The sequence below is a fragment of the Pygocentrus nattereri genome, chromosome 5 (assembly GCF_015220715.1).
Source record: "Pygocentrus nattereri isolate fPygNat1 chromosome 5, fPygNat1.pri, whole genome shotgun sequence".
In the NCBI taxonomy this organism is placed as follows: Eukaryota; Metazoa; Chordata; class Actinopteri; order Characiformes; family Serrasalmidae; genus Pygocentrus; species Pygocentrus nattereri.
In genome coordinates this window covers 11,498,446-11,570,534 of record NC_051215.1, presented here as the reverse complement: position 1 = coordinate 11,570,534, position 72,089 = coordinate 11,498,446, and the positions used below count along the sequence as shown (strand labels likewise).

The window sequence follows — 72,089 nt, the reverse complement described above, 5'->3', positions numbered from 1 at the left end:
CTTGCAGCACAGAATTAATTTTCAGGATTGTTCATGGGAGCGGGCGGGACAACTGCAGGTGGGGGCGGGACAAAGCACGCATAAAGAGAAATCATGCAAATTGATGAACAGCCTAAATAAAGATGGCAGAGCCTTCAGTCCATCAGCCGCCGAGCCCAGCAAAATACCAAAAACAACCGTTCTGTGGTTTAATTCCTGCTTTGTGTTTACTGGGAATAAATGGCATTTGGTGATGATACTTCACAGTGAACCTACATTGAGAACAATGTATCCCTGAACAGACTGTCAGATATTAAATTCATCTTGAGGTTGGACAACGGTCATGTAAACATAAGTTACAACCATCTTTGGTACATAAAACCACACAAACCTCACAAGTGGACCTCAGGGAAAGAAAAATGTAGAATATGGAAGCTATAAGTGCTACAAACAAGGAGGTAACACTGCTGCAAGCTTCTGAACCTGCAGCGAGAGAAGGAGGGAAGTAGTTTTACTGTGTCTCAATACTTTGAAACTCTTCTCTGCGCTTAATGTCAACTTGTCATTGAGTGGGTATTTCAAGCAGCGCTGCCAGGCCCATTCAACGATTCCCTCAAGACAGCCGTCACCCACCAGCACATGTCTGGCTGCCAGCAAGAGAAGGACGGACCCTTGCATTATGCAATGTGAATATTCATGAGGGAGAAATTCTTTCGGGAACATATCAGTGATCAACAACTTCTGCCTGTCACTGTCAATCTGAACATGAGGGCCTGGGGACATAGTTACCCTTCCATTATGAGGCATGAGAAGCGTTAAGATGCTCCTCAAGAGCTTTACAATTAAGCCAAAAAACAAAAAAATGGTGATGAAAACAAGCTGATTGCCTGCAATATGGTACTCTGTCTTTCTGTCAGACTTTGTTGATGTAACATCCTCGTCCTTCAGGCCAGAGCTTTCTGTAAGTCAGTTCTCGACTGAAATATTGTGGTTCGGTACAAAAAAAAGTAATTTATGAACTTTGTATTAGTGATCATATTTTATTCATAAACCAACAGTGTGAATGTTGCTGTATTTACCATTTGAAATGAGAAAGTCAAACAATGCTATCTGTAAATACATAATCAGTGATTAAGCCACTCCGGCTTTGAGGGAATAAAGCCACTGTTGTTTATTAATGCCTAATAAAATCTTATGAAGCATTTGTTTTCAACTTTCTTTCCAATGTTGCTCTGCTACAGAATCCTGTTAACAAGCCTCAAGCAATCTAATGAAACTGGATGATGGAAATGAAGAAAACATGACAATTTTCCAGAATAAAATACACACACACACACACACACAAACACACACACACACACACATACACACACACATACACACACACACACACACACACACACACATATATATTTTTTCTATATGTTTTCTTCATCATACAGTTAATGTACTTGCAGACACAAAATGAACACTTCAGTAACACCACTGCAGTGACATTAAAACTCAAACAGCAAACAGAGGAATTCAACATAAATCACAGGGAATGTTGATTAGTCTCTGTACTTTACTAACAAAGTGCTTTTACTTCTAGAAACATCTAGAGATAAGAAAGCAGATAGCTTTGCACTTCTGTCGTCTTTTGTGATATTATGAGTAGATCAGGTCAGGGGTTGGCAACCCAAATGTTAAAAAAAGCCATTTTGTCCTTTGAACAAAAATCAATCTACCTTGGAAGCCACAACATTTTATCCATGCATTCATCCATCCATCCACATTTTATGTTCATTTAATTGAACGTTTTACCCTCTTGGCTGCAAATATGTCTTAATGTGTGCTAGTCTTAATGTGTCCTAGTACAGACTAAAAAATCTATAGAAACTACTTACTTTGCTCTGCTTTATGCTTCAGCTCAGCTATAGCAGCTTTTCTCACATCTTCAGCAGGAAACCTTTCCACAAAAATAGAACAGCTTCGTCTAAAATGTCTTTAGATTTTTACAAGACCGAAGTCGCTTCTCATTTTCCAGCTTCTTGTTCAAATTTTCCCATTCCACCTTAAATGGTCCCTGAAGTGCCAGAATGCAACTGCTGCGCCATTTAAGGTGGAATGGGAAAATTCGAACACGAAGCTGGAAAATGAGAAGCTGACTTCAGCTTTGCGACTTTTTAGTGTTTAACAGTTGAATTAAATTTTATTTTTACCTAAAAATCTAATTCTGCTGTTTAGCCACAACAGGTCAGTAAAAGAGTCGCATGCCGGCTTTAGGGCATGTTCCTGACCCCTGATGTAGTGGAAACGGGGAAATCGTTTAAAGACATGTGCTCTGAATCTATTCCAATGAAATTGTGAAGTGAGAAATTTCTATAAATAAAGTTGAAAATTAAGTCAGCAAAACTTGCTATATCAGCTGTATCAGTGTCAGCATGCCTGGCTACGGCTGAACAGCAAATAAAACTCGCACATACAGAAAACAGCAGTTTTCTGATTAGAACCATTTTCCAAACTGTTCTATATAGAACTAGCAAATACATCTTCAATCTTGAGAAGTCAAAGGGTAGATTTTTTATCTTTCAAATGGTTTTAGCTGATTTAACTGGTAAAATGAAATGATGAATTGTAAAATCTAGATTCTTATCTGGATAATAAACTTAGAAGAACCAGATGCAGGACCAACATATTTCCTACAGTACATCAAGGACATATCCTGAGATTTGCCCTCTCAGCTTCACAGAACCGGACAAATGCAGCCAGTCTTAACTTGTTTTACGATGGCACTCAACAACTTTCTTTGTTACCCGGGATTTAGATATTCAAGCTATCCATGCGTGAAAGTAGTTATGAAGGACAGCTCATTGCATGAAACATAAAGGAGTACAGCAGCTTATTTTTCAAGAGAGAAAAATAAAGTAAAACAATTATAACAGTAAAAAGCACTCTTGATATCTATGGAGTTTATTTATTTCTGCCAGTGAAATGAGATATTTTTCAAGTAATTAACACCACAAACATCACCAGAAAAAAACTAGATTGGACAGAAACTGGAAGAAAAGGGATCGAAGGAATACATCTCCATCAACAGGCTAGCCCTCACTGGTCAGAATCTCAGCTTTGACTGCTCCAAGAGCTGTTTATGATATGAAATCCCCAACTGGACCTGCCCTGGAGCAGCTCAGACATACAGCACGAAGCTGCCATGGTGATGTATCTCTAAAAAGTGATACACCACCATGAGACAGAAAATCCAGGGTTAGATCAAGCTAAGCTTAAAGTGAGCTGGCAAAGCAAGAAAGCCCACTTTGTGAGACAGACTCCTGTGGAGAAAATGCATGTGTCTGCCTCTGCACACTGTCCAATGAGCACTGTAATCAGCAAACAACAAATTGTGAAACTCTAATTAGGCATGTTGCACTGATGAATTTAAACAGGACCACAACTGCATCCTTGTCAGAAGGATTGAACTCTTGGCTATTTACAGCCACGGTAGCTTGTTAGGGAGCCCACTCACTATTCTGTGGTTTGTTTCTGCAGCGACGGTCTTGCGTTATGTCTGGAGTGTTGCTCAGTGCAGGGCAATTACCTTTGGACCGCTGTCACTCAGCAGCGAATAATACATTGGTGAGTGTGATATCTTCTGAACAAAGACTAATTTATGGGGTTCTTTAAAAGACACAGACAGAGGAAGGCAAAGCTGACGGATGCTAATAAGGCATAAATCAATTATAACCAATCTATACTCTTAATATTAGAATCTTGAAAGTTTGATGTTATGACATTTGGCAGCCACACTTATCCAGAGCAACTTATAGTTTGATCATAATTTACACAGGTAGGTGAAGGTAGCATTAGGAGTCTTGCCCAAGGACTCTATTGGTATTGGTATGGTGTCTGGCGCTTGCCTAAGTGAGGGATTGAACCCTGGTCTACTGCACAGAAGGTAAAGGTGTTACTACACTATACCAACAAATCTGATCCAATTCCCTGACAAATTTCTTGTTGTGAGCTGTGTGTTTTTTTGTATTTATTTTGCAGCCAAGGGCAACAGTGGCAAGGCAAAATCTCTAAAGAGACTAAAGAAGAAATCTTGAGAGGAATCACGACTCAAAAGGGGAACCCATCCTCCTTTAGTTAATGTTAGAAAACAAACCAACAAGTTAAATGAATAAACAGCCTAAGTATTAAATGGAAAACTAATGACTAGTGGCCCAATGACATTTCACCCCTTGCCCCTACCATTTAGCCCTTACTCTTCTGTTTTGCACGTTCACATCTAGGGGGAGATTTTCATTGAGATAGATGGGTAGGGTGAAGTATTAGGACTAAATGGCCCTCCAAACAGATGTTTTTCAGAGGCACATTCCAACAGAGTATTACAAGGGAAAAGGAAAAATCGACCAGATGGATGTGAAAGCGACCAAAGAAGCCCACAAATGTGTGTTTTCTCTATTTAAAAATTATGAAAACCATTGTATTGTCTTAGTTTCATGTCATTTTTCAAAGTACTATAGCTCTTGTATTAATAACATGCACAAAAAATTGGTAAAAGTGCACTAATGTCTCGTAGCTAGCTAGCTAAATTTCCTATTCCACCTTAAATAGTCCAGCAGTATTAACACCTCAAGTGCCAGAATGTATCTGCTGCTCCATATAAGGTGGGACAGGAAAAGGACCTTGCATAGACGACTTCAGCTTCATATCCCTAAAGAATTAGGGGAGGGTGATAATAAATACTTGTCATCCCCTCTTTGAAGGCCCTAAATGTAATGAGGACTGTCTCGTTTCACAGGGGGGATTTCAACCATTACCCTTTGTAACTTAGTTCCAAGGGCCAAGGTGGCACTCGAAAACAAGGGGTAGGAATACATATAAGAATTGAGACTTTTCAAAGGTTATCTAAAATATACTGAAATGAAGTCTCGTGAGGCCATCTGGGGACAGCCAACTCAAACATTAAGCTAAATCTGGGGGTGAACATAGGCTTATTAGAATGGGAACAAAGTCAAAAGTCTCAGAAAAGCTATGCTTAGCGTAGATTGCGATGATGCATTTGTGAACAATGTCCAGCATACAACAAGCCTGTCTTCATCACTTGAATGTTAAGCAAGTAAGCATGGCTGAAAAGTGTGTTGCACATGTGGAGAACATATTACATTGGGTAAAAATGAACATCACCTCTTTTAAAGGAAATACAGTTCTGTCTGCTAAGGATAGCCATTCACTACCTAACTTGTTTTGCTTGGTGTTCATGAAAATTCCAGATGTTTAAAGACATGTGTTTTAGAAGGGGTACACTTGCTAGCCATTGATTAAACTGTAATCGAGCACCAAAAGTTTGACAAGTTTTCTCCACAAGGTTATTCTATTTACGAGATCACGACTGGCCCCATGGGACTAGGGGAAGTGACGATGGCCTGTTCAGCCAAGCAAAGCTGTCCATCGCCACAGGAAGCTTTCTGGCTCAACTCTCTCCTCAAGCTGCACACACAAATGAAAGAACTAGTGACTTCAATAGAAAGAACGTCAAAGCAGTACATTACCATTTTATTATGCAAAGTTATGCACTGTTGTGATGTGTCTAGATCATAATGCTGTAATCAGAATCATGCTTGATTTCTTTGTTACAACTTCGTATGCATATATCCCTTTCATGTAGTACTGCAAAGAAAAGTCTGAGGATTCAACAAGCTTTGTATTTTCAAATGAGGAGCATCAACCAGCAAAAAAATGTAGAAATTTTGTTTCAAAAACTTTCCCATCTCTTCATCAGTGCACTTTATCCTAAAGGCATGAAAGCAACAAATCACCATTCTATACCTCATAATAGTGCTTATCATCTCACATGCAAACATTTTAGAGTAGTTACGATATTTATAGAACAAAAACAAGCTAATCAAGCTTAGAAGAACATGTTCTGCACCAGATATAAACACCCGCATACACAGTTCCACACACAGTATATCATGTTGTGATGATGCTCAGGCAGAAAAAAAGAAACACGATCTGAGGACACACATACTCACACTCACACACACACACACAACACACACACACGCACACACACACACTTTTTTTATCATGAGCGACTGTAAATAAACACACGCACGCGCCCATATATCTTGGTCAAGAAGCCTTCACGTCACCCAGTGCTGAGTAAGATAAACATTCTTACCGGTTCTTCTTCACCCAGTGCTTCTTTCTCTCCTCCCTGACAGCAGCAACATCCCTTTCTCCGTCTGCAACAGAGAGAGAGAGAGAGAGAGAGAGCGAGAGAGAGAGGTAGAGAGAGAGAGAGAGAGAGGTAGAGAGAGAGAGAGAGAGAGAGAGAGAGCGAGAGAGAGGGGTAGAGAGATAGGAAGAGAGAAAGAGACAGACAAAAAGAGACAAAAGAAAAGAGAGAGACAAAGAGGCACAACAGATAAAAAAGAGAGAGAAAGAGAGAAATAAAAGAAAAATAGAGATATAGAGAGGGTAAAGAAGAAAAGTGAGATGAGGGACAAAAGATGAAGACAGACATAGAAAGATAAAAGAAGAAGAGAGAGCAAGAGAGAGAGAGAGAGAGAGAGAGAGAGAGAGAGAGACAGAGAATAAAGAGACAGAAAAAAGACAAAAGAAACAGATAAAGAGAAGGACAAAAGATGATGAAAGAGAGAGAGAGAGAAGACAGATATAGATAGAGACAAAAGAAGTAGAGAGAAAGAAAAGGAGATATGATGGTGAGATAGAGAGAAAGAAAGAGATGAATCACAGCAAGCCAAAGGTAACAGAGGGAAATCAATAAAAGAAAAGAAAAAGTTTTTCTGCATTTATTTACAATTGGCCTCATCTTCTTCCAGGCGAGCTCTGTAAGAGTTCACCAGCACAGAGCACGAGGAACAGACACAGTTTGGAAAGGTCAGAGTATAAAATAGTACTGAGATACAGACAGAGAGAGAGTCATGGGGAGGGGGTGGGGGGGTCTTGCAAATGCTCTGGGCTGCAGCAGGAGAAAAACAGTCCAGTTTAAGGAAAAGAGCAGACAGCTAAACGCCTGTCAGGTTTCTGTAAATGGCACTCAGACATGCCTGTATTACTATATTTGTGAGGAGTTTAACTACTGTGGGGCCGCTCATACCTTTTATCGATAATGGTCTTGAAACTGATTAGTAGAATTGATCTCTTTTTCTCTTTCCATTCTGATTACATTATATATATATATATATATATATATATATGTGTGTGTGTGTGTGTGTGTGTGTGCGTGTGTGTGTGTGTGTGCGTGTGTGTGTGCGTGTGTGTGTGTAAAATTGGGAAATATTCCTCCTTTTGCACAATGTTCTTTCAAACATTAAACATTTACTCCTTCTATTACCTTTGGGGTCAGTTTGATCTCATTCGATGTTTAATGTGTTAAAATAAATGACTTTTCTTTTTTCCATGTCTGCTTCACAGTTACTGACGTTTTTCATTTTAATGGTGACCACTGAGTAAATATAAAACTAACATAATGATATATTTCAGTGTCCTGAACACTGGTTTGGGTCAGTGTTCCTTGGGGTCAGTCTGACCCCAGGCTGTTTCAGCTGTATAAAACATGAGCAATATTAACACATTATACATGTGTGTTTTGGTTATTTGGGATGATACTGAGATCACTATAACATACTGTTTTATAATCTTAACATGCACTTAGTAGTTCAACAACCACAGATGCTTGATTCTCAACCATGTCAGCCTGACAGGCCAAAAAAGCAGGAATAACCATATGTGTGATGTCAGGCCTTTGTTCATTACTGCACTGGCAATGAATAAGTATAGGTTAGCTGTGCAGTTTAAATGAGGCAACTCGTCTCTTCAGCTAACGAGTTTTACTAATTACTAACTAGTTTTAATGCACTTTACTCGGAAACGATTTCTCTGGATGCTCTTGCATGACAGTCACACTGGTGCCAAAGGTGAGCTGGTGAGATGATGTTAAAGTGACGTGTTCCCATATTTTTGACTTTAAGTTGTGCATAACCAGGGTTGAGCAAAATACTTTGAAAAAAACAAAGTGATGGCTGGATACTGAACACACTGCCCTAAATGTATTCAGTAACATATTCCATTACAATACATTAAAATGTAACATATTCAGAACGCTTAGAATACATTTAGAATAAAGAAATGCATTGGAAATCTTTTTTTTTTTTGCCTTGCTGTTACTGGTTGTCAGTTTCCTTTACATATTTATTCTAGTTCTTGGAATGAAAAAAAAAATCACTTATCATTTAAATGAATTTCCAAAAACGCATAACTTTTTTTCTCTCTCATCATCTGCTTCAGCCCACTGCTGCTCCCATAATCCCCTGAGCAGGGCTCCAGTACAACACAGATGCTAAACTTCACTCTCGCAAACATGTCCACCAAAAGAGTTCAGTAATGTTGATATTAATAACTGATTATCACATTCATTTATCAGTCTACAAAGGCTTTAGCAGAGCTCAGTAACACTGAGATAAATAAGTGATTATCACATTGATTCAGTCTACTAAGGTGAGGTGTCAGAGCCCTCATATGAATGCTTGAGCTGAGGGGACTTCATATGAAATCCATTGTTTAGTTTAGGGTCTAATAAGAATCCAGCTGTGTGGTATCTGAAAACTCTATATGATACTGATGTTATGAGTCTGGAATGCTCAAAGTAAAGGGGGCTTCATATATGGTATTTCACCTCATGTATATGGAATGTTTAAATCTAAATGTTTAAGTCTAAAGCCTAAGGTCCCATGAGAGATGGGCCTCTTTCTCCCCTTTTCTCGCCCTCTCTCCCTTTCTCTCTCTCAGTTTCAAAATAAGTGGAGGTCATTTAATAGGTCTCATATGTGGGCTATACCTACATGTAGACTAGTACTCTATAAAGGGGCCACTCAGAGCTTTTTTCGTCAGAGGTGTTTTTTGGCTTCAACCCTCTCTCAAGCAGAACTATGGCGCTTGATTCTGACTCTGATCAATAAATGCAAATAAACTCCAAATCACAGAGAACCTCACCTGGTCCCTCAACACCAACTCCATAACCAAGAGAGCCCAGCAGCACCTCTACTTCCTGCGGAGACTGAAGAAGGGAGACTGAAGAAGGCTCATCTCCCACCTCCCATCCTCACCATGTTCTACAGGGGTCTGTGGAGAGCATCCTGAGCAGCTGCATCATCGCCTGGTTTGGGACCCTACAGTGTAGAGTGAGGACAGCTGAGAAGATCATCGGGGTCTCTCTCCCCTCCATCGTGAACATCTACACCACACGTTGTATCCGGAAAGCCACCAGCATTGTGGATGACCCCATCCATCCCTCCCTTTTTTCACTGCTGCCGTCTGGCAGAAGGTACTGGAGCATCCGTGCCATCACTGCCAGGCTATGCAACAGCTAAGCAATCGGGTTTTCAAACTTACAATGACTGGTCTGAAAGTCCCCTTCACACGCATACTCTACACTCACAATGTTCTGGAACATTGCTGCTAATGCTGTGTTTACACTGTTTACTCCTTTTTTACTACCTCAGTAGCTGCTGTGTTCATGTACGTTATCTGACTGTGTGACTCACAGATCACAGCATGTTAAATATCTCTGCACCTTATTCCACTACCTCATGTCCAAAGATGTGTGCTATGTCGGTGCTGCACTGTCCTGTCTGTTTACCAGTGGTGGACAGTAATTAAGTAAATGTAATTTGTTACTGTACTTAAGTATTTTTTTCATGTATCTGTACTTTACTTAAGTATTTCCATTTTGGGTGACTTTTTACTTTCACTCCACTGCATTTCAAAGTCAAATATCTGACTTTTGTACTCCACTACATTTTGAGAAATCTGTCGTTCCTTTTGGTTTCTGTGTGTATAAAAACATAACATGTGAAAACAAAAGAAGTGCAAAGCACAGTTCCACAGATGCAGTTGTCACTGGCACGTTTCTTTGTTTCTGAATTCATACAAACACTTTCATTTTATAGTAAATTAGTTTTGGTTAGTTTATGAACTAGTTTATGAACCGAGACCAAGATCAATACAGTAAAGGAAAACTTATTTGTGATCCTGAGTTTAAAGCAAGTTTTTATTCAACTTGTAACTAATTTACAAAGTAATCTTAAACTGAAACTTTGCTTGTTTGTAAAAGTGATTTCAGAGCCACTCAGTTCTGCCTGATGGAAACTGTTTACCTTCAGTGTTTTGTGCTTATGATCATTTTAATAGACGTCAGCATCACTAATTAATGACATTCTATTAAAAGACTGGTTTACCAAGAGAGACACTGGAGGATTTTGACCTAAACTGAGTTCATGAAGCGAGTCTTGTTACAAAAATGATAACAGGACATCAGAGCCATAATTAATCTTTTAGTACTTTTACTTTCGATACTTAAGTACATTTGAAGGCAAATACTTTTGTACTTTTACTCAAGTTTACTCTAGAGTAAGGACTTCTACTTTTACTGGAGTAATATTTTACCTTGGGTATCTCTACTTTAACTCAAGTACATGATTTGTGTACTTTGTCCACCTCTGCTGTTTATTGTGTCTAATGTCTGTTCAATTTATTATATTTATTGTATTTTTTTCCAGCTTATTTTTTTGTCTGCACATTTGCACTTTGTACATTTTGTTCCTTCTTGCACTGTGTTGTTCCTGGAGGAATGTAATTTCACTCCACTGTGTACTTGTACATAGACAGAATGACAATAAAAGCCTCTTGACTTGACATCTGGTCTTCACAGAGAGCTAAAAACAACTACACACACACACACACACACAAGTTACATTAACCATTCACTTTTGTCTCCTGACTCCTTTACATGGTACAGGCACAGACTGTAGCCACAGTGATATGTTTCAAGATTGTTTGCGTGGGTGGCACCTACGAGTGTCCGAGGGGCAAGTGAATTTTGCACCGGACACTTCACAGGCCATCTGCATATGCTTTCATGAGTGTGTGTGAGAGTGTACGAGAAAGTGTTTCAGGCTTACTCATGCAAAATTCATCAGGAGTGTTTCCCTTTGGGCAGCAGCAGGAGACACTGCAAAGAGCACGCTGCCTCACACACAGCATCTGCTCAACACGCCGCCACACACACCACAGTCTTACTTTACACAGTCTGATAAACTCTGTACTGGACATTTACACTTTCACAGACTGCAGAAAATCTGCTAGAGTCTCAGACTGGGAGTCTATCCCAAAAAGAATCGGATTCTTTGATTCCAGGCATTGGAGAATCCAGAATCCAAAGACTCCAAAGCTCTGGACTTTAATGGGAAATCTCACAGGTTTTTCCAAATTCCTGCATATACTTATCATATATAGTTTTATATATATATATATATATATATATATATATATATATATATATATATAAAACTCAGAATACGTGTAGGTTCACTGGTCATTCTGGATAGTAAATAAATATGTATGTATTTACACTGTTAACATTGCAACCCCTGGTTCCTACCAGCACCACTGTAAAAAAATCAGTCAGTAAGATTGTCTACTGTGAAAAACTTATATCTACACGTCATTCATTTAATTATGGAGAAATTATTAAAAAATAATTTGCCAAAGTCCATACCAGAGTTTAAGTTTTTGTGATATTGTATCTTTTTCATTTACTTTAGTTGGGTTACGTTGCAATGGCTTAAAATGCAACAAACTTGGGTCATCTTTGTGCGGTCAGGAAGTTGATGATGACACAAGGCAAGGCCTAAAATGACCAGCATTTATTATAACTTTAACCATCATACTATAAAATCCAGATCTACTCTCAAATGCATGTATGATACTGGTTTATTTACACATTATTTCAAAATTAACCAGTCAAGTTGCTGATGTCTGGTCATTGCCAATACATTCCATGACATGTGATCTACTCAAAGGCTTTGTTCTTGCTCATGTTTTGTTATTAGCAGCAGTTTGTGCTCCAAGAACCACATGAGCGTCAGTACAGGACAGGCAGGGTATGCAGAAGATACAGTACTGACGTGCACAGAGAAAAGCATGTTCTGATGTTGAATGTTCTTGTTTGATGTGGGCCATCATAAAAATGCACTCCCACCAGCAGTGAAGTGAACCAGAGTTCCCTTTGAACTGGATCAAGACAAGTGATTTTTGGTGGACTATAGTTGAACTTGTTTAGAGTGCACCTGAGGACAAGTGAAGTGCTCCCACCTGTCAAAACAGACCGAAACATCCAAAAGCACCTGCATGAACATGGAGAGTGAGATATATTTCTCTCACTGTCTAGACCAGCATTTCTTGGGCTGGTTTGTTTGCTTAAGTCTGAGACTGAGTTTGATTTTATGACATATATATGTGTGTTTGTTTGTTTGTTTTTTTTTTCACTTGGATTCACACTGAAAACGTTGAAGTGCAGCAAATTACACATGTGAGTGCTTGTTTACTGGTCAGAAATTTACAGGGATTAAATGTTCTATTACTCTCACATTTGACAGAAAAACAGCCAACAAATTGCTGTTTACTTTGCATGAAATTAGAGATGCTCAATGTCTGTGTGAGTCACAGCCAAAGCACTAATAATAAACCCACTTGATATCTGCTTCTTTGTGATTGGTGTGTCAATTTGAACGTGACCAATCAGGTTGCTGATGCAATATGTTCCGCCATCAGGAGGTCTAAATCAAACACATTGCTTCAATATTATTTAATCGCTCATCTGCTGTAAAAATTTTATGAGCATGTCAAGAGTCAGATGTTAAGTCAGGCAGATTATGTGAAAAGTTCAGCACTGATGAGCTGATGGGCGATTATTTTGGTCAGTATTGAAGTCACGATTATTTAACATGATTACATATTGAGTTTGGAAACATGCATTTATTGAACTTTTAAAAAAAAGTGAACTTTAAATAAAATTCAACTGAAAAAACAAAATAAAGATTTTATCTTGATTATCTTGTTTTAATAATCATTAGAAGCCAAAATTGTAATTGAAAAAAATAGAAAATATATGAAGTATGTGCTAATGTTGAGTTCCCTTGTTTGGTGTGGACCATCACAAATCTGTTCCCATAAGCAGTGAACCAAACCAGGGCTCATTTGTTTGGTGTGCTCCCTGATGTGAGTTGACTGTTCACACTTATCAAAATGGACCAAACTAAAGAAAAGGTTCAAATTGATCAGCACCAAACAAGGTAGGTATTAAAGCAGCCATAAACGATGGTCATGACCCAGTTGGGGTCACAGATATGTTTGTGCTGGGTCACCATATCATAAGGAATAAGTGTAAATTGTGTGGTTGGTTTAAAGCCTTTTAACACAGAGCAGAGTCTCATTTTTACAGAGGAACAAAACACAGATCAGGCTTTGAAAATGTATACACACTTAACAGTCATTCAGAAGTCTGAAACTGAGTACATTTTAAACAAAGCTAATTAGATTTGTTCAGATGCATTAAAAAGCAGGCTGACTAGTCAGAGCTGCGTTGTTATGGTTACTACTACAGTTTCTTTGTTCACTTTTAAACTGTCAGAGCTCAGAGGTAAGGCTTCATTGCTGTTACTGTGACAAAAAAGGGAACAATGAAGAAGCTTGCTCTCAGAGCTCTGACCATGAAAAACAGATAACTAATATATCTTCACTGCTGAAACTAGAGCCCCTCTCTTCATTGATAAGCTGCACAGGCAAAGTGGAGCCATTCTATAAAACTCAGCATAATAATAATTTTCATCTTGGGTTTGATATCAGTTCTTTAATCTGGGTAAAAAAACCTAAAGAACCCCTAGTCTGGACAGTCTCCATGAAGAATACAACCTTTCAGAAAGCACACACCAGTAGTCAAGCTGGATTTTACTTCAGACAAAGTTGAAAATGTAATAAACTGTAAAATTTGCAATGAAAATTGGCTTATAGTCAAACACTGGCACTGAAGCTATTTTTTTTAGGCTGCCTATTTTTGTTCATCCCTACATGGTCATGTTTGTCACACCTGTCATTTGGCATGTATAAGCCTGGTCTAATCTGGGCATCAGTCCAGCTATAAAACCGTGTCAATCCATTGTCTTACAGACTGGCTAGGTGTCTGACACCTGCGTGTGCAATGAATAAAATTCACTTGTCCAGACATTGGGCTAATTCCCCTGGTTAAGTTTTTGGTTAAGGTTTTTGGATTCTTCAACAGAGTGGTAGTATGAGGGAAGACTGATTGAGGGAGGGGGGAGAACTCTGAGAACTTGGGCTGGAGTTCTGGGCAGCTTCTGCCTGTAGCTAGAAGGCCAGACCACCACATAGCTGTAGTAAGACTGATATAGGACTGAGGAACAGGGAGGAGATGGAGTGGCAGATTGCAAATACTTTGGCATGGGAACGGTAGTTGAGGATGAGAATTTATAGGGTGTTAGATTGGAAGAAGGATGGGTTTCAGGGAGGTTCCCACCCACGAAACTTCAGTAACTTAACTACATTTAGCTCTTCGAATTTCCTTGCTAAGGTCAAATATAATTAACACTGTACTCTTTGTTTTCACCAAAAGCCTTTCTCCATGTCTTGGTTTTTGGAATTAAGATTGTGTGAAATGGCCTTAAGAAGAAACAGGAGTCTCCCAAGTTGCGCAACTGTTTAAGGTTGACCCTATCATCAGAAGATCGCGAGTTTGACCCCTGGTGATGCTACAGCCATCCGTAGCCAGATATCCAAGAGAGCACAATTGGCCTCGCTCTCTTTGGGTGGGTAGGATAGCCCTCCCTTTTCCCCCCATCGCTCAACATGATGTTAGTCAGCGCAGGCATCTGTTAGCTGACTTAGCAGATCTGGCAGTTGGCGCTTTCCTCCGAGTGCGTTTGGCTGTCCAATGGCGTTGCATGAGCGGCAGTTTGAAAAGAAGCGGTGGCTGGTTTCGCAGGTCTCAGAGGAAGCCTGTGCTAGCCTTCACCCTAGTAACGTTGACGGCATCGTGTGATTGGAAGAGTCCTAACTAGTGGGTGGAATTGGAGATGATAAAATTGAGGAGAAAAAAAAAAGAAAGAACAGGAGAAAAAAATGTATTAATAAGATAATGTGTAAACATTCAATCAGCTACTTGTCACTATGCGGTTTATGTACACTGGTTGTTGTTCTGATTAAACTGCTGATACCGATCCAATATTTTTTCTTTTAAAATGCTACGTGAGCTATTTTCAATTGAAGCATTTCACCTAAGCATCTAAATGTAGGTTATTACCCTCAACTACTCAATCTGCTACGCTGTAGTAGATTCTTTTATTTATTCTTTTTTCCTTCTTTAAAATCTGTTCCTGAATTTTCTGCTAATATTGGCCTGATAACAATACCTGTTATCGAAAAGTGTACTGTGACATAATTTATCACTATAACGCATCACAGCTCCACCTGAAGCTAGTCATGAGCTAGCCAATGCAGGAAACACCAACACCAAATAATCTTTGTCTGCAGTCTATAGACAAAGCAATGTGGTAGGTTAATCTCTAAAGTCAAGATTATACAGAAACAGTTGCCCCTGTCATGAACATTAATATACCAAATCGGAAAAAATAATCTTAATTCTGATATGCTGAATTAATCTTTTAGTCTGTTGCAGTACTGAGTATGTATAATTACAGCCAGGCAATATTTTTGTATTGATTTCAGGCTTAACAACAACCTGTAACCAGCAAACAACTGCATTGTGCACACGTGTCTCACCTCTCAGTTCAACTCTGAAGTTTTACCCTGCAACCTGGAACAATAACCGGCACACAGCTCTGAAGTAGCAAGGCCAAACATCAATACCACTGATCTAAGTCCTCAGGGCCTCAGTATTTTGCCTTAGGCCAGTCTGGGGCTGAAAAAGATTGCTTGCTTGACATGAATGTGCTAGCAGGTCCAGCAGGAGAGTCAAGCGGAGTTGTGTGTGCAACATTCAACCCACCATGTTACGAATCAAGTTGAATGTTCTATGCATTTGTGTGTGTGATAGCAAATACCAAAGATCGAATGTACAACATACACCTACAGATTCTATAAATGCCTGCAGCTCTTTCAGATACACATCTGAACGTGAATGACATCCCATTCTTAATCTATAGGGTTTAATATAGTGTCGGCCCACCCTTTGCAGCTATAACAGCTTCAACTCTTCCGGGAAGGCTTTCCACAAGGTTTAGGTGTGTTTATTTTTTTAAGGCTTGCAGTCTCTGCTCAAATTCATCCCAAACATGTTCTAACAGGTTGAGGCCAGGACTCTGTACAAGCCAGTCAAGCTCTTCCACACGAAACTCGCTCATCCACGTCTTTATGGGCCTTGCTTTGTGCACAAGTACTGTTCTCCTGGCAACCGCCAAACCCAGACTTGTCCATCGGAGTCCGGTGGTGGCGCTTTACACCACTGCATTCAACACTTTGCAGTGCACTTGGTGATGTAAGACTTGGATGCAGCTGCTCGGCCATAGAAACCCATTCCATTAAGCTCTCTATGCTGTTCTTGAGCTAATCTGAAGGCCACATGAAGTGTGGAGGTCTGTAGCTATTGACTCTGCAGAAAGTTGGCAACCTCTGCGTATTATGTTGGACTTGTTGCACAGGTGGCATCTAAACACAGTACCACACTGGAATTCCCTGAGCTCCTGAGAGTGACCCATTCTTTCACTAATGTTTGTAGAAGCAGTCTGCAGGCCTAGGTGCTTGGTTTAATAAACCTGTGGCCATGGAAGTGATTGGAACACCTGAATTCAATTATTTGAATGGGTGAATGAATACTTTTGCCAATACAGTGTATATTAGCCATTCCCAGATACACATTCTCCTCCTTTTTTATACTGTTTGTCTTTTTTATTACCTCAACATACCATATAGATGCTCTTTGTAGTTCTACAATTACAAACTGTAGTTCATCTGTTTTCCTGCATACTTTATTAGCCCCCTTTTACCCTGTTCAGTACCCCCACAGAGCAGGTATTATTTGGGTGGTGGATCATTCTCAGCACTGCAGTGACCCTGATGTGGTGGTGTGCTATTATGTGTTGCGCTGGTATGAGTGGATCAGACACAGCAGTGCTGCTGGAATTTTTAGACACTGTGTCCACTCACTATCCACTCTATTAGACACTCCTACTTTGTTGGTCCACCTAAAGTCAGGGATAATAGCTCATCTGTTGCTGCACAGTTAGCTTTGGTTATCCTCCAGTCCTTCATCAGTGGTCAGAGGATGCTGCCCACAGGACTCTGTTGGCTGGATTTTTTGGTTGGTGGATTATTCTCAGTCCAGCAGAGACACTGAAGTGTTTAAAACCTCCAGCAGCACTGATGTGTCTGATCCACTCACACACCACCTCCACATCAGTATCAGAATGGTCCACCACCCAAATAACACCTGGTCTATGGTGGGCCTGTGGGAGTCCTGACCATTGAAAAACAGGGTAAAAGGGGGCTAAGAAAGTATGCAGAGAAACAGATGGCCTACACTGTAAGTCTGGAGGTTGTTGTAGAACAACAACATGCACCAATATGGCAAGTGAAGTGTATCACAAGCTTCACTTACCATATAAGTGAAGCGAACCAAGAATCTGTAACCAACAAACAGCTGCACTGTATACATGTGGCTCAACCCACAGTTCAACTCTGAAGTACAGTAGTATATGTGAAATATCATTCAGTAAGTAAGAATACATACAACAGCTCTCTTGAAGAAACAGAACACCAAAGTCTCTTTAACCCAAGAATAAGCCTGGTGGAGGTTTGGCTGCTCTGACAATATGCAAACCCATCACAGCTGATTTGAAAGCACCACTCATATAAGATGGCCATCTGCACTGTTCACTCTCTCACCTAAACATAGTCTGGGTCCAGGACTCAAAGGCCTGAACCAAGCACATTACACAAAGCTCCAAAACTTTGATTGTACAGTGGCAGAATTCATGCTTCACAGTTTTTGGGCTTTTTCACAGGCAAATTTAGAACCTCATTTTGAGTCTTTTGTTGGATTAACCCCAGAAGGTCAGGGCAAACTCTGCTCTGAGGACACGCCAGTCACTGCAAATGGGAACATTTTCCTAATCGTATAATAAAAGGTCACGTCGCCCAGGGCAAGTAAAAATAGTCAAGTCTCTTTATGCCAGGTGCCACTCAAATGCCCCTCTTGGGCATGTCATTAACATCATTCAAGCCTTTTCATTTATATATATGATTTTTTCATTTTTAGCTGAAGCATCGTTTTTAAGGGTCATGCTTGCTTTTATATTCTTGCTGAGTCACTGCACTTTGCCAAAATCAAAGCAGTAGGACTGATTCTACCAAACAGGGGCATCATGACCCCAGTTTTGACAAGTTTTACAGCCTCATGTTCACACCTTGTACAAAACAGGGATGTGTTTTCTGACCCATTTTGGTATTAGAGCATCTGTAAGAGTTTCATAGATGTGGTTGGCCACAGCAAAGAAAAGAAATGGCAAAAAAAACAAACCAATTTCATCTGACATTAATATGAAGCTGTAACTTTTTTATTTGACTAAAAGGTACCTTTTTTAGGCGACTTTTCAGTGGACAATGTGCCAACATCTTAGGCTGGCTTTACACAGCAAAACATTCATGAAACCAGGTGCATGTTGTGAGTTGCCTGCAGCACAATTCTTGTGCAGCTTGAACATTGCCACTTGCAAGCAACACATTGAATTACCACTACCTTTCTAGCTAATTAGCAGCTTGTCTGCTTAATACAAATTGCTCTTACTATAAAAATCTGTGTCTTGGTGAGGTTTAATTTACTATATAACATCATTTTTAAGATCTTGCTGGTTTTAACAGCTGTCACTGCTGTTCCTTATATATACATTTGTTGTGCTTCTAGGAAAGGATGAGCAGTTTGTAATGGCTTCAACTTTCATTTTCAAAGGCTTGACATACACACAGCAGATAAGATACAAGATATATATATATATATATATATATATATATATATATATATATATATATATATATATATATATATATATATATATATGTATGTATAGATAGATACAAAGAAGATACAAAGAAGATAGATAGGTAGATAACATATATATATATATATATCTATCTTTGTATCTTTTCTTTATATATGAGTTATGAGTTTATCTGCTGTGTGTATGTCAAGCCTTTGAAAATGAAAGTTGAAGCCATTACAAACTGCTCATCCTTTCCTAGAAGCACAACAAATTTATCACAGAGTGCATCTCTGTCTCCCCTTCAGTACTAATTTTCACCCTTTGGATCCCAAATGAATCTCCGATCTGTGTAACATTAGGGGGTCTCAAGAGAAGAGAAAATTAATCTAGCTATGCAGATCACTATAACAGCAGGCTAGAAGAATAATGGATGGCACAATTAGCCATTTAAACATCTGTTAGCATTAGCAGGCTAGTTAACACAGTTGGTTACAGAAAGGTTAGCTTTGAGAAACTCACATCTGTTGTCATGGCTCAGGATACGAGAGTATATGAAAAACTATCAAACTTGAGTCAGTCAAACAGGTCTCTTTTTCAACTGCCCAGAAAAAATTATATGTTTTATTTTCTTGTTTACTGATCAGGTGAAGTCAGTAGTTGCATGATTGATGTTTGGCTTGTCTGTTTCATGAAACTATTTTCACAAGGTTGAGACACTTGCAACTGTTGCGGCTGCGTTTCACTTTGCATTACGCAACTCAAGTGCAACTAAGTTTGATGTAGGTTTCAAGCAACTAAATCTGCATGGAAGTTTCACAGAGTAAAGCCAGCCTTAGCTTGTCAGACAGCTTTGCTTTTTTAACTGATAAGACACAAGCCTTTTTTTCTTTGCCTTCTCAGTATACATATACCACACTTCCGAGCAAAGTTGAGCAGAATGTTTAGGTTTTGCTGCCTGCTAAACCATAACTTGATTAGCAGACAAACTGAGCATCTGTGCACATCCCTAGTACAAATGTGTGCTTGCAGGGCTAGGTTAGCTATTTATTCATTGAAAATATATTAAAAAAAGATATTATCACCTTTATTGCTTTCAGATCTGGCCAAGAGCACAGTATAAAATGTTTGCTGAAACCTGAAAAAATCTAGTTCAATCAAAAAGCTTAAAAGAGACGATTCATTTACAGGTTCAAATCAATTTAACAGCTCCGTCCAGTTGGGTCATGGATTAATCACTGTCTGAAACAACCAACAGATCTTTTAAATATAGGGGGGTTCACATCCCTCATCTTGAATGGGCATGCCGACTCTGAACACAATTGCCTCAAAGCGGTGATAGTCACTCCATTAGTCACAAGTACAGGTGATTATAAACAAGGTATGACAGAGAAAAGAAGGAAATGGCACACGTGGATTAAGGATCATGTGAGAAGGCGTTAAGTTGCATGCTGGTGACAGATGGGGAGAGCAGAGAGGACTCGTGGGTGAGGAGCTTTTGCGCCGCCGGGCCTCTGTGGGCCGAGCGCGCCGCGTTCACGGCTTATCACCTTCCTTTCAAGTGCAGAGGCATCGACTCAAAGAGAAGCGCTGATTCGCTTTTAACTTTGACAAGGCCTATTACACAGATGGATGGCTCTGTTTCAGCAGGCCTCCTTCACTGAGCTGCTCTGAGTTTATAAAAAAAGAGCTTACACAAGGGAATCTCCATTGCTCTTGTGTCAGTCAACTCATATCTGATTAAATGCCCATGTAAATCAATTCAAGCCTGATTGTCAATCTGTTAGCACCTCATGCCAAGATCACTGTGGCACCGTGCCTTGCTCTTTTCCATTCAGAGTGAAACTACATGCCATGACTTCCATATCTCAAATTCTACAGCCCTGCATTTTGGCTCCGTTACAATGTATATACTTAAATTAGCTGGGAATTGAAAATACAGGTGAGCATACAAGTACAGAGAACATAAACTCAGACTGCAGAAATTAATTATCTGTCTACAGTCCATGTTACATTTTATGAAGGCTGTATTCAGAATGCAGTAAGAATACAGAATAAACATTTTAGGCAGATATTTGTCACAATTGGCCCCTCCCAGTCCGATCCATGTGCTTCTTGTTTTTATCCCAGTCCGGCCCCTTGTTTGGTTACTCCGCCCCTGATTGTTCCCACCTGTCCCTCATTTACTTTCGTGTATTTAAGTCTTGTTTTGTCCCCTGTGTGTTTGTTGTTAGATGTCTTGCTGGTCTTTGTTTGATATGTTTGGAGTGTGATGTGTTATGTTGTTTGATCTTCCGGCCCTGTTGTTTGTTTGACCCATTTGCTTTCATTATGTTCGACTGTCACTCTCTCCGCATTGGCTCTCTGACCATGGACCGTTATGACCCTGATTTTGGATTTGCCCACTATAAAAGTCGCCTATCTCCGCATAGGCGTCTGCCTCCTCGCTCCCCCCGTTACAATATTAGAATATTGACGTACTAAATTAGTTTTAAAAATACATTTAAAAGAAACACCATCAATGCTTATTAACAATTTAAATATTCTGCCAAATGGCTTAAACGTAAAAATCAGCACGCAGCTTGTAGCAAATTCAGTCATTATATAGATTATAGACAGATCCTGCTAAAACCTGAGTAGACTGATAAATCAATGTGGTGAGCCAGTTATCTGTCTCTGAACAGTCTCCTTAGTATCTAAATTAGCACTGAGCATTAAGATTAAGTGACCGTTATTAGTCCCACAACAGGGAAATTTCACCTCCGCATTTAACCCATCCATGAAGTGAAACACCACATACACACTAGTGAGCACACACACTAGGGGGCAGTGAGCGCACTTGCCCAGAGCAGTGGGCAGCCCAATCCGCAGTGCCCAGGGAGCAGTTGGGAGTAAGGTGTCTTGCTCAAGGACACCTCAGACATGTGCTATCGGCTCTGGGGATCGAACCGGCAACCTTCCGGTCACTAGGCTGATTTTTTTTTTTTCTGGACTCTTATGTTTTTCATGGTATACATGTCATTAACTGAAATCATCATCATCATCATCGTCATCCACTGCTTAATCCAGATAGGGTCATGGTAGCAGTTGGGAGAGCAGAGAATCCCAGATGACCCTGTCCCCTGCAACTTCCTCCAGCTCATTCCCAGGGACCCCAAGCCGTTCCCAGGCCAACTTGGAGGTGTAATTAACTGAAATTTGCATTGCTTTATGATCAATTTTATAATTAATTTATGACAATTTTATAATGAAATTTGCAAGATTACATTGTAGAGGTATAGAAAGCTTCAGAAAAAATATGTTAAATTACTTTAATTTTATTCTGTGCTGTGTTTAGCAGAAGTGTGCCCTACGTGGTTGACTATATTTATATATGTTGTCAACAGTAGATTTAATCATTTAACAAAGCAGGTTTTAACTGCAAGAAATTAAAGCCTGCATGGGCAACGTGCATAGCTGAACTTTAGCTGTTATAACTTCACATTGGTTTAAGCTACAGACATGGTACATGGTTCATTCCCAGCCCTCACTAGCTAGCATGACATCATTGAGCTGTGACATCAGCATCAGTCAGTAACTAGGGGTAATCACACAGATTCCTGATATTATTACTGTGCAGTTAAAACAGCAGTGTGACTCGCACATTGCTCAGCGAACCCTGCCCTGACAAACACGAGTAATTTCATCCACCTCTGACTAAGCATCAGCCAGCAATCCAGCTTCAAAACCACCCAAAATCCTTATGCCTAATTATATCTCTGCTTTAGCCTTCAAATAGCAACAAAAGGGTCAAAGCAGTGACACTATTCACACATCACAGCAATAAGCAGGACTTACCCTGTGAGTCCAGACTGGTTTTATGGAGGTCCAGTGACAATTCAATCAGTAATTCACTAAATACCATTCAAATCCTGTATTTACATCCACTTAAATGCTCTATTTAAGTGGCATCTTCCGCTCAAACCAACCTCTGATTGACTCAGACTCTGAGTTTAGTACTAATAGTCCGAAATTTACAGCTAAATACAGACAATAACTACAAAAGTAGACTGAGGCACATATAAGATCATGGGTGCTCCACATGTTTCTGAGACTAACAGAGGGTGGTGTTCCAGTCCAGTAGATTGAGTGCACTTTAATCTTTGTTAAACGTGATAAATATTATTATACAATTGATAATATTTAGGTCTGACTTTCAATTTACATTGATTTTGAGTGCTAAAAACAGTTGATCATAAACACCCAAGTCAATAATAAGCAACAGAAAGAACCACCACCAGAATTCTGATATTTTCAGCTCACAGACACTCTAGACTACAACAAGATATCTGAGGTAACACTTGTTTTAATATCTGTACATGCAAAATGGTACTTTATATTGGCGGATGTTTAAGGATCAGGTATCAGTATCAGAAGGGAAGAGTGGTATCAGTGCATCCCTAGTTATTAATGTATTTAATCTTAGCTATTTAACAACAGACTTAGTCTTATATGTACACAAGTACCAGCATTAGACTACCAATGGCAGGTAGGAGAGAGTTAAAACTCAATCAGTAAAGGGAGCCCAGAATGAAAAGTGACAACTCAGAAAAATACAAAAGACATGAGTTTACAGCTTTTATGTGGGTCCCCTGGGCATTTATCAAAAAACGTCCTACTTTTGCTAAGTTCTTGAGGCAGCAGTCCTACTCTGGGGACTGTGAGAGCAGCAGTGGACTGAAGCAGGCGATGAGAACCCAAAGGGAAAAAGTTCATAATTTAGAATTCTTTAGAACACATCTTGATAAAGCACATGGGAAAAACTGCTGTTGCAATCTTTTGTGAATTCACCCTGTTCATCACTCTTCCAGTCAGTTCCCATCTCACTAACCTCATGAAACATAAATGTAAACGTGTTAAAACTTTATTATGAATAGGATATTCTGGATAATTATGCAAATCAGATATCAAAGACCCTGGAAGGCATCACAGTTTTTTTTACTTCTGCTGTCTTTTTCAGATAAAGCTTAATACATTTTGTGAATCTGACTATAAAATAGAGCATGATTTTCATGTAACCTTTGCAGAGATGAACATAACATCATGCCATGAAATGCATGCATGAGTGCAATACAGTACCGGGGCTAAACTTATCACTCAAACTTTCATTACAGAGGAGACTTTGAAGTTCCTTCTCTCAGACAAGCTTCATAATCTGAGATAAATAACTGACTCATCACAATGAGTGCACTTAAAATGCATTTAATGATCTGACCAGTGCACAAAAAATCAGATTAGGTCAGTAATTCCTCCAGCATGTTTACATGTACTTGCGTAGTCAGATCATTGAAAGCCTGGGTCTACATGAGTCAGGCAGTAATTTGATTTCGATTAGCCAGCCAATAACTTCACAGACCGAGACAAGATGCAAACGTGACATAAAACTCATCGTCATGCGGCAGGATTTTTTTAAAAATTGAGTCACTTCAGTAGAAAATGTTAATACATAATCTAGAAGATTTGAATTCTTTATGTCGTCAAGGATGTAGTTGGCTTCAGCATAGCTCCAAACGTTTTGTTGCCATCTCGCAGGTGTTGTGCTAAATGCTGGTCTTCTCATACTCGCGCAGACTAAGAAAAATGAAAGAAATCAGAGTAAAGGTCTACATGCATTGAATAACTTGCTTACTGAACTAAAATCCAGGTCTCTTATTCAGCTTTCTACAAATCTGTTAAAAGTTTTAATCCGATCCCAGAAATTGGATTATGCATCCATTTGAATGTCTAATTTATCATTCCACTCAGGCTTTAGCAGGAACTTCTGAGTTGGTAAAGAAGTTGTTTATTGATTTTCTCTTTAGAGCCTGTCTAATGAATGTGTATGGTACACATTGTGAACAGATGTTAAAATAGTTCACTTTAGCCCTATTTGGATTGGATTAGTTTATAACGGGGACATCTGTTTAAAATAAATAAAATCAATGCTTTGTGAGTCATGCATCCAAACAGCAATAAAATCACAACAGGAGGCACAAGTTTTAGGCTGTAATTTCAGCAAACCTGGATGTATCTCCTCTTGCCAGTGCTCTCCCAATGTAGAGAGGAGATGAAGTTCTACCATACATAAACAGTAAATAGTTGAAAGACTAAAATAATCCAATTTTTCACCATTTGTAAAATGTTCAATATGGATACATGTGCTATAAGACGAAATACAATGAGCTGTATTCTGAATATTACCTTTCCAGTGCATGATATGGACTAAATACAGACACTTCATTTCTGTGTTCGTATTTATGTGCAAGCATTTTATAACCTGTATACAATATGCCCCAAACTAAAACAATCACTGCTGGTTATAACTGCGAAAATAAAGAATACACCCTACATTCCACCCACCTTTATATTTTTGTCTGGGTTTTGGTTTTAAGTCCACGCTCTACTCACAAAGATTTCGATCACGCAGCCAAGAGTGAGACATCTTCACTGCTCTCGTACTCAAGTGACAGTTTTATTTTAGAGGAGGTTCCTAAAATTATATGAAACACAGTGTTGTTTAATCCCTGCTTGCACAGTTATTTATACTGATGCCGTTTCTTTCAGGTAAGATGTGGAAGTGCAAAAGCATATATTTGCTTCTCTAATAATAGAAGTAGGGGTGCAGGTGCACATTAGGAATGTAAATAGAGAGAAAACCAAATCCAATCATTTCCCTTAAGCATAATTAAATTGATTCACTTCACTAATTACATATTCTGAATTAATCAGTGCATTTACATGTTATGTCATGCTACAGCTTTTTCAAAATATCGAGCAGAAAACTATGAATATACACCATCAGGAAGATTTTGACAAGCATGAAGTTTCAGCATCAACCCCAAAGAGTTTTGTTACCATCTCGCAGGTGCTGTGTTAAATGCTGTTTGCTGCTTTCACACATGCACAGACTGAGAAAAATGAAAGAAATCAGAGTAAGGGGAACTCCAGCAGCACTGCTGTGTCTGATCCACTCGTACCAGCGCAACACACACTAACACACCACCACCACGTCAGTGTCACTGCAGAGCTGAGAAAAATCCATAACCTAATTACAGCCTGCTCTATGGGGGTCCTATGGGGATCCTGACTATCAAAGACCAGGGAGAAAAGGGGACATCAAAGTTGAAAGATAAACAGATGGACTACAGTCTGTAATTATAGAGCTACAAAGTGCACCTGTATAGTAAGTGGAGCTTGTGGCAGAGTGGGCTCAAAAGGGCCTAGAGATTACCGTGATGGCATGTTTGGAAGAAGTTCGAGCAGAAGGCTTATTAAATGTTTCTCTTGGCCCGTTTCTTTACTGCACACATCATCAAAATTCCAAACAGCACTATAAAAGATCCATCACCATGGTACTCGCACAACTATTTACATAAAAATAAATAAAACTCAAATGCATGACAGGTATTTCGTTATTCTTCCTTCACTATTCTCACTTAATTTCCCTTTCTAACTCAGGGTACATATCGGCAGCGAGAGTAATCATCTTACTTGCAGCCATTAGCCCCGAAGTAGACTGGGCCTGACCTTAAATACTTATAGCCTCTCCCAGTGGACTAAGCCAAAGTTATATTCAGGTATTCATAAGGCAAAACAGTCCCGTTCCCACTTACAGTGGTGTGGTTGGTATGGTGTAGTGGTTAACACCTCTGCCTTCTACGCTGTAGACTGTGGTTCAATCCCCACCTGGGTAAGCACCCTGCACTAAACCAATAAGAGTCCTTGGGCAAGACTCCTAACACCACCTCCGCCTACCCATGTAAAAAAATGATCAAACTGTAAGTCGCTCTGGATAAGAGCGTCAGCCAAATGCCGTAAATGTAAATGTACTTACAGTACACACTTATTCAGCATATACTTCAAGTTCATATATCTACAAATTCATTCATAGCCACTGTTCAATATTTGCAATTAGTTTTGTCTTTCTTTCTCCCCAGGTCAATGTGTAAAAGTCACATTTTGTATTATATGTTGTATGTTTTCCCAATAAGTTTAACTTAGCAATAAAACAGAAATTGTGCACTATAACTTGTTCCCTGTAAAAGATTGTTAACTTATTATTATCAGCAAATTATGTGATTTCACCAGGGCTGTTCAATCTTTGGGATATGGCTGTAACTCTCTTTATACTGTCAATATCAGGAAAGTGTCACGTAATCAGTGAATATGTTCATTCCCCAATTCACAGGGAAATACAGAAGCGGAGGACTGTGCTACTTCATCACTCCTCGGCTCGGGGCTTGCGTCCTCCTCTGAGGCCAATGCAAAACACCACAACACTGTAATGGGCTACATTAGCGAGATGTCGTCTTGTGCAGTGAAGCAGCTCTGAACAGCTGAAGACAGTCGTTCAAGTCTTGCAGCATTATCTAAAGGCGCACGCTTTAGTTTAATGCCTCTCACTTAAAAAGCTGCTCCGCTCGGCCTTGCCTGCTGATTGCCACAAGGTGACAAAAAAAAGACAATAAATGGAGAAAAGCCATATAGTGGAAAATTACTCTGGGGACAGGACTGCCCATTCCAGGATGTTATTAAAAACTCACACCCAATATTTTCAGCCTACAATGTTTTCATTTCGTAAACGCTCTGGTGGGCCTTTTAAAGGCTGCGACTTAAATGAGTCCCTGGAGTTCTCTGGCTCAGCCTCGCAGCACTATCTGAGTCCAAACAAGTTTTCCTGCGCTGTTCAGCATCAGCGTAGTCAATTTTATCAGCTCCACTGGGGTCCGAGCTTTCAGGCAGCAGCCTCGCATGCTTTATTCCCGCTCTTTGTTTTGCCTTTTTTTTACACCTGCTAGGTGTTTCATATGAAGCAAGCCTCAGTTGTGTGCGCTTTCTCAGGTTTTTCAGCGAGTCTCAGCCATTGTGCTGAATGTTGGTGATAGGAGGCAGAAGGGCGCTGAGATGCTGCTGAGGCTCTGAGAAAAACAGGAGGAAGAGGGGAGAAGATGGATCAATACTGACTTCTTTTTGCTTTTAAGCATGGTACAGCAGCCGATTCCCACTGGATGGGACAGCCTTAGGACTCCTTTCATATTCTCTATGCACCAACAAAGAGGGGTGGCCGGGGTGAAGAGCTAGATAGACAGAGGGAATATGCATGACCGGTGGTTTAACTCTCAATACCAGACCAGATCAGTGTAGAGTGGCACTGGAAGGATGAGTTGGACAAGGACAAGGCCTAAAATTTTAGCTGCCCACTTTGGCCATGTCCTGAGGTAACCTAGCAAGAAAAAGACTAAACTAAAAACTTTGCAGGTGACAGGAGCCCATATTGTCATCTAATCCTCACAGCAATCCAACATCTACTGTAAAGCCTTCCCAGAAGAGTAGAGACTGTTACTGCAGCAAACAAGGACAAACTCCCTATTAAAACCTGTGATTTCAGAAAAAAACATTGAATAAGCAGGTGCAAAAACTGCTGAGAGGGGGTCTCTAAAACATATTGGTGTGCTATGAAGTTTTGAATATCAAAGATTATCCTTGCTTTCTGTTAATTCAAGGTTCACTTCTCTGACATAAAGTTTTTGAGCCAATCAATGTCCTTGGTTCTGCAAAACAAACCTAGATATGAAATTCATAAGTTATGAACTATGCCCCATTTCTAAGCTTCTCAAAAATAGCTTTTCATCTTACTCGGAGAACATCCAGATGCCCTGATTAATTAGTGCATCCATTGCTGACACAGTCATTCATTTACACAGCTTGTATGATTGCCACAGAAAGCCCAGCCAAAAGAATGGGATGCTCTTACAGCCTAAGGTCACTATACCCAATGCCATGTCTTGGAGCACCATCCAGTACCTTTATGATGAGTTAGAGAGATGTTTATCCAACCTCAGTATCTGACCTCACTAATGCTCTTGTGGATGAATGTAATTCATTTCCCACAGCAATGAAATTCTAACACCTAGTACATGGGTGCGCAATCCTGAGAGCTACCACCCTGCAGAGTTTAGCTCCAACCCTGATCTAACACGTGATCCATGTAATGAAGGCCTTCAGGGGCATCTGACTGCATCTGACTGAGTCAGGTATGTTGGATCTGAACCTTCTAGGGTTTTAGATTCCCAGCAAAGGATTGAGCACCACCAATAGAACAACAGGACAAACTCCCAATTAATACACTTGATTTCAGAATAAATATTGGATGAGCATGTGTCTTCAAACTCTTGGACATGCAAAACCCCTTTAAAGTTGTGCAATGCTAAGAAACACCTAATGGACCATCTCACAACTCATTAGGTTACTTAGCAACAAGTCAGGAACATGACTGGATCTAAAAAACACAGAGTCTTTCAGAAGTAAGAAAAGATGGTGAGTGCTTTACCACTCTGTGAGAAATTGTAGGGGCAAATAGTTTAACAATTCAAGAATTACCCTTCTCAGATTTCATCATGTATGGTATGTAATATAATTAAAAGATTCAGAAAATACAGACAAATCTCTGTATGCAGAAGAGAGTGGTAGCAGAGCATTAAAAACAGACTTGATTAAAACAGACAAGATTCTGCAGCACTTTGTCGGTGCATACATAAATGCATGTCAAAGGAGAAACCATATATAAACAGGTTCCACAAATGCTGCCACCTTCTCTGGGCCCAAGCTCATTTAAGATGGAATGCGACGATGTGGAAAAGTATCCTGTGGCCCAACAAATCGCAATTTGAAATTCTTTTTGGAAATCATGGACGCTGCATCCTCTGTGCTAAAGACAAGAGGGAATATTTGGCTTGTTATCAGCACACAGTTCAAAAAAGGCTCCAAACTGTAGAGCAGCTGAAATCCATGTATCAAGGGAAATTGGGAAAACATTTCACTTTCAAAACTCCAGCAACTGATTTTCCTCCGTTCCCAAATGCTTATAGAGTGTTGTTAAATAAAGGGGTGATGCAACACAGTGGAAAATATGCTTCTGTCCCAACCTTTTTTTGAAATGTGTTGAAATTGTTAGATTGCATCAAATTCAAAATGGCCATGTATATTTTTGGTTTTCAAAAAACAAACTTTCGTAGTTTCAGCATTTGATAAGTTGTATTTATAATATTTTGAATTAAATATAGGGTTTAAATGATTTGCACATCATCACATTGTATTTTAGTTTACATTTTGTACAGCGTCCCAACTTTTTTGGAGGTACAGTAGATACTCTAAAGTACAGTGTTTAAAAAAATCAAAGAAGCTCACACAGTGATGCTGAAACAGCGTGCACATTCAGCTCAGACGATACTACGTCTTGTTGATGTATAGACGTCTTGTGAAGAACTGAAGTCCAAAAGAGACAAAACAAGTCAAAACAAACTAAAAATCCAACCCCTTAAAACAAACTGGAAAAAATAGTGTCAAGCTCAGTGAGAACATGCCCTGGTAGAGCTGAATCACAGAAGTACCTCTGCTAATAACTATTCTGATAGTTCCTTCTGGAGCTTAGAGAGTTGCAGCTCGATTATTCAAACACTGGCAAAGATACTGCAAAGGGCTCGGACGCCTTTCCCCTGTGGCTTATCAATTCTCCAGGCTTGCATGATATCACACATCTTTGTGATTGGAATGCATCATGGTAATGCGTTGGCGAGAGCTTGAGAGGAAAAATCATCCTTATCTGCATTTGATAAGAAATTGTAATGTTGCTCTCAATTGTAATGTTGCTTTACCAAGACGAGATTGGCAACGTTTAATAAAACACACGGCTCATATTCACCTCTGCCCAAATGAATGCGCTGCCTCAACCAGCTGCAAGTGCCACCAAGTGAACATTAGAAGAATAGAGAGGATGTACTGTAGTGAGACACTGCAGCAGGGTTGTTGGGTACACTTGATTTCCACCGATCAGCCATTACATCTACATACTGTCCATTTAATCAGCTTCATTTACCTTATAGGTGCACTTTGTACTTTGCATACTTTGTTAACCCCCCTTTACCCTGTTCCTCAATAGTCAGGTCCCCACAGGACCACAGAGCAGGTATTATTTGGGTGGCGGATCATTCTCAGCACTGCAGTAACACTGACATATTGGTGGCATGTTAGTGTGTGTTGCGCTGGTAAGAGTGGATCAGACACAGCAGTGCTGCTGGAGTTTTTAAACACTGTGACCCCTCACTGTCCACTCACTCCTACCTTGCTGGCCCACTTTGTAGCTGTAAAGTCAGAGACAGTAGCTCATTTGTTGCTGCACAGCTTGTGTTAGTCATCCTCTCAGTGGTTGGACGCCGCCCAGAGGACGTTGCTAGCCGGATATTTTTGGGTGGTGGACTATTCTCAATCCATCCATGACGCTGAGGTGTCTAAAAACTCCAGCAGCACAGCTGGGTCTGATCCACTTGTACCAGCGCAACACACACTAACACATCACCACCATGTCAGTCTCATTGCAGTGCTGAGAATGAATAGTACCTGCTCTGTGGTGGTCCTGTGGGGATCCTGACCGCTGAAGAACAGGGTACAAGGTATGCAGAGGAACAGATGGACTATAGTCTGTAATTGTAGAACTACAACGTGCACTTATATAGTAAGTGGAGCTGATAAAACGGACAAGTAGAAAGTTAGAAACAATGTTATGACTAATCAGTGTACATAGAAGGGACCAGTGTAGCAGTCCAAGGTCAACATGCAGCTGATTAAGAAATCATGGGCACACAGATGCAGGGGAAACAGTGTCATGAGCCATTATTCATATTAATTCATTAATTCATATAAAAAAAAACCTCCAGGGTCTGTTTTGCCCTTCTAATTAGTGGTGGATAAGGCCAACTCAATCTCATCACAAATCACAATGAGGGTAAACCTGTCAGGATGTGTCTCATCCATACTACTGAGCTGTCAGTCACTAGCCCGGCTTCATCCATTACAATCTGCGCAAGTGTTACTATCCAATTAAGTTCTTTATTTAGCGATCACTGCTCCTAATGCAGTCATGACGGAGGGAACAGAAGACAGCTGGTGCTGCAAGTAAATCTTGATATATGGGGCAAATATGGATTTATGGCTTCAAATATGGCTGTCAAGCTGGTTGTCTGTCTAAAACCATATGCTGTAGCAGGAAAGCAAATTGGAAGTCTGCGATGCCTACATCAATCTCTTAGTGGTTACCAGAACATGCAGTGATTCATTCAGTTATGAAGAAAAAGTGCCTGCTCTGTCACCTGCAAACAGACAGCCTGCCTAAAGCAGAGCTAAATGGGTACTTTAAGGATCTCATATCAGCCTGCCTCTACAAACTAGGGTGGCATTTAGGGGATCGGTCACCAGGGCTAGGTACTAGTGACCATGAGCCAAAAGGCTGCAAGTTCACGTATCCTCCTTCTGAACCTTGCCATTGAGAAGTCTCCTTTGTATCCATTTTCTACTGGTATTGTCTGGCCTAAAAGACCTATGTCCCACAGTTTTCATGCATTTGTTCCCTGAGGTCCACTTCTGACTTTTTGGGTTAGTTTATGTACCAAAAATGGACGGAACATATTTTTACATGACTATTTTCCTTCCTTACTTTACTGTGTAGAATAAAGCAGGCTGTTTGTTAGTGACTTTCAGACTGATATGTAAAAAGCAGTCCAAGCTTTTTACAAATCCATCCATTCTTCTCCCTCAGGGTCGCAGGGGGGGTGCTGGAGCCTATTCCAGTGGTCATCGAGCAGAAGGCAGGATACAAAGATGCTTTTTACAAATATTCATTAAAACTTCATATGAATGGGCGAAGGCCCTGCAGGCTGAACAAACTTTCATGCATTTTATTTTGTTCCCTGAGGTCCACTTATGACATTTGGGTTGGTTAATGTACCAAATATGTAGAGAATTATTACATCAGCATTTTCTGTTCTCCCTTTATCGCTCAAACAGGCTGTTTTTGTTGCTGTGCCTTTAAGGCTGATATATGTATGATGACTTCTGATTGGCTGTCCTGTAATGTGCCTCCTTCAAAAAGCAGCCGAGGCTGGTACACTCCATATAATGATACTCTTCCTTTGTTCCTTGTTGCACCATGTTGTTCCTGAAGGAATGTAATTTCACTCCACTGTGTACTCGTACATAGATGGAATGACAATAAAAGCCTCTTGACTTGACTTGACTTAATAACTTCAGTGTGAATGGATGGAGCCAAACTGCTGTAGTCTGAGTAGGTGAATATATGTAAATGAAATGGTTTTAGTGACATCACAAAAAGGTATCATTTTGGCAGATTGAGGTTGATATATTGACCAAATAGACTAATATTTGCATACTATATCGAAATCATTTTTTTAAAAAGTTTTTTTCATTATATGGGCTCTTTACTAGAAAAAAAAGCCAACTTGTAAAAATTTGGCAGTATAGTAAAACGTTTTGAGGGTGCTTTAGAGCTCTCAACTGAAGAACCACAGCATATGTCATTGAGTCCAGGGGAGCACAGCAGCAACCAATCATGCCCAATGCCAAATGACACCAGTAAAACAGAGCAGAGACTTAATGGCTTTTGCCATTCATAAATAAATGTGAAATGTGAATAGAGTGTTCAGAGATTAAGCTCTAAAGCACACTTATCATGAGGGAAGTTAAAATAAAGCACTGGGCTATTTTAATTTCTGGTTTGAGCAGAGAAGAGAGAATATACCAATTTTGAGTGCTAACACTGTGGGTTTTTTTTTTTTTTTAGAAAGAACTTCCACCTTTCTATTCCTTTCTGAGTAAAGTGATAAAACAAAGAATACTTGGGTGAAGAGAAAAAGGAAAGGCAACAACGCCTCACAGTGGCAGGTAACTGAACAACATATACTTTTTCAAATCAGTAGATGATTGGCTTCACAAATGTTATTAAAACTTCAGTCAGCATGATTTTTCCCCTCAGAACAGATATAGATCAGACTTTCATTCAATTCTGCAATGCATAAGTTCCAAAGAGACATATATAGTTTACATGCTCATAAAATGAATATGTTCAGTGACTGTAAACAAAAACTAGTCTTTTTATTGGAAATGGTGCAGCATATCTAATGTTGAAACTGAGAACCATGATCATTTTATGATTGCACAATACATGGATCATATACATTCACATACATGTATATGACAGAATTAAACAATGAAATATTTTTCCTAAGCAAAACATCAAAATAAAATACACCAGAAGCATATGTTCAATAAAAAAACTGATATTATGTAACAGGATACTAGTATATATGAGTAATTTATTCCATTCATATAGTATTAATGTTTTCCATTATATACTGTTAAAAATGTGTTACATATATATTTGTATATCATTGTTGTCCAATGAAAACTATGCATCTCCATTTTTGTTGATTTTTAGTTTTCTACATCATTTCAACACACCAGCTGTCCTTTACATTATGTACAAATTTCTTGATGAATGGACCAATAGAAATGCTCTAAAATCACTTGGAAAAAAATCTCTTTACATTGACTTTAAGACTGTTTGTTTATAAAGCCCATCTTTGAAAATGGTACATTTCAAATAGGTTGGCAGATCCTACATGTGACAGAAATGGTCATATGTGACAATTATAAGATGAATAAAAGAAAAATCCACATATGATGATATATGCCATATATTTAAATCCCAAATACTGCCATCTGTCAGACTATACAAGGTTACTGAGGCTATTTAAGCCTATGTCAATTTAGCACAGTCAACTGACATATTCTAGCCAAAGCAGATGTTTGACAAAGTCTTCTAATAAAAATAGTTATGAAATTAGTGTAGGGCAGTGCATGTGTGTAAATGTAGCAGTTGTCTTCCAATCAGCACACTTGCTGTATGCACCAGGTGTCAAACTCAACCAGGGCCATTTTAAAAACTCTTATTAAATCTGTGGGCCAAAGAAAAACTGTTTTTGTCCTCTAATGTTGTACCATTACCCAAACTGGCCTCTACTGTTGTACCATCTAATGTTGTACCATAACCCGATCTGGCCTCTAATGTTGTACAATAACGTGATCTGGCCTCTAATGTTGTACCATAACCCGATATGGCCTCTAATGTTGTACCATAACCCGATATGGCCTCTAATGTTGTACCATAATGCGAAATGGCCTCTAATGTTGCACCATAACCCAAACTGGCCTCTAGTATTGTACCATAATCCGAACTGGCCTCTAATGTTGTACAATAACCTGATCTGGCCTCTAATGTTGTACCATAACGCGACCTGACCTCTAATGTTGTACCATAACCCATACTGGCCTCTAATGTTGTACAATAACCTGATCTGGCCTCTAATGTTGTACCATAACCCGAACTGACCTGTAATGTTCTACCATAACCTGATCTGGCCTCTAATGTTGTACCATAACGCGACCTGACCTGTAATGTTGTACCATAACCCGAACTGGCCTCTAATGTTGTACAATAACCTGATCTGGCCTCTAATGTTGTACCATAACGCAACCTGACCTCTAATGTTGTACCATAACCCATACTGGCCTCTAGTTTTGTACTATAACCCGAACTGGCCTCAAAGGTTGTACCATAACCTGAACTGGCCTCTAAGGTTGTACCATAACCCGAACTGACCTCTAATGTTGTACCATAACCCATACTGGCCTCTAATGTTGTACCATAACCCAAACTGGCCTTTAATGTAATACCATGGTTTTCTGTTCAAGCTCTTCTGAAGACATTAATTAGCTGGAAGAGGTATAGCAGATTGTGGACAGTTGTGCCTGTTGTGGCTGCACAGAACCTATCATTACTCTGTTTCCTCTGAGGAAGCAGCATTTCGAAGCTTTATTGATCACAAGGAAAATGAAAGGTCAAACTGCTGCTAAACTTTTGCACAAAGATAGAGACTTTCTAGCCTTTTCAAAGGAATCCGGGCACAACTATGCTTCCCCAGTGGAACTCCATCCTCCAGAGGCCTCGCCTGTCTGCCAAAGCCACTGAAGTCCACCTTTCTGTACCATCTACCCCCTTATGGGGACTACAGAGGCTTTTTTGAGCCACGCCTTGAAAAATCATTTAGTTCCTTAAAGAACTATGTTTGTGAATATGATGTGTGAGAGTATATCAGCTTTAAAAGGTATTAAGAACCCTTACATAATCTAACCAACAAAGGTTGGTATCTTTGCATTCTGTTGTGGTTCTTTAAACTTAAAAGGATCTCATTTACAATGGTTCTCTAAAGAACCATCCATTGAAAATTTGTTCTTCTGTGGAATCACACAAAGAACCCATCCTGACTCATTTCTTTTTAAGAGTGTGAGTACTCCTCATGGGTGCGAGTTAAGCATGTATGCATGTTGTATGTATGTATGTATGCATGTATGTATTTATTTCCATATATGGTTGAATATGTTGTCATCTGTCGTTTTTATTTTGTCTACCTCTATAGTAGTAAAATTTATCTCCAAATTATCTTGAAACTAGGCATCAGGCAGTGTATTCATAAGCCTTCCATGTAATAACTTTTTGTGACATAACTTTAGTGTTGAGCTCCTCAGACGCCATCACCATCCCATCACCATCACTGTGTGAACACAAGTTTCTCTAAAATGGAGCATTCCATATCAAACCACTTTGGACAGTCGTGGGCAGGAGGTTAAGGAACTGGCCCTGTGACCGGAAGGTTGCCGGTTCAATCCCCAGGGCCGACAGCACATGACTGAGGTGTCCTTGAGCAAGACACCTAACCCCCAATTGCTCCCCGGGCTGCCCACCGCTCTGGGCAAGTGTGCTCACTGCTCCCTAGTGTGTGTGTCTCTTCACTAGTGTGTATGTGGTGTTTCACTTCACGGATGGGTTAAATGCGGAGGTGGAATTTCCCCGTTTGTGGGATTAATAAAGTATCACTTAACAACTTTGTTTACATCTTAAATCTGCCCTATGTAAGTTCTGGGGATTTAGAGACCCCTCTGGTGGAAATGTGTAACTGCATGCACCATGCAGAATGACACTTTTCACCTTCTCCGAGGGATGAATTTGACTTTTTTGCAAGCGTGCTGAAAGAGCATCAAAGGAGACTACAGTCAAAACTTGAAGGACATGTCTTCCGAGGATGTAAGTGAATTATCTACTAATGTTATCGTATCTTCACCGGTGTAATGCTGATTTTGCATGTGGAACTTCTTTCTGAGCCTCTGTGTGTGATGTTTATAGGTAAAGACGTATGACATGGTCTGAAAAACTCCTGCCAAATCTGACCCGACACTTTTGACTTTCATGACTCACAGCAGAGCACAAAGACCATTTTTAGTGTGTTGCTTTTTTCTCATGAAGTAACACAAAACTTCTACTTTGTTACTTTGTGCAATTCTTCAGACATCTGTGAATTTTTTCTATTAAATGTTTTTTTTTTATTTAATATGTCTGAATTCATATACATTTTTGCATTTAAATCACTATAATTAGGGTGAGTGGGTGGCTTAAGGCCTGTAATGGGAGCCCATCCTTAGTGCCTATAGTTGTGACTCGTAGCACTATAGACAGATCATTTGCCATACCTATTTGCAAAGTGTTGCTAAAATGGTATAGGAGCCACCTGTAGAGCTATTTTTATGAGTTGAAAATTTTTTTTAGGATGCAGTGTTGGGATTGAGGTTTTAGGTATTACAGTTGTTATTTATGAAAACTTGTAATAGCATATCACAGGTTAATTATGCCCAGAATAATAAGTCCTATAACTGGTATTCAAAAGCACTCATAAATATAACAGCAGTTTTCAAATATTTTATGCTGTTCTGTGTTCAGGAAATGATTGTTTATGTATTTACAAACTATGATTTTGCTCTAATGCTCTCTATTAACCCAGTAGAGCTGTTTTAGTGTACAACCCCAATTCCAATGAAGTTGGGATGTTGTGTAAAACAAATAAAAACAGAATACAATGATTTGCAAATCCTTTTCAACCTATATTCAACTGAATACACTACAAAGACAAGATATTTGATGTTCAAACGGATAAACTTTATTGTTTTTTGCAAATATTCACTCATTTTGAATTTGATGCCTGCAACATGTTCCAAAGAAGTTGGGACAGGGGAAACAAAAGACTGGGAAAGTTGAGGAATGCTCAAAAAACTTAATTGGAAACAGGTGAGTGTCATGATTGGGTATAAAGGGAGCATCCCTGAAAGGCTCAGTTGTTCACAAGCAAGGATGGGGCGAGGTTCACCACTTTGTGAACGACTGTGTGAGCAAATAGTCCAACAGTTTAAAAACAGTGTTTCTCAATGTGCCATTAGAAGGAATTTAGGGATTTCATCATCTACAGTTCACAATATCATCAAAAGATTCAGAGAATCTGGAGAAATCTCTGCAAGTAAGCAGCAAGGCAGAAAACCAACACTGAATGCCCGTGACCTTCGATCCCTCAGGCGGCACTGCATTAAAAACCCACATCATTGTGTAACGGATATTACCACATGGGCTCAGGAACACTTCAGAAAACCACTGTCAGTGAAACCACAGTTCGTCCATCTACAAGTGCAAGTTAAAACTCTGCCATCAAAGCGAAAGCCATATATCAACAACACCCAGAAATGGCGCCAGCTTCTCTGGGCCCGAGCTCATCTGAGATGGACTGACGCAAAGTGGAAAAGTGTCCTGTGGTCTGACGAGTCCACATTTCAAATTGTTTTTGGAAATCATGGACGTCGTGTCCTCCGGGACCAAGAGGAAAAGGACTGTCCGGATTGTTATCAGCACAAAGTTCAAAAGCCAGCGTCTCTGATGGTGTGGGGGTGTGTTAGTGCCCATTGCATGGCATGAAGGCACCATTAATGCTGAAAGGTACATACAGGTTTTGGAGCAACATATGCTGCCATCCAAACGTCTTTTTCAGGGACGTCCTGCTTATTGCAGCAAGTCAATGCCAAGCCACATTCTGCATGTGTTACAACAGCGTGGCTTCATAGTAAAAGAGTGCGGGTACTAGACTGACCTGCCTGCAGTCCAGACCTGTTTCCCATTGAAACTGTGTGGCGCATTATGAAGCACAAAATACGACAACGGAGACCCCGGACTGTTGAACAACTGAAGTTGTACATCAAGCAAGAATGGGAAAGAATTCCACCTACAAAGCTTCAACAATTAGTGTCCTCAGTTCCCAAATGCTTATTGAGTGTTGTTGAAAGGAAAGGTGATGTAACACAGTGGTAAACATGCCCCTGTCCCAACTTCTTTGGAACGTGCTGCAGGCATCAAATTCAAAATGAGTGAATATTTGCAAAAAACAATAAAGTTTATCTGTTTGAACATTAAATATCTCGTCTTTGTAGTGTATTCAATTGAATATAGGTTGAAAAGGATTTGCAAATCATCATATTCTGTTTTTATTTGTTTTACACAACGTCCCAACTTCATTGGAATTGGGGTTGTAATATAAATTGCTTTTTAGCATTGTATCTCAATTTTTATTTTTCTACATCATTCGAGCACAGCAACTGCCCTTTACAGAGTGAAAAATGTACGATGATGGGAACAGTAGAAATGCTCAGAAAACAATTACCTTGCATTGTATTAGAAGTAAAGAACACTTGTCTCTCCTTTGAAGTCATCATTATGGAGATACTTTTTGTTAACCATGTAAAGATAATGTCTGTTTTTCAAGTTGTCTACTTGACAAAATCATCTGCCACATTCTGAAATGTTTCACTTCAATGAAGATTTAAAATGAATGAACAATTAGATCAAAGTGCAAACTCAGTACATAATTTTTAGTATGTCATCTCTAAAATTCACATTGTGGCTTTAGTATCATGATAGTGTTGTATTAGGAGGCCTGTAGCAGTTTGCACTTCAGTGGCTATTACTGCTGGGTATATTCATTTAAGACATAAGGAAGGGAAATCTGTGAAAACAGGCTAACCCTGCAGATGACCTACTGTTAGAATGTCAACCCACGTTCTTCAAATACAAGTCTGACCTTTGTTCTTCCAAAAATACTTCTTGACATGCTGCTCTGATGTTAACACAGACATGCATCATAATGTCAGTTTTAGCTCAAGAGGAAATCACAGGAGGGTTAAATGCTGAAGGAAATGGATATTCCAATTCTGATAACACTGGACTGAGATCATAAAAATCACAGCAGATTTACAAAACAAAAAGGCATTTATTAGAGACACAAGTTCCAAAGGACTATTCCAAGGTATACAATACTGAGGATTCTTAATTACAGAAAAAAAAAAAAAAAAAAAAAAAGATACAATTTATTTTGATACAAGCAAAAGGAATGTGGTACATAACAGGCATAAATACATTATCATTAACTCACATTACAGATAAAAAAGGGATTTAAAAAAAAAAAAAAAAAAAAAAAAAAAAAAAAACGAACAGCACAGCCGTAGTACATTATCTAACTAAAAGACAGAACTAATTTACATTACTATGCCTTTCTAAAAAAGGACAAGCTACTGTGAGGCAAAATTCAGTTCTGCACATTGATACAGTACATGAGCAGGACCCGTAACACAAATGCATGTATCGCTCTACTGAAGCTCGTCCGTAAGTGGGGGGGTTCAAGTCCTATAACTTCAGCTTCTTCTTACGGCCACGTCCATCTGGGGTCCCATCCTGCTTGCGTTTCTGGGCCTGAGAAAAGAGCAGGTGGCAAAATTTTGATTCAACATTTCATTTCCATTACGTTTATCAACAGGTGAGCTCAACATTAACGCTTGAAGTTTTGGGTCTACACCAGTTTTCCCATTTCTGTGTGCCCAATTCCACCCAGAAAAAAAAAAGAGCTGATAAATAACTACCTAAATACCTCAATAAAGGGATTGACTCTGTGCAAGTGTAACTATACTCCCAAGTCTTGTACAAGTCTGAAGTGTTAAGACATACACTGTCAAAACTTTTATTTACATTTGATTTTGTTGAATAGCTTTAGCATTAAAATCCCTGAGCAAACCATTTACATATAGTACAATGCATTTATAGGACAACCCACAGAAATATTTAAACAGTATGTGTTTAAGGGCCATAATTTCTCAAAGCAGGGGCCTCAAGCCAGGCAGTCTTCTCCATTGGGGCTCAGTTAAAAAAATTTGAAAAAGTTTTTTTTAAAAACTATGTAACACTTAAATGTAAATGACAATGTTTATAAGCACAACCACAAGTACAACTGTAACTACTGAGAAATATAAATATTTCTTATTATAGAATTCTGAAGGACTCATATTGTGACAGTATTGGTGGTCCATGTAAGTGGGGGCCAAAATAAACACTTCCAGCCTGCATTCAGTTTCTCAGCAAAAACGTCTCGGTCTGTGGATTAGTAGTTGAAGACCCATGTGTTAAGAGATTTTGCCTTCCATAAAATGAGACTTTTAATATGGTATGATAACATTCACTCTTTGACGTTACATTAGAAGAGATTAGGAACACTTGCAAGCTATGACTCGCATTATCTACACAAAGCTCTCAGAGCAGGAGTGCTGATCTGGGATCAGGTTCTTCTCTTCTTTATAATGACCTTACTTATGGGACCTGATCTTAGATCAGCACTCCTGCTTTGAGAAGCTTTGTGTAGATAATGGGAGTTTAATGACTAGAGGCACTGGAGTGCTCCAGTTGTAGGAAATATTTAACTGTGTCTACCAATCACTTTATTCTTGGAATAATAATAATAAAAAAAATGGATGGTTTAAATTACTAAACACATTTAATGTTTGCGGTGCATCAGCCTGGTAGTAACAATCAGCTCTGACTAATGCAGAAATATTTGAACAGTTACACTTGTTCCTTTTCTGACTAAACTTTCACAATTTTCTCAGACCACTTTTGTGTCTGATAGTCGAGATTTCCATAGGTCTCAAAGAGTGTTACGATGACACTGATGAATAAGCACACGGCTTTCGAGGGACCCTTTTTGCTTGCATGTGCCTTAAATATTCTGATATACAGACACTACATTGGAGCAACTTCTAAGTAAACTTACTGAAGAAGTGCGAGGTCCCCGTTTCTTCTTTTCAGCCTTCTCCCTCTCTTCCAGCTCCATATTCTCACGTTCAATTAGGGTGATCAGTGTGTTACACCTCCTCTGTAGCTCCTGCGAATACAAACAAACCCACTTTAGTTTTACCACATGAACAGGAAGACAGGAAGACATACTGCTGCTTGTGTATTAGTGTTACTGGAGAACCAGGTCAACTGTTTGGTTTATACAGTAAACCCATGTATTGACAACTGTTCCACTCAGTACATTTGTAGCTGCTCCTCACCATAGCAGTGCGGGACTTCAGGAACCAATCAAAGCGGAACTGGGGCGAGTTGCGTATGCACTGGCGCAGTTCATCATAAACGCTCTCCTTGTCGAAGCCCAGCTTATGCAGCATGCAGATGAGGAAGCGGTCCTCTTCTTCAGTGTAGTTTTTCCCCTTGTTGGTCCCGTAAGAAATCCTCAGCTGGTGGAATGGTGCCTTGTAGCGGCCAATCTAGAAATGAATCAATAAAAACAAAAAAAAAAAAAAAAAAAATGCCATCAGTGACAAGGTTTTGTATTTGTTCTTTTTCAGTTTTGTTTTTTCCCCATATCTGAATTTGGTTTCTTCTTTTGTTTATTGGTACATAAAACAAAATACACATTTTAATAAACAGTCCACAGGTACCATATCACCATCACAGGCTCTATAAATAAGCCCGTTTTTAAACTGTACTGTCTTGCTTCAGATGCAAGCTTAAAAAAAAAATAAAAAAAAAAGAACCCAAAATGCTGTCCCTTACTTTTGAGTCCAGTGCTTTCTTGATGCTGATCCTCCTCTGAATCCTGGCCTCTCCCCTCTCAATCTGTGCCATGATCTTCTCAATATCCTGCAGCTCATTGCAGCGCTCCCAAAATACAGCTACGCATACAGACACATGTCAAGAAAGAAAAAAAAAAAAAAAAAAAAATTATATATATATATATATATATATATATATATATATATATATATATATATATACACACACACACACACACACACACACACACACACACACACACACACACACACACACATACATATAAATATATATATATATATATATATATATATATATATATATATATATATATATATACATACATATATACACACACACACTGTTTATAAGGCTTGGTTAGGTTTCAAAGCCTGCCAAACAATTTCTATCATACCAGAGTACTCCATGACCTCCTCAGGTGTTTTGCCTTCCACTTCACGGGCAATGTTCTCAATATCATCTCTTCCCCATTTTTCATTTGCCTTAATGAACTGGTTGAAGTCTCGCTTGTTCCAAATGGTGAAGCCCTAGTCAAAGATTGGACGTATTACATTGCAGTCAAATGGCAAGACTTGATGAATACTATTCAACATGACCTCTTTAAAAGCTTATGCAAATCCCTTGTATGTCCTTTTAGGTTAAAGTCTCTATATCATTAATCTTAAAATAAACACATAAATAAGTAATAAAAAGAAAAACACATCACTGCCTCGTTCACTAACAAGTTGACCAAAAGTAGTTTTCACCACTTGCTGCCACAACCTGATCAGTGTTGCCAGATTGGGCAGGATCTCTGCTATTGCTATAAAAAACTATTTATCTGTGATGTTTTTTCACTACCTTGTAGAAGGCAGTGAAAGTAGAATTCTTAGACTACTCTAAATAATAACAACATTCAAAAATCTTAATAATAAACAACCACAGCCTTATAATGCATTACAAGAGCGTATAACTGAAGAGACTAGGAACACATAAGCTTTGGCTCACATTATCTACCCAAGATGTATTCTATATTGAAATGGCATTTGGTTCTATATTAAACCAATATCACAAATGTTCCATTTAGTTGACGCTGCCAAGCAGGTACAAGAAGTTACTTGGGAAAGGAGATTCTCCTTCTCCTCCAACTCTTCCTCATTCAGTGGCTCAGCCTCGTCAATCTTCGCTTGCTCCTCTTTCTGCACCTGCGCAGAGTTGGGCAGGTCAGGGTTCCTGGGTACCTGGTAGGACATTTAGGCATTTAAATACTCTGAACATATATTTCCAAAAGCTGGCTGCTAGTATACAATACACAACACACAAAAAGGCAAATACTGATCCCTGCTAAATTTAGAAAGACTTAGAGCACCAGTGAGGTCCAATTTAATTATAAACATGTTGCCAAATAACAATTATGTAATCAATATTCTTACATTTTACAAGAAAACACTTATTTTTAAGATATTGGCCAGGATACAAGATCACAATATATTTACATTATGATGTACATACACATATTACACAATCATGAGGTATGTCACCACAAACTAACAATTAAATAAACTGGGAGGCCAGGAGAGAATATAACCACACATGCCTTGTAGCCAATGGTTTTTCTGTAGTACAAAATTTCTTTCTCTAGTAGCTCAAAAAGCCGAGGGGGGAAGAACTGGAAATCTTGAACGTTTGGCTGTTTCGGGGGTCGAGGAGCCTGAAAAAATAAATAAATAAAGAGAGGAAAGATTTAAGATTCTCTTTCTGGCATGTTTACAGTCGTGTTTTAGTTGATGTAGGAAAGAATACCTTCGGTGCTTTGGGCTCACTGACTCGCAGGGCCTCTCGGAAATATGCATCAACAGCATAGTTTGCCTTGCGCTCTCTCTTGGGAGGTTCAATCCAGTTTGTAATCACCTGTGAGAGGAGTAGAGATTTGTGAGAAAGCTGGGAACCTAAACATTTTTGTCAAATGCCATCCCTCTTTTTTCACACAAGTGTTTAAAAAAAAACAAAAAAACAAAATAAGATTTAAGTTCAAAGTAAATTTCATCAGGTACCTTTTTCTTTTCCCTGTAATCTTCACCTTCAAAGTTGTACACACTGTTTTCAGTGTCCATTGTGAAATTCCTCAGAGAACTTTCACCAAGTTTGGACAGCTTCTCATTCATCTCCAAGGTCTTAAACACAAAAGTATGACAGTGACATTTAACAGTACAAAACTGAGACCTTTAATTTGCACATACTTGCATTAAGATTTCAAATGTGAAAACACTCACTACACAATAGATTTCAGTTGCAATTTTTTTTAATAGAGAGTGACTTCTGTGAGTGCATATGAAGTACCTTCTTCTGTCCTCTCTCCAAGATGCCGTCAATATCTTCATCAGTGATTTCACTCTCCTTGGAGGCGAAGACGTGAGTGGCACCATGTCGGATGATGGACAACATCTCGTCTTTTCCCAGCTTGTTCATGCTAGGGTCTAACAGCCTTCCTAGAAAGTGGAGAACAGCAGAGCTGAACCAACCATAAGCTCCTTAAGCCCTAAACAAAAAGAAAGGCAATAATGCTTTGATAAAGCATGATCTGAAAGATGTTCCTCTAGAAAGCTCACCTTGCTGGATGACAATGGAGTCCAAGCGGAGTTTCATTTCAGCACGTTCAACAATCCTCTCCTCCACAGTATTCTCTGTGATAAAACGGAATACGTGCACCTGTTTTTTCTGACCAATCCTGTGAGCACGATCCTGAAAGACATATAAACAGAGCAATGAGCCTCCTAAACCACAGTAACATTACAATATGTATTCATATATCCCTCTATTTACAACTGTTTACAAACCAGGTGTGCTCCAAAACCTGAAGCTAAAAGTTGGACTAGAGTAAGCAACAATTTTTTTTTTTTTTTTTTTTTTTTTTGTGGAAAACAAACACAGTAAATATACTGAATGATAAACTAATAACAGATGAAGACCGTACTGCGCAATGCATGAGATCAAAAGGTCAATGTTTTCCATTAGGCCCTTCATGAACCTGGAAGGAAATAAGACATTTCCCATGAAACAAATTTCAGTGGTAAAAACACTGACCATAGCCTGCAGGTCGACTTGAGGATTCCAGTCAGAGTCGTAAATGATGACCACATCAGCAGTGGCCAGGTTAATACCCAGCCCTCCAGCTCTGGTGCTCAGCATGAAGAGAAACTTAGAGCTGTTAGGCTCATTGAAGGCGTTTATTGAGATCTGAGTAGGGGGGGTAAGAAGAAAAAATTAACCATTAGAATGTTACAATGAGTCAGGAAGACAGCTTGATTGAAATTTATAAGTCGGCAATCGTTAACTAATTACACTGTTTTTCCTTTCTCCCCTACAATGTTCACAATGAACAAAATCTAATTTTATGCAATCAATGCAGATGAAAATGTTAAAAGCTTCATCGAGCGTATTCGGCATACCTGTCTCTCCTCGTGTGGTGTTTGCCCATCCAGACGACAGTAACCATAATTACGCCACATGCAGTAGTCTTCCAGAATGTCCAGCATCCTGGTCATCTGACTGAAGATCAGCACACGTGAACCTGGTAAAAAAGAAATGATATAACTAATGCAATTCTGCTGTGGCAAACAGAACATAAACAGCTCTCTAAAATAATGTACAGTGCAAATATTACTAAATAATTGGTAGGGCAGGTTACTGTTGCATAATTAGTTTCAAAGCATGTAACAATTTATAACATTAACTTTGTCATTGCAGACTATTTTTTTTATTAAAATTCATCTTTGTGAATTTTATTAAAAAGCATGTTAGATTATCTTAGGAGATAACTATATTTTTTAAAAAATGCATCCCTCTAATTGGTGAATTCAGCTTAATGTGCACCCAGGATTACAACTGTACACCGTTTGTTTAATCTATTTAGAAAAGCAATGACCAATAGAACATGACACTCAGGGGCAAGTCACCAAGCCTAATGCCATGTCAGCTAGAGGGGCAACAAATCTTCCATCTTCCTGAAGAGCAGCAAACTCTGCAGCAAAGGGTAGACCAACTACCTACCAACACTCCATTTCAGAAGAAGCGTCCACAAACTTTTGGACATATAAGGTGTGAAGCTACAAATGCGGCTTCTGCATCATACATTTCTATGGAAATGATCATATGGTCCAGCTAACCTTGCTCCTTCAGCTTGGGCAACAGCTTATCGAGGACGGCCATCTTGCCACTGTTGACAACAAGATGGAGGTCAGTGGTGTAGGGCGGGCCAGGCTCAGCCCCATCAAACAGGTACGGGTGATTGCAGCACTTCCTCAGCTGCATCAGCACATTCAGTAGACGCATCTTATCCATCTTCCCCGCTGAGTTCAGGATGTCAATGTCCTTCATCAGGATCTTTGTGTACCTGGTAGGAAATAAGATGCCCCCCAGTGAATCACTCTTCACAAGCTATATGATCTGCTGATCTGCTCTTCCAGACTTATATGGAGAGATCCTTTGCTACTCCATGGGTTTTACTCAAATCAGAAGTATGATTAAATATCTGTTGGTGACGCAGACCCTGACATTTCTCCAATAATTCAGTGTTCTTGTCACACCTTAAGAACAGACTGTAATAGGACATTCTACAAAAGCCACCTCATTAATACAAACACAGTTCTACTTCTTTCATCTTTGACACTGATACAGGTCTAATTGCTTCCATCCTAACACTCAGAACGATAAAACTTCAAGTGGGTTGAAATCAGCTTCCAAAGGCCCTTAACGAGGAGAACGTACCATTCTCTTTGCATCTTGCTGAGCCCCACATACATCTTGATTTCTTTCTTCGGAAGGAGAGATTTCTCCACATCGGCTTTGATACGCCTCAGCAGGAAAGGACGCAGTACCTATATGGTTAGAATTTACCAAGTTGTTACTAAACATAGTGTAACTTATGTAAAATAAAATTAAATACCTGTTTATTATAAGATAGCATACCAAAAAGAGATAAGCATCACTTTATAAATTCAAAACAAAAACACCTGATAGTACTCACAGTATGTAGACGCTCAACTAATTTCTGGTCTCCAAGACAGTTATTGGTGTCAAACCAGGAATCAAAGTCCTGTAGACAAGAGGGGGGGGGGGGGGGGGGGGGGGGGAAATAAATGACCACAGAACCTGGCAGAAACCCAAACCAAACTTCAACCATTTGTCAAATTCAAAATTTAACTAATTTTTTAAAACATAAATGACACACTGAACCAGCCTAGATGGTTTCATCCAGCAGATGGCACTGCAGCTGTAAAGGAGTTGCAAGCATTTTTTCCAAACTTCTTTGTAGATGGCAAAAGCTTGGTAAGATGTTTACCTCAGAAGAGTTGAAGACATCAGGCAGCAGGAAATTAAGCAGAGCCCAGAGTTCATGCAGGTTGTTCTGCAGTGGGGTTCCTGTCAGCAGCAGCCGGTTGGTGGTCTTGAACTCTCGCACAATTTCTGAGAGCTAAGATAAACGTTTACGCAACGCAAGATAAAGCTTTACATCAGCAGAAGTCAGAGATTATACATTTATATAACAGGCTTTGTTATAATACAATCTATTTTATGACGCATTTTGTAATAAGAGACACACAAAGACTTTTTAATTGGATTTCATTTTTCATCAGGAATCATTAGGGCATGGATTACTGACAACACATTGCATGGAAGCCTGCTTAGAAATGTAGCTGATGAACACCTTTGATTTCTCATTCTTTATACGATGGGCCTCGTCTATGACCAGGTATCTCCAGTTAAACTTCTTAAAGACGGCCCTCTCGATGATTAACATCTCATAGGAAGTGACACACACGTCCCACTCTCCCGGCAACAAAGTGTCACGGATAAAGGCCGTCTAGGAACAGGAATGAGTGAGAGAGGGGGAAAAAAAAAAAAAAAAGCTTAGCAAGAGACACCAAATGAAAGGAATGCATTTTAAGCTATAAAACACAATTCCACTGAAATGTTTCTTCAGCATGTGTTTGGTTTCTCACCCTCTCATCCCTGTCTCCAATGAGGCAGACGGCTCGGAGGGAGGGCACCCAGCGCTTAAACTCATTCATCCAGTTATACAGGGTGGATTTGGGCACCAAGACCATGTGAGGACCAAGGATGTTTCTGTAGTGCTTCATATAACCTAGCAGAGAAATGGTCTGTAGGGTCTTCCCCAAACCCTGAGGAGAGGAGACAAGACATACTTCAACTTAATTAGTTGCTGAAAACAGAGAATTAGTGCAGCGAAAGTGAGCAGAAAACTGTAAAGAACAGGAAGAGAATTTTACCATTTCATCAGCGAGGATACCATTGATTCCATTTTCATAGAGTGAAATAAGCCAGTTCAATCCACGAATCTGATAGTCTCTCAGTTTGCCCGTTTTCACATCTGCAAAAATAAACATGGTTAGGTTTTTAGGGCTACAACAGCAGCAACAACCCATGACCACACAAGAATATGAATAAAGCCAATCTCAACAGTGTTTACAGGCATAAATCCAATTTGAATATCCAAATCAGAGTTGGAACTACTTTCACAATCTCTTTAGTTAATCAGGCCTAAAAGGTCCACTCCTACATTATTCTTGTATTTTATTCCAAAAACATTCATAAATTTTAGACCTTGACCATTTTCCAATCTCTCTATAATACATAGAATTAGACAAGCTGCAGATCCTACTGTGCCATTATGGCCAAGATATGTGAATAAGCTATTTTTTGATTAGCTGTCCTGTATAGTGCAGCCTTTAAACAAAAAAAAAAAAAAAAACTAACACTGAAACACTCATTTTAACCTCAGTGTGAGTGGGTGGGGTGATGCCAAACTGCTTTAGGCTGAATATATGTAAATGTGTTGGTTTGCATGACAGAAAAAAGTGAATATAAAATTAGCTAGTTTTACATCTTAGTTTCCATCTATGGACAGTGTGGACTGGGCAGCAAATCATACGTTCTAAAACATGCTTCCAACAATGCACCCCTATTGCATTAAAACTTAAAAGTAGGAAGGTTAGGTTTTCCATGATCTGGACCAAACTGACCAACTACGTCAAGGTATGTAGCGAATTTTTTGGTCCAAATTGCTTCAACCTAACAGGAGTTCCAACAGAATATTCAGGGCCTCTTTCGAACGAATCTCCCTGTAAATATGCATACAGGTGACTGGGTGTTGAACTTACAGGATGGTGACTCGTCAAAGCGTGTGCACACATTGGCAGCTTTGCTGCTTTCACTGAGCAGTTCTTCATCCTCTTCTTGCTCAGTGCGACGATGACGGTTGCTATGACAATGCAAAGGGGTCAGAATAAATCATAAATCAAGGACTACTAGACTTAAATCTTCATTCAGCAGGACAAGAGTCTGGGATTAGACTTAATCCCTATTCTGGGACACCAAACCATGAAGCACACATTTTATTGGGCATTTCTGCTTTCGGTAAGCAAAGGCCTTAAAACAGTAGAGCAATGATAAGAATGTTAAACGTGTACTTGCTACGGGACTACATATTATTGAATAACCATTTCAGAACATCACTAGAATGATGGAAACGAGTGGATCAGGAGAAGCACTTACTCTCCAGCAGACAGGAGATGCTGTTTCTCATCCTTTTTAATGCGAGGACGGCCAGGCTTCATCTTCAGAGGAGAGGTAGGAGTCTTCTGGGCAGCAGGCTGGATGAAGTGGGCAAAAACTTCAGTCTGCTTTAGCAGGTATTCAAATCTGTTGGTCCGGTCTGTTTTCTGGTTTTGAGGAAAGAAAAAAAAGCATTATAACACAGTAAAAAGCAAAAGAAGAAGATTCCTATACAGAAGGACGAAGTGAAACACTACCACTTTCTCTTCGTAGCCTGCCTGCAGCTCCACCTTCGGTTTTTCAGCCACAGGTGATGACTGTTCGCCACTGTCCTGCACTGCTTCTGATGGTTCATCATGACCAGCATCCGAGGTGCCATCCTAAGTGACAGATACGGTGCAGTTAAATGACTAAACCTGTAAAAGGTGGAATAGTTCATAACCATTTTCACAACAACTTGTTTGTCTTGTTTTTTAGAGCAAGTATAATCCAAACATTACCACCTTGTGAAGAATCAGTCTGTCAGGATTACTGTAACCTTGGCTTTGATTCTAGTAGCAGCTGAAAGCACTTACAGAAAGTGCCAAGTACAGACTGCATTTTAAAAGAGAAAGCTGAATGATTCAGTAGAAGTATTGTGTCACACATAAGACTCAGTTAGGGATGGGAATGATATTTAATCAGTATTGTGAAAACACTGTCACTAAGGTTTTCTGGTCGTTACCACAATTGTTCTCTATACTTGAAGGGGAACTCCACAGATTTTTCAAAGTTTCTGTATAATTAAATGGTTAACATGTCAACAAAATAATTCAGAGTGGTTAAGTGTGAAATGCTTCATTCTAAAGAAAATGAGAGTCAGAATTGTTTATTGTGGTCGTGACAGACACCTAAAGTGTTTAGTGCCTCTGAACGCTCCTTCATAGAAAATTACATTAAATGGTTAGGAATACACTCCCGAATGTCTGAGATGATGTTTTACACTTTTTGTGACGGAATTTACAGCTAAAACATTAAAAATATATATATTTTAATCCATGCGAGGTAAATGGGTAGATGGTGGGTCTTCTAAGGCAAAAGAGATCACAAAGAAAACTCTCCCACATGTGGGTCCACTGGTCGTTTTGGACAGTAAATCCAAATGTTCCTATCACCACCAGTGTAAGGAAAATAGGGAGTCACCAAGTTTCTCTACAAATAAATCATCCATCCATTTCACATAAAAACACTGAATGACTAGTTTAGTTCTCGACCAGAGAAAACAACAGACCAACTGTACATTTAATTCCTCTATCCGTTTTAATGTGGTTGAGTTTAATTACAGTGCGCAAACAAAACTGTCTTGAAGTCTTTGACAGCACTATAATATGACATTACTCTGTGACTGTTTCAACTCCTCAAATTAATAAAATAATAATAATCGCAATACATGTAATCTGGAAATATATTCAAGTACCACGCCATTATATTTTTTTTGCCATAGTGCCACCAAACCTCCGAAGGTGAAGAACTGTATAAAACAGAAAAGTCAGTTTTAGAGCTACAAGAGAGCTCCACTGGAACACAGAGCAGCCAGCAAGCGCGTTCGCTACTCCTGTAGTTCTAACAGCGTAACTCTGGCTCTTACTCCACAAAACTGAAAGCGCTTACGGCAGTTTACACGCCGAAATGTTGGCGGCGTGCTGGCAGCCGGATGAACTTAGTGAAGTGAGTTAGCGCCGCTAGCCGGGCACTAACAGGGGCCGTTAGGCTAAAGCTAACAGGCTACCATGAGCTTCACTGTTCCCTCAATTTTACACCCAACACACCTCCAGCTAAAAGTGTTCCGCTATCAGAACGAAAAATGACACGAGGTTTGTGCGTAAAACGTTCACTTAACAAAAAAATGAGTCGAAGCTCCGTCGTTCTCTAAAGTGGCTAAACCCTCAAAACAACAGCAGAACAATAACGCTAGCGAGCTAACACTGCCGGCTAATTCATTTAGAAAAAGTTTCAGATGTCATCAAACCCAACAGCGTGTCATCTTAGAAAGCGAGTCGTGCTGTAACCAGCAGCGGTGCCCTCTATTAGACCGTTAGCGGCAGATTAGAACAGACTTTCAGCTGGATTTGTGTCTTACCTCCGCCGGTCCCGGTTCGCTTGGTCCCCGCTGCTCTTCCCGCGGTTGCTCCACGCCACCCTCTATATCAGACATTATCACACGGTTATCTCGACACAAAACGGCCTCAAACACTCGTTCCTTACTCGTCCAAGGACCCGAAACTCAGAACGGACTGACTGACTGTAAGTTACGCCCCCGAAAGTTTGGATGTGAGTCCAGAACTGGAGCAGTAGACCCGCAGCAGAACCGGCTTAGCGTTTTTTTGTTGCCGCTGTTCCCGCACTAGTGAGGGCCGCTGTAAATAACGCGATACTTCGACAGATTCCACAAGCGAACAAACGATTGAGTGTAGATGTCGCGAGATTTCGTGTAAACCAACCGAACGAACGAGTTGTGATGTAATGACGCTTGAGCAAGGAGTGTGACTGTGAACGAGCAACATGTAACGACGTTTCGTTTTCATTTCTACGCGTATTATGTATTTGTTTGCTTACACAAGAAAAAAAATAAAATAAAATGTTTTATTTTACGTTTTACTACAAAAATAGGTTCATAGGGAGTTCCACAGGTTTTTCAAAATTGCTGCATAATTAAGTCACTGAGATGTAAACAAAGCCATTTAGAGTGGTTGGATGTCAAATGGTTCATTAGCTGAGAAGCTTGCCAACTCAAATTTCTTCACAGGCCTGGTGACAGAAACCAGAGGTCTCAGTGTCGGCAACACAAATGTAGCTGTTTTATTTACTATCCAAACCGCCGGTGAACCTTCGTGTGTTCTAGATTTTGATATGTAATGTCGACTATAAAAAGTGTTAAGAAAGAAAACGCGAGAAACGGTTTTGTGAAGTAGCTTTCAGAGGCATTAAACACTCCAGACAATTCTGACTCGGTAGGTTTCTCTAGAATTAAGCATTTTACACCAAAGCATTTCGAAAGAATTTACATCTTAACCGTATAATAATTTAGAAAAATGAGTGGAGTTCCCGTCTGAGAGGCTTAAACCACATTCCCAATCCCAGTCCTGGAGGCCGCACACAATACAAAATCCCGGGCTGTGTTTTTTGCAGCACATATGATTAAACATTTGATTTTGACAGAAAAATAATAATAAAATAACACAGAATGTTGTGTAAAGTAGTGAACCCTGTATGTTAAAGTGTCCACATATTGAATTAGTCAAATCAGAGAAACTGCTGTAGAATCACAATCAGAATCCTTTATTGATCCCAGAGGGAAATTGCAGTTATTACAGTTGTAACCATTTATGTAAAAGAATAAACAATTTAATAATTTAAAACAAAGATAAAGAGAAATATTGCAATAAGTACATGAGATTTAAGTTCTTATCAATATAGTATAGTGGCGGTGACTGTAATAATAAATATGAATCATCTAGTATAAAGCAGTTCAAATTATAGTACCTCTGAGTTTTTGCACACAATTATTATTATTACACATATGAACAGTTTGGTATTGAGTTTTGTACAGATGAACCACACTTTGTGAATCACACACTGAGGGAGGAGTTATAGAGTTTGATGGCCACAGGTAAGAATGATGTCCTGTGAGAGGATTCCTTAAGCTCTACATAACTTGTCTTTAGCTTATTCAAAATTCCTCAGCCTGTATCAATCATCCAGTCTTGCTTCTCGCACATCATCATACTTGTGGGCAGTTTTGTTTTACACTGATATGGTCTTGGTTGGGTGATTTAATAAAACAGTGTATTAAAATATCTTTTAAATACCTATTGGCATGAAGAAACAAATATTATGCGAAAATGCAAGAAGTGGCTGTTTTCTCTCTTTTCTGGGAAATGTAAATAGTGAAAGCAAAAGCATTCAAATATTACATCGTATCAAAAATTATGAATTGTATTGGCTTGAATTGAAAACTGCTGCAGTTAAAATCTTTGACCAGCAGAGGGCAGGGCTGTAAAACGGCTGAATAAAACCTTTAAATTTAAGTTGACCTAATTTCATCTTAAATATATATATGTATGTTTTTGGCGAAATCTAAAATAAAAAAACAATTAACCCAATAATACGACAGGCCTTTCTCTCTTCTCTTCATTTTATTGATCAATATTTGACAGGCGCTCTCTAACAGAAACAGGGTCCTGGATGACGTTTGCGTCATCAGCTGACTTGCAGGAGCGACGAGAATCAAAACAGAAAATCAGATTAAAACTCAAACTGGCTTCGCTTTAATGACGCGGTTATCAGCTTAGGGTTGTTTCCCCAGACAGTTTTAAAATGATTCACTTCGGTGAGTGTTTATTTGTTACATCTCCGTGTCGGTTCACACAGATATATATCTAAAAAGCGAGCGTTAGCTGAATTTGTGTTAAGTCAGTGTGGCCTTTGTTTGCATTACTCTGATTGGTTTTATGGTTTTTAACTCGCCGACTAAAATACTCACTGTATTTTACTATTTTATTCGCTGTCACAGGTGCCAGTCTCACGTTTTTCGAGCCTATTTTGCTATAGAGACGTGAAACGAACTTGTATTAGCCAGCTAAGCTAAGCTAACTAGTTAGCTAACGTGTTTATTTTGTAGCTCCAGCAGTTTTAGCCTCTGGTCTCCACCAGCATCGCAGAGATACAGCCTGGGTTTACATGGCATCTGACATCCACAGCCTTTATCACAAAAAACTCACCTAGAGGCCGGACAGTAATAGGTGTAAGGGTGAATTTCACTGATATATATATTTTAAAATCTGTAAAACTGAATCGTTAAAATGTAAGTCAAGGCGGTTTGGTGTAAAACCTTCTGCTTCAGAGAAACATGCAGTCAGAATTGTTCACAGCGATGGTGATGGGAACCAGACATCTGGAGTGTTTCATGCCTCTGAACGCTACATCGCGTTTTGTGAAAAACGTTTAGAATTGTTCAGATGTATTCTTTTAAATCTGTTCATGCCAGAGAGGTACATGCATGCAGGGCATTATTTGATAAGGTCGTCGCCAAAGAAAATTCATATTTTTTGAAATTTACTATTATTTTACAGTTACGACATTCCGTTTAAAACCTAGGAGCATGTTTCTTTAATTCTTTATGTGAAAGCTGTATTCACATAAAATTCAAATGCCTTTGAACCTCAATTTTGGTGAAGACTTTTGAGAGCACTTTGGACAGCGAAGAAACAAACAAATGGTCCCTTGGACAAGCCTCTCCTCTCACGCAAAGCCCAGATAACCAAATTCAACCTTATTTTGGACACATTTTGGGAAGAGCTGGTATTGGAAATGTGCTTCTTGAAGATAAAACACGACAATCAGAGATGTTATGGACATGCTATTAAGAAGTCTAAAGGCTCATGCAGTTGACTGGGTATTCTGGAGTTGTACTGTGAATACTGTCACCAGGAATCGGAAATGATTGACAGCAAATAATAATAACAATAATATTTGTCAGAGGAAGAATATTAATAATAATAATAATGATCAACATAAGAGTGGATCTAATGTGTTATTACAGACATATGTTTCAAAAGTCTTCACAGTTTTATGTGATAAACCAGTATTCCTTCTAAAACTGAGTTGGTGTAGTGGAGCCCTGATCCCTGGAGCCATGGTCCCACCAGAAAGAGCTGCTTGGGTTTCTTTGTATTAGCAGGCATGGGTTTGGTTTCTATGTTGCACATTGGTTTTTCCTTTGCACATTTGGACTCAGGTGTGTACAGCCGCATTTCTAAAAGCACAGTATTCACACACTCTCCAGAGATATATAAAACACCTTTTGATTAGTGAATTTAGCTACTAGCTATTGCTGACCCAAGTGTTCAATTGTACGTACACTGCTTGTATAATCTCTATAGTAAAGCATTGCCATTACAATAGGATGCATTGGAGCAGCTGCATGTGAGCCTAAGGTCACCATGATCAATGTCACGCATAAGCTAAAGAGCTAGAACGCTCCTCCAGCATTGGGCTGTGGAGCAGTGGAATTGCATTCTCTCGAGTTATGGACATCCCTGTATTCTTGTGGCAGAATGCAATCATATCCTCACAGCAGTATTGCTATCTCTGGTGAAAAGGAGTTTACTTTTGGCTTACTAAATGTGACTTTGCCTCTTATTCATTCACAGCCATACCTACATCCTGCCTCCGCCTCATGGTGCAGTAGAAACAGAGATGGATAAGATCCTGGAAGCTTTGGTGAGTTCATCTCACCCCTTAACCATCAAACGGGCCATAGTGAAGAAGGTGGTAGAGGCTGCAGAGAAGGAGGTGACGGAGGAGCAGTGCCAGGCCCTTTACCGCCTGACTGCACGCCTCATCCTGCAGAGCGAGGACACCTTCCAGCAACAGGTGGGCCAGCAGGTGCAGGAGGCTTATGCCCGCTTCCACCGGGATGAGTTTGCACGATTTCTCAGCAAGGAGTTCGTCCTGGGGCTCTTGCAGCAGGGCTACGGATCGCTGGACCGGAGGGACCCGGCCATCCTGGACTTCCTGCATGGCTGCCTGCGGCTCCTTCTCAGCTGCCCAGCCGTGCTGGAGCTGGCGCCGCTGATGCAAACAGAAGTGCTACGAATGGTTTGTGAGCGTCCTGAGGCCGCTCTCTGTGCCAAACTGGCTGCTCTACTGACCGACTTCCCTCAGTGTGTGCCGCGGGACAAAGCAGCCGTGCTGTTCTGTCAGCAGCTGGTGCGAACCTTTGCCCATTTTCAGTGCCCAGTGGGCCAGGAGGCAGAGCTGCGGCGTTACGTCACGCAGGTGAGTCGCGTCGCCACTCTGCTGCAGGGCATCTGGAAGGTGGAGCCAGCCACACTACTGCCGTCGCTTCAGGAGGTGTTCGCTATCATCTCCTCTACAGGTTAGAACCATAGCTACCACTCTGTCCACTTTTTTGTTTATTTTATCACACTTTGTCAGAACTGACACAGATTGTGTGTTTAGACCACGTTTTTCTTTGAAAAATCTGAACACGCTGCTTGTGTTAAATTTGACGCAGCACCAGTTTTGTTAAAAGTAATTCCAACTGGGTCACCATTAATGGAAGATTCCACCGATTTTGAAAAAAATCTGCGTAATTAATTTGTTAAGATGTAAACAAAGGTATTCCCGAGTGGTTTGAGGTGTGTCTTGGTTTTGCTCTAGAAAACCAAGTCACATTTGTTGGAATGGTGGTGGTGGGAACCAGACATCCAAAGAGTTTAATGCCTCTAAAAGCTGTCTTGCAAAACGTTATTACACCAAATTGTTATGAAAATGTTGCCTGATTCATGAGACGTTCTTTATGATTTTGCCAGCTTTTTAGCTTAAATAAATATATTTTAAATATATTACTGGCAGAGAGAAAGTAGTAGAACGATGTTTATCTTATATTTTTCTAGAGTTACTGTTGTTTTACTATTATCAACATTACATATAGCATTTCAGGCGGTCCACTGGTCATTTTTGGTAGTTAATCAAATGGCAATATGTAGAAATCATGACTACCACTGTAGAGAATTTTACTTAAAAACAGTCTGAAAGGATATTTAAGTAACTGAGTTATGCAGGTCACACAGATGTGATACTAGTACCCTTGTAGGGTGGAGGGGCAGATCTCTTAGTCAAATGGATTAAAATATGACTTATTAAGTTTGAGCTTTGGCTAAGGTGGAAGTGAAATGCATTCATTTAAAACAGAATGGATTTGACACCAGTCCCGCTGTTTAACAACAAAGATTTTATTGATGATGGCAGACGTGAAGGAAATGAATAAGCCAATTTTCTCTTGTGCTTTTAAAGAACATTCTGTTGTTGAATATGTAGTAAATAAATATTTGATATCCAAATTTACAGCCTCCTATATTTAATCCGAATTTATGTCATTAGAAACAAATGGGCTGACTGGAAAGTGTCTCCCTAAAAGCAAAACACACCTTAACACAAAAAACACACAAAAAACACTTTAAACACACCTTTACAACAGTGAGCATCTTGTTTTGTAAGGGCTTACTGTTTATGCTTGTGTAAGACACCAAGCTTGGCCTTGAATAAAAGCCAGTAACCATGTTGGCAGAGACACAATATGGTTTTAGCCTTGATCTGTCAGCTAAAATTCCGCTCCCGGAGATTTACAGCACATCACTGTGTTGTCCATGTGATTGTAGGAACAGTAGGCTTCATTAAGCATTACCTTCCCGAGTTTTTTTTTTTTAAACTTAATCTATACTAAGAAAAGATACTAAGAAAAAGTCTACGTCAGACTCATGACATGTTCATAAACTGTAGAATTGTTTGCAGCTTTGTGTTCTTAAGTGTGTGTAGATTCTGTTCTTAAGGACAAATCCCAAATAAGAAAACACTGGGAAATGTCTGAATCTTTGTGAAAACTGTGTGGTTTTTAAGAAAAAAAAAATCTTCTTATGAATGGTTGGTGAATGAGGCCCTATGTCCATTTACTGTAAAATTACACCATGTCTGTGCATGAGTTTAGCATGTACAGAATGGTCATGTGTATACCCCCTAACATGGGTAAGAAGCCCCCTGGTGAATCTTGTGGTGTAAGTCATACAGAATATAACACTTATGTCAAATAATTTAGGATTTTGTTATTAATCAATATTAATCAAGGTTTCTAAAATTCTAATATTATATTTAGTATACTTAGATATAGTTGATTGCTCTGTGTGTTTTGGCTGCAGACCCTTCCTTTGAGCCCTCCATTGCTTTGGCCAGCCTGGTGCAGCACATCCCTCTGCAGATGATCACAGTCCTCATCAAGAGTCTTACCACTGACCAAAACGTCAAAGATGCCAGTATGACACAAGCACTCAGCAGGTCAGCTCTGCTTCTGTTTTTCTGATTTCTGACTTTTCCTGTGCCATCTATGTGTGTTTAGTGTGTGTGTGTGTGTGTGTGTGTGTGTGTGTATGAGAGAGACTCTCTGCATGTGTCAGAGAACTTATAAACAGTGACAGCATATGTATTGTAATTGCATAGTAGCTGCCATGGCTGTATCCCTTTTGTTCATATACAGCTTTAAAAAGGCAAGAAATTCTATTTGTGGCTCTCCTGATTAAAGTTATTTTTTCTTTTGTGTCAGTGAATTTGTTTAGCACTGAAATACATAGAGCCTGATGCATCATTTACAAAACATAACACTGGAAGGCAATATCAGTAATTTTAGCATTGGATACCTTTAGCAGAATACACTGGGTGCTTGTGGCAGAACTATTGATAAATCAACAACCACCTGACTAATAAAAGCAACACCAAAATGGAAAGCTGCGGTTCCTCTCAAAACAAGACATAATGTAACATTTTAAATAGAAAAATCCTTCTGTAGGGTACGTTTAGAGCAAATAGGACAACCACGTTTAATCACAATTAGTTAGCAATTAACACTATTCATCACATTACTTTTCGTTGTTTGACATGCCCTGTGATGGACTGGTGACCTGTCCAGGGTGTGTCCTGCCTTCCACCCAGTGACTGCTGGGATAGGCTCCAGCTCCCCCCGTGACCCAGAAGGATAAGCGGCTTAGAAGATCTAGTCCCAGCACTATAGACCTTTTATATATTGTTTTCTGTTTGCTGATAATAAAGAGCTGAAAAATCAGTTGACATATATGCCAATCAATATCGTTTTATATTTATATTTCAGGTCTATCTTCCATTAGTTTGTTAAACAGTGGTTTACTGACAGATATGAATGTCCTCAGTTAGCACATCTTACACAAAAAGTAAACAATAGAAAATCACTATCTTGTAATAAAATTGTACCACTGGGTGTTTTCCATTAGTTCTCTTCATAAAAGAAGTGTTGTTGTGATATAAAATATTCTCAACCTAGTGATTATGCTTAGATACATTTTTACATTTTTTGTTAATTTAGTCATGATATTGTTTTCTATTCAGATCTACCACTTCAACCTGTATTGCTGTCATATAGTTAAACAGGGCATGTCAACCAACCAGTCAAGCCTCAGTAGAAATCTTGGCTGTAGTGTGCAGCCCTGCACTCTTAAAAAAAGATGCCTAAATGGTTCCTATCTTGGTGAAAAGGTGAAAACGTGTCTTTGGGTGTTCAGGGTTCTATGCTCATTGTCTTTACTAAGTAACCCTTGAAGAACTATCCTCTTCATGAGTGTAGTTAAAACGTTAACGCATGGCCTGGACTGATGTTGCCATCCACTGTAATTTAATTTTCATATACATGAGTAGATTAATGATTAACATTTGTGCAATGTTTTTTTCTCAATACGTAAGTATTTGAGTGAAATGTTTATTAGGATTGTATTAGGCCAAATTGAAAAGGTGGCAGAGCTTACAAAAGCACAAAGTGCTTTAAAACAGGGCGAGTAAGTATTTTGAATAGACGCTATGATGAGCCTCTTGAATGGCTTATGTTAAGCGGATGGGTCAGAAGGTCGCCAGGCTTTCTGTGCAACAGTTCTGTTATTGCTTTTAGTCTTTGTTTTGTTAGTATTGCTATGGTAATCTCTTCTGACCTTGCCTGACTCTTTTTCTCTCTCTCTGTCTCTCTCTGTCTCTCTCTCTCTGTGTATGTGTGTGTGTCTCTCTGTCTCTCTATGTCTGTCTCTTTATCCCTCCTCTAGGATGATCGACTGGCTGTCTTGGCCCCTTGCCAATCATGTAGACACCTGGGTTATTGCTCTACTGAAGGGACTGGCTGCTGTGCAGAAATTCACTATCCTCATAGATGTCACATTGCTCAAAATTGAACTGGTAAATATGTGCTCAACCCCATCACCCATAAACAAGACACATTGTGTACCTGTGCCCAGTGTCAGGGGCAAAGGGCAAAAATGCCCCTGTTTTTGCTACCTACAATACTATGACGGTGATAAAATGTGAATACGGTTGCATATGTTACACATTTTAAACTTCTACAGCTGATCTCACAGAGTCTTTGAGTGCCCCTGTTTGTTTATAAAATGCTACTGAATTTCAGTCAATGAGGACAAAAATGGCCTTGGCTTACTCTGCGCGCGCGCGCGTGTGTGTTGTTGTGTTTGTTTCTTGTGTTGTTTGTTTACAGGTCTTTAATCGTCTGTGGTACCCCATTGTAAGACAGGGCGCATTAGCTGTTCTCTCTCACATGCTGCTTAGCTTCCAGCACTCTCCAGAGTCATTCCACCTGGTAAGACTATTCGCAGCAGCCCTTTGGGCCTGTTACGGCACTGCCTCGCAACACTAAACCCTAAAAGGGAAGAGAATTCCACCAATTTTTCAAGGTTTCTGCTTAATTCAGTTGTAAACAAAATCATTGAGATTGGTTGGATGTGAAATTGTGCATTGTACAGGAACTTATTCAGATTTCTTTGTTGTAGTATTGATAAAAATCAATGATTCCCATCCATTTTTGGGGGACTATTTAACCTCACAAGACCCTGCATGCACTCCTTCCCCAAGAAATAAAAAGAAAAGCTTTTGACCTGAAGCTAATCTAAAAATTATCATAAAACAATAACTCTGTTCAAAATAGCATAATATGTACTGCACACTGCATCTGTATATACTGTATACTGCCTGCTAGTCTTCATACTGTATAGTGTCCTGTGTGTAACAAAAGCCATGTCCTCTACTAAGGGACAGGACTGAGCCAGTCAGACCCATAACAAGACCCACCCTGTTTTTAAGCCCTTCGGTCACTGCTTGGCAATTTGGCAGTTGCACTATAACAGTGCAAAGCACTAACTAGACACACACCTGGTATTGATGACTAATATTCTCTACCAAAAGTTTTTAATTAAAGGAACTAATGCTGTTGGTAATAAAGGTTTTATATTGACCATTCATGGTTTTTTTTACTGACACATTGCTGTCACAGATGTCTCTGCTTAAAGTTTGCACAAATGTACATGAAATTCAGGTGGATAAAAAAAAAAAAAATACAAAGCAGCTTAGCAACGGTCATACCTTAATAGATTAATAACCAAACAAAATTAATTTCTTTGCTTTTTGTCTATAAATGGAGCTTACGGTCTTGAATTATATAAATGATATTAACACTATTTGATGAAACAGGTGGTTCCCCATGTAGTACCACTGGTGCAGTCTCTGCAGACCGATGGGCTTCCCACCAGCAAAGCCTTCTTGCTGCAGTTCACTGAGCTGATCCACTGCATGATGTACCAGTACTCTGGCTTTCCTGACCTCTACGACAGCATCCTCGAAGCCATTAAGGTGAGACGTCCAGTGCTGGACTAGCACGGTCAAAATCATAATCAGTTTTATTCAACAGCGCTTGCTGTGTCATGCACATATTATATTGTGCAAAAGTCAGAAGCCACCCTTCATTTCTTTCATGTTCAATCAAAATGGCCAGTAAGTATAAGTTACCCATTTTTAGGAGCATATTAGATGTAAGATAATCTACTTGCATAAGGAAGGGAACGTGAAAAAAGGAAAAAAGTGGGAAAAAAATAGGAGTGCCCCACCCTGGAGTTCAGATCATTATTAAAATATACACAAAACATGGGTCTCCTCACAGCAGTGCACGATAGACCACCAAACTGTCACCATCATGTAAAGTACCTAAAGCTTTCATCTTTAAGAGACGGGAGAAACTTCACTCGTGCCTCAGATCTGAAAAATCCACAGGTGATTCTGTCCATCCTTCCACTGTGAAATGAAAACTCAACACTGGTCTGAAAGGATTTGTAGCCACCAGGAAGCTCTTACTGAGAAAAGGAAATAGGACCTCGTCACTGAATGTGTTTGGGAGAAGCAGAATATGCACCCAGCTTCTAAGACTGAACTTCGGGGATGTGGGAGACTGAAAAAAGAATACATTTTACTTAATGCTGTTTTGACTGGAAATTATATACATATATAGTGATGTTGCTCCTTACAAAAACACAGAACAAGCTAAACCGAAGAAATGAAGTCCTGTGTTTTGGATTTGTAGACATTAGTAGTGGCTAGGAAGTCGTAGCCAGACCTTCTCATCTTGCTGCCCCAGTGAGGTTAGCTCTTGGATTAGGCATTGCCAGAGTCTACACATATGATTTACACAGTATGTCATAACACACCTGCTCACATTATTGTTAGGATTGCCATCAGCATGTGAGTGAGAGCAGGAAAACAGCTGACACAGTGCAGGCAACTCTAGAACTTGTGCTTGGACCTTCTTTAGCATTTAGTATAGTAAAGCATTCCTGTTTTCTGTATGCCTGTTTTATTTGTTATTAAATGTTTGGCTATTTTATTTTTGCACTCTAGGAACTACCTAAACCTAGTGAGGAGAAGATCAAGTTTGTGCTGAACCAAAGTGCCTGGACCTCGCAGTCAAACTCTTTTGCCTCAGGACTGCTGAGGCTTACGGGCAAATCGGAGACAGGAAAGACGGGTCTTGTGAACTTGGGCAACACATGTTACATGAACAGCATCATTCAGACCCTCTTCATGGCTACAGAGTGAGTGCACTCATGGATCTCTTCCATACGCCATCCATATCTGCAGGTTAAAAACTGAAATGCTAGTGTGGGTAAATTCACTCCCCAGCCCATACAGTCTGTATATAAAAAATAAGCTTCAAAATAGCCTGTTTTAACTCTGTTGTTTCTATGATGCACCTATTTAGTCTACAGCAGTTTAGCTCTGCCCTTTCATACTGATGTTATACAGAGTGTTTCAGCCTGGACTGCATTTTGAGTGATGCACAATACAGGGCAACCAATCAGAACGGAGATAATGTACATATATCAGTCTTAAAGACAGAGTAACAAAAACAGTTTAATTCTAGGGGATGAGAAGGTTGTTAAATGTCTTTGTAAGAGTGAAGTATGACTGTTTATGGTACATAAATGTTATAAGCTGACTTCAGGTAAAGAAATTAAATACAAGAAAAAATAGGATATGGGCCTTTAAGGGACTAATAATTCAGATAACTGATATCAGCCAATATATAAATCTGTATTTATATTTTAGACCGTAATTTTATTCTCCAGTACTTTAAGTTAAACAGTGCTTTAATGACTAAAGCAGTATTCGGACAGCATTAGTGTTACATGAAGAGAAGCGTTTATATAATTTTTTACTGCTGTTTCTCAATTACTTTAGACCTGTCAGTGATTTTTGCACAGGAGTGTCACAGAAGATTCTGTTGCCTTTTACCAACTATACAGTGAACCACAGAAATAATCCCAGGTTCTATAAATCCTTTGTGAATCGACATGTCGGTAAAAACACTGTCATATTCTGTGTAAAACGAGTTTGGAGGCGCTCAAAGATGCATTTAGTTGTGTTGTCTGTGACTCTAATCAAGCCAGTTTGTGCTCTCCTACCTCAAGTTTACAACTTGAAAACATGTAAAATGACCAAAAAAAACTAAGATGTTTTGCGGTGAAGTGGACTGTTGGCAGCAAATTCCCAAACTGATCACAGTGCTAGTGACATACTGCATTCACTTAAGACAGCAATATAGATGGTTAGGGTAAATGGAATAACAGCTAAATTGAAAGTTTTAGATGTTTCCTATTCTTATTTGGAGTAAAGACAGTGATGTAAATCCAGTAGCTGCTTCCTTCACGGACATTTATGCAAAGATATCTTAGCCCATGTGAATTGGTCATAAACATTACAGATTCTTTTGAGGTAAAATGACATTACCCCACTTCCCCAATGAAAAACCTATCCTGTCTGAAAAAATATATATCATTTTTAATATAATGTTCAGTTGTCACACTTCCTGAACTCAGATAAACAGCAGAGGCCCACTGTATGAACAGTATAAATCTTGTAGCACTGGGCTGGATGTATCCAGAATTCTGTGTGTTTCCTGCTGTATCCATGATGGTATTTTTTTAGCAGTTAAGGTTCACACTGGGCACAACCATTTGAGGTTTGCCATATTTGCGGAGATAGCAAATTTGAATCTCACCATTAAAATCAGCATATTATCAAACTGGCTGTAGTAAAAGCAAATAAAAGTAAGTGGAGTGTGGCAAACACTCTTGACTAATAGTCCCCATTCAGAACTGTGTTTTTGTTTTGTTTTGTTTTTTTGCTGGATTATTATTTTCAATGATGTATTTCCATAAGCTAGTCATTTACTGTAAAATGTTGAAAAGGCTTTCCATCTATGTATTTTAAGATGAATCTCTGAATCTCCCTGTTTTGTACAGTTTCAGGCGGAGTGTCTTATCCCTGCATCTGAATGGCTCTAATACCCTGATGAAGAAGCTTCAACTCCTCTTTGCTTTCTTAGCTCATACACAGGTTTGTTGCATTTCCTTCACAAAACTATATCTCTGTTACTGCTAGTAGTGCTGGGTGGTTTCTTAAAAATATATTTGTACCATCACCATGCAGCTGGACAAAGAGACCTTGTTTGACAAAGAGACCTGGACACAAACCTTTTTTTGGCATTAAAACGTGGCTTTTGAGATTTACAACAAAGCGACAACTTCTTTTTTGTGCCGCTAATAACACAATAAGACATGCCAAGTTGGTAGGGGATGTGCAGACTTTTTCACATAACTGCATCTCTGGTCACAGTAACCAATCCAACCCAACAATGCTTAAAGTCCCTGATATTGTAGCACTGAGAACAATGCATGACTTGCTGCCATAAAGAGGAATGGCAGTTCTCTGTCTAATCACTTAATTATATGAACAGATTGTATCCAAGAATGACAATTTTCTCTAACATTTGCAAGCAGACTGTGTTCCCCACAGGCTGCTCTCATGGTCTGACTAAACTAGGCTTGTCTAGGGTTGTTTTATTGCAGACATTTATAGAGAAGTGACTGACATTTTGGAAAACGTAAATGTTTTTGATATTGAGGTTCACCGCTACTTCAGAACAAGCTCTGAGAATACTCAGAACATAATGAAATTATATTAAAGCCCATAATTTTGCAGTAGTGTTAGCGTTGTTCAGAAGAGGATGTTGCAGCAGTCACAAAACTCTTAAGATACAGTTTGTGGCTGGGGTTTGTGGGGATTAAAATGCTTAAATGACTCAGCAGCAAAGACATTGTAGAGAATTTGTATCAGCATTTGTTCTTATTAAAGTTCTGTGTTTGATGGAGTTGCCGATAAGAGAAGATGAGATATTTTATTATTTTCACTGCTTTCATCAATTTGCTTGCTCACCAGCGAGCAGCATATGCACCAAGGAGTTTCCTAGAAGCATCACGGCCACCCTGGTTCACAGCTGGCTCCCAGCAAGACTGTTCTGAGTATCTGCGCTTTCTTTTGGACAGGTACCTTTTAATGAACAGCTATAGTCACTTGTTGTATCTTTATATGGCTTATCTACACATTATACATGAGATTTATTACAAAAGATTTATTTATCAGAAGTTTTAAAAGAATGCTGCTGCCATAATTTATGGATGCTCCAGCTACTCAATTCTGTTGTTTTGTTTTATTAAGATTGCATGAGGAAGAAAAAACTCTTCGAGCGCTTCAGACAGCAAAGCCTACGGTGGTCTCGGCCAATGCCGAGGGTATTGGTGACTGTGCGGCTCACAGCGTGAACGACACGTTATCCCATTCTCATGCGGAACCTGTGGATGCCGAGGGTGACGGGCGGACTCTAGTTGAGCGAATGTTTGGTGGCCGTCTTTCCACGAGCATCTGCTGTCTGCTGTGCCACAGTCTGTCTGAGAAAGAGGAACCTTTTACTGACCTTTCCCTGGCCTTCTGTCCCTCTGCCCCACAGTCCACTCTAGGACCCTGCCAAGGAGCCGTTAATGGAGGCAGTGAGAATTTGGAAGGCCCTGTTAAAGAAGCCCAGAGTGTAGAGCGGCCTGCAATTGAGCCAGCCCTGTCCCTGCATGACCTCCTGGAGTATTTTCTGGCCCCAGAGATCCTGGAGGAGGAGAACTGCTACTTCTGTGAGCGCTGTGGGTCACTGCAGCGGGCCGAGCGTGTCATGAGGGTGGTGACCGCACCTGAATACCTCATTCTCACACTGCTGCGCTTCTCTTATGACGCCACATGCCATGTCCGCCGCAAGATCCTGGACAATGTGGGCATGCCGCTGCGCATGTGCCTGCCCGTTCACCAGCATCATGCATCTGCCTCTAATACTGCTGCTGTCTCTTCGTCTTCCTCATCCTTAATGGCGCAGATTGACTCCCCCGAGAGTGGCGAGAACTTGGCCAAGAAGCTGAAACCATCTCAAAGAGAGGAAGAAGAGGAAAGGTTAACGGACACTGGGAGAGAGGGAGGTATAAAAGGGGGAAGATCAGGGGTGCATTTAGTCCCATATGTCCTTAGTTCTGTCGTGATGCATTCCGGGATGTCCTCAGAGAGCGGTCACTACTACTCATATGGCAGGAACATGAGCGGGACAGATGTGTGCGCCGCTGCCACGTCAATAGCCAATTCCTGCAGCAAAAATTCGGAAACGGAGGCGGGGCTTAACAGCGGCCAGTCAGAAAGCTTCACAGCTTCGCAGGATGTAGTAGAGTGTGGTGGACAAAGCTCCAGCGAATGGTTCTTGTTCAATGACAGTCGAGTCACTTTCACCAACTTTCAGTCTGTGCAGAATGTTACAAGTCGCTTCCCCAAGGACACAGCCTATGTACTGATATACAGGAAACAGGACATTGGTGGACAGCCTGGCGGCACACGAGGTACTGTTAACAGCTCAAAGTTTAATGGGGAGCCGCCACTTCATAAAGACCTGATGGATGCCATCACCAAAGACAATAAACTCTTCTTGCAGGTGAGAGGATTCTACCTTATACTGCCAGTCGTCTTCAGTAATGAAAAGGGGTTTAGTAAACCAAAACAGCACATCAGGGCAATTGATTTAACAAGGTACGTCTTCAAATGACAAGAGATTACTTTAAATTTCTGAGACAATTGGACACCAGAGGTTGCATTGACTCATCGGCTAGTAAATCCACTAGTCAGCACTGTGTGCTGCAGTCAACTAATTGAGGACAGTTCCTGAAATACATTGGTGGTAAAAACTACAGTGAAGATATAGGAGGTGTTCTTCTTTAGTAGGAGGAATACTAGTGTCTAAATAATACACAAAATGACACCAATTCCACTTCAAGCTGCATAAGGCTGCACTGAAATATTCATGAACTAGCCTAGGCACATTTTGAGGGCTGTTGTAGTAAAGGGCCATTTGACTGCAATGCAAAACACCCATCAGTGACATACTGGCTGGCAGGTATCTTGTTTACTTGTTACCAAACGTTACTAACCCAATTCAGGAATTAAAATGTGGTATCATGAATGTTTCCTGGTTTAGTTACTAGTCTCATTCTGAAAGACTTATTGGTGAGTAGAGTGATGCAACTACCTGATGCTAGCATTTAGCATTTGGAGGTAAGAAGAATAGAATATAATCTGCATTTAACCCATCCGTGCAGTGAAACACCCACATACATGCACACTAGTGAACACACACGTTAGGGGACAGTGAGCACACTTGCCCAGGGCGGTGAGCAGCCCTATCCACGGCGCCCGGGGAGCAATTGGGGGTTAGGTGCCTTGCTCAAGGGTACTTCAGTCATGTACTGTCAGCCAAGGGGATCGAACCGGCAACCTTCCGATCACTGGGATGGTTCCCTAACCTCCAGCCCACGACTGCACTCCCTTCTGAGAGCTGTGGTGATTTTTAGTGTGCAGTTTACATCAGATATCAGACTATGTGGGCACAGCGCCTGAGACTGAAACTTACTGAAATGCAACAGAACTCTTCTGCAGTGCCCATCTCACACCTTAAACTACAGCATCTTCTACTCAGGCCCATATTAGAAAGCTGCTTACAAAATACTTTTCACAGATGTTTGGTTTTATTTTTTTGTGTTTTTGTTTGTTTTTTTGGGGGGTGGGTGGGGGGGGGGGCAGCTGGTGGACTAGTTATAATTAGTAGGTGTGCATCCCCTAGTGGATGCATCACACAAGGCTGTAGGTGTACTATATTAACCTTACCTCTCCATAATAACATCAAAGATGTGGTATAACCACCAGAGGGCAGTAATGAGGATACATTATAAGTCTAGTGATGTAAAGCTCCTTCCAAACAAGTGAACAATTAGATGTGGGTTTAGTTCAGTCATTAAAAATCAATTAGTTACCATCTTGGGGGGATGTTTTGTGATGCATCTTACTCTCTTGCCTTAGTCTGTTCTGAGAAATGAGCGATTCGCTGGGGTTAGTGAATAACCTCTTAGACGGATCATATGAGGAAGAAGACTATGTCAAGTTCCACCTTGTTGTCCACTGAAAAAAGATGGACATTCTAATTTATAACTTTATGATTCCTCTGAAAATTCTTTGATTGCTGGTTTATTAACTGCTTGTCGTTAAAACTCTTTAGTGTCATTACAAACGCTGCACTCAGATCAAAGCATGAACAGGCATGTGCAAAAGTTTCAACACAAATTACATGTTTTGTTGATGAGGTGAAAAGAAGTTAGCACATCCTCTGTGGGCAACATGCTTCAATATGGCATTTGTGGGCAAATTTTAGTGTACAGTTAAACATATTGGGGAAGAAATAAAATAGAAAATGTGCCATAACTTTTGGATAGGCAACATTTTGTGTTTTATCTTGATTCCATTATGTTAAATTCAGCAAATTACCAGTAATTGTTCAATAAAATGTGCAAGATTGCATTCGTTGTAGAGCATGTGTTAAGTTATTTTCACTTAATGTCATTTCACCTGGGCTACCCAAACATTTCCATATGACTTCATGTACTGATTTTAGTCTGATTATCTGATATTAGTGATATTACACTGTAGTATAATGAAATCATGCAGTTTGACAACGCTAGCTTTCATTAATTGAATGCTGATAACATTTCTGCTAATTGTTAGCCACATTAGCATTCCTATTTTCATCATCATCCTTATTTAAACAGGTAACTTAACTTTTATCCTTTACGATAATGAGCTTCAACCCTTTAAACTCCAAAGTCTTGTCAGGTTACTACATATGTCTATATATGAAATCAACTGAAAAAAATGATTTCATGTGCTAACAAGCAGTTGAACTAGTTTTATTCAACTCAAAAAATTACTTTGATTGAAAGAATCACTCATTCAAAGTATTTATTGAGGTTGAACAAGATTAGGTAATTTACTTGTTACTACATTAAGTCATTTTTAGGTAAATCTTTTTTGTAGTGTATAGTTACTGAGGATTTACAGGATAATGCGATTATAATAATACAATAATAATAATAATTGTTATTAGATTTAGGACTTAACTATTTCTATCTTCTCTTCACAGGAGCAGGAGCTCAACGCCAGAACCCGTGCTCTCCAGGCAGCCTCGGCCTCCTGCTCGTTTCGGCCCAACGGCTCGGACGACAACGAGCCTCCAGGCAGCTGTGGCCCTTCGGGTGGGGGAGGGGGCGGGGGCTTCAATACTGTCAGCAGACTGGTCTTCTGAGACTGGGACGCACACACTCTCACACACAGCACTGGACTCAGACGTTCAAGCCTAAACACTGGACTCCATTTACAATCCAGTCTCTTCGGTTTCCTAATAACTCTCCCACTTAAAAACAGCTTTGCTTTCTGGTTTGCATGCATTTCCCCTTCATTTTTCCTTGTTACAAAGTGTTGACTAAAGCACTTTTGATCCTACAGGTCATGATTGGCCTATCCATGGGCCCATGCCCTAAGAGCATTTACGATTGCCAACTTATTTAATAACTAGTGAATACATTCAACTCTGAAGAGCTATTTTTCCCCAACATGTAACTGTCTTTCTCCACTCATTTACATTGTACTTGAAGAGCTGTTTGCTTAGGTTGTTTATTTAACATGGTTTTTCCTGTGCTATGATTGGTTGAGTGACATGCCCATGGATAGGTCATGAACTGACACGTTGATGCAATAAACTTCCACAGAAGGATGCAATACTGATTTTTGTTCCATAGAACTTGAGCTACACTATGGGTTAGCGAAATATCTGGCAAATATGTGTGAATAGATTTTTTTTTTGACAAACAAGACTTAACTTGCATGCTGAATATTTGAATTGAATTTTCTTCTGGTTTGGGGTGACAGCATTGGGGTGCTGTTTTTATATTATATTATTTGTTTCAACTAAGTTATTTCTCGCATTCAGGGAGTATTTTTTTCCCCTAGGGTTTTAAGCTGATTTTATGTGCCTTTTGATACACATTTAAGATTTTACAGGATGATTTGACCTGATTTTAAAAAAAGCCTTGTGCTTGCTGTACAGTGTTAATATGTGATCCATGTTTTTCTTTTTCTCCAACAGTAAAGGTGCATCGAGAAGCAATGTCTGATTTATTATATGTACAAAAATATATGTAAATAATTTCAAAGTGCTTCTAATGGACTGTGTCTGACATTGATCATGCAGACAATGGGCCATATTTATCAAACTTGCCAAAGCAAGAGTGCTGCAGTCAGTCTTAGCCTTTTACAATTTAATGAAGGTATAATATTGAAAAAAGGATTACTTTTACTGTGAGCTGCTTGATAAATATGGATAACTGACCAGTCTGCCAACTCATACCATGCTGCTAATTATTCAGCGCGTCTGATGGAGGATCTCCTACCCTTTGATTCTTGGCTAATTGTTTAAGTATGAGTAAAAGATGTTTTTACCTTGAATTTTAACGTGTAATGAGTTTTAAGGAAAATACATGGGACTTTTTACACATTTTAAACATCAAGATGTAAACAATGTCATTTAGACTGTATTCTGCAGTCAGAATTGTTTACAGTGGTGATGATAGGAATCAGGCTTCTGAAGAATTTAGGGCCTCTAAAAGCTCCTCCACAGAAAGTTATCACACAAAATGATTTAAAAATCACAGCCTGGTGACTGGGATGGGGTTTTTTTAATACATTTTGGGCTAAAATATATTGTTTAAAGTATATTAATTTTTTTTCTTCTTTCAGACTTAATTTTCTTTTATCAATCATCCTTACATATTAAATATCAGATGACATGTCCTTAAGCCAGTCATCGTGGA

General features: G+C 39.6%; 3 protein-coding genes across 5 annotated transcripts in view; 1 reads left to right on the top strand and 2 right to left on the bottom strand.

The window, feature by feature from the left end:
* The window catches only part of inpp4b (inositol polyphosphate-4-phosphatase type II B), a 578,351-nt gene extending 572,183 nt beyond the window's left edge, over positions 1–6,168 (bottom strand). Inside the window, exon 1 of one of the 3 annotated variants that reach the window (XM_017717647.2) lies at positions 6,146–6,168. The gene's annotated coding sequence lies outside the window, so the exon portion shown is untranslated. The remainder of the gene's footprint in view (positions 1–6,145) is intronic. The other 2 variants (XM_037538633.1, XM_017717648.2) reach the window with 2 other exon arrangements.
* Positions 6,169–39,881: 33,713 nt separating this feature from the next.
* smarca5 (SWI/SNF related, matrix associated, actin dependent regulator of chromatin, subfamily a, member 5) lies at positions 39,882–52,471 on the bottom strand. The gene is made up of 24 exons (XM_017717658.2): positions 52,208–52,471; positions 50,346–50,468; positions 50,089–50,255; positions 49,695–49,795; positions 48,804–48,904; positions 48,516–48,695; positions 48,221–48,376; positions 47,855–47,986; positions 47,540–47,608; positions 47,281–47,390; positions 46,680–46,906; positions 45,963–46,084; positions 45,598–45,750; positions 45,123–45,255; positions 44,854–45,002; positions 44,568–44,687; positions 44,317–44,424; positions 44,111–44,224; positions 43,632–43,754; positions 42,929–43,061; positions 42,514–42,632; positions 42,012–42,224; positions 41,729–41,839; positions 39,882–40,380 (listed from the first exon to the last, which is right to left on the bottom strand). The coding sequence occupies exons 1-24, from the start codon at positions 52,280–52,282 to the stop codon at positions 40,315–40,317; spliced, it is 3,105 nt and encodes a 1,034-aa protein (XP_017573147.1). The 5' UTR covers positions 52,283–52,471; the 3' UTR covers positions 39,882–40,314.
* Positions 52,472–54,320: 1,849 nt separating this feature from the next.
* On the top strand, positions 54,321–71,382 carry usp38 (ubiquitin specific peptidase 38). Its single transcript, XM_017717659.2, has 11 exons — positions 54,321–54,457; positions 56,280–57,007; positions 58,827–58,962; positions 60,744–60,873; positions 61,187–61,288; positions 62,176–62,334; positions 63,373–63,566; positions 65,277–65,370; positions 66,253–66,359; positions 66,532–67,831; positions 70,364–71,382. The coding sequence occupies exons 2-11, from the start codon at positions 56,326–56,328 to the stop codon at positions 70,523–70,525; spliced, it is 3,066 nt and encodes a 1,021-aa protein (XP_017573148.1). The 5' UTR covers positions 54,321–54,457; positions 56,280–56,325; the 3' UTR covers positions 70,526–71,382.
* The last annotated feature ends 707 nt before the right edge of the window (positions 71,383–72,089 follow it).

Bases quoted from the DNA above. Each gene is read 5' to 3' on its own strand.
- smarca5 (XM_017717658.2), bottom strand. From the start codon at position 52,282: ATGTCTGATATAGAGGGTGGCGTGGAGCAACCGCGGGAAGAGCAGCGG. The intron at 46,907-47,280 runs GTACGTTCTCCT...ATTTCCTACCAG, and splicing joins AGCAAGATGCAAAGAGAATG to GTACACAAAGATCCTGATGA. The intron at 44,688-44,853 runs GTACTTCATATG...TTTGTGTTTAAG, and splicing joins TGGAGAGAGGACAGAAGAAG to ACCTTGGAGATGAATGAGAA.
- usp38 (XM_017717659.2), top strand. From the start codon at position 56,326: ATGGATAAGATCCTGGAAGCTTTGGTGAGTTCATCTCACCCCTTAACC. The intron at 58,963-60,743 runs GTCAGCTCTGCT...TCCCTCCTCTAG, and splicing joins ATGACACAAGCACTCAGCAG to GATGATCGACTGGCTGTCTT. The intron at 60,874-61,186 runs GTAAATATGTGC...GTTTGTTTACAG, and splicing joins CATTGCTCAAAATTGAACTG to GTCTTTAATCGTCTGTGGTA.